General features: G+C 49.8%; 4 protein-coding genes and 1 long non-coding RNA gene across 6 annotated transcripts in view; 1 reads left to right on the forward strand and 4 right to left on the reverse strand.

Moving 5' to 3' along the window:
• Window positions 1–205: 205 nt before the first annotated feature.
• Window positions 206–21386, reverse strand: LOC122369164. Its single transcript, XM_043343667.1, has 11 exons — window positions 21097–21386; window positions 20565–20688; window positions 10376–10703; window positions 9838–9950; window positions 9505–9643; window positions 8947–9105; window positions 8497–8661; window positions 6129–6300; window positions 4133–4242; window positions 926–1097; window positions 206–580 (listed from the first exon to the last, which is right to left on the reverse strand). Exons 2-11 carry the CDS (start codon window positions 20678–20680, stop codon window positions 399–401), a joined length of 1656 nt encoding a protein of 551 aa, XP_043199602.1. The 5' UTR covers window positions 20681–20688; window positions 21097–21386; the 3' UTR covers window positions 206–398.
• Window positions 13917–14649, reverse strand: LOC122369165. The gene is made up of 2 exons (XR_006254362.1): window positions 14502–14649; window positions 13917–14067 (listed from the first exon to the last, which is right to left on the reverse strand). It is a non-coding gene; the product is annotated as an uncharacterized LOC122369165 (long non-coding RNA).
• Window positions 21387–30417: 9031 nt separating the features above from the next.
• Window positions 30418–32693, reverse strand: LOC122369166 (coiled-coil domain-containing protein 173-like). Its single transcript, XM_043343668.1, has one exon. The coding sequence runs from the start codon at window positions 32164–32166 to the stop codon at window positions 30706–30708; it is 1461 nt and encodes a 486-aa protein (XP_043199603.1). The 5' UTR covers window positions 32167–32693; the 3' UTR covers window positions 30418–30705.
• Window positions 32694–33361: 668 nt separating this feature from the next.
• On the reverse strand, window positions 33362–38589 carry LOC122369167 (bax inhibitor 1-like). Its single transcript, XM_043343670.1, has 5 exons — window positions 38371–38589; window positions 37273–37502; window positions 35295–35521; window positions 34598–34771; window positions 33362–34378 (listed from the first exon to the last, which is right to left on the reverse strand). The coding sequence occupies exons 1-5, from the start codon at window positions 38409–38411 to the stop codon at window positions 34355–34357; spliced, it is 696 nt and encodes a 231-aa protein (XP_043199605.1). The 5' UTR covers window positions 38412–38589; the 3' UTR covers window positions 33362–34354.
• A 12897-nt stretch (window positions 38590–51486) lies between these two features.
• LOC122369168 overlaps window positions 51487–63375 on the forward strand; it is a 14730-nt gene continuing 2841 nt past the window's right edge. Inside the window, exons 1-10 of one of the 2 annotated variants that reach the window (XM_043343671.1) lie at window positions 51487–52476; window positions 56161–56262; window positions 56672–57130; window positions 57377–57441; window positions 57779–59648; window positions 59964–60155; window positions 60528–60656; window positions 61241–61457; window positions 61801–62051; window positions 62419–62641. In XM_043343671.1, coding sequence (XP_043199606.1) covers window positions 56164–56262; window positions 56672–57130; window positions 57377–57441; window positions 57779–59648; window positions 59964–60155; window positions 60528–60656; window positions 61241–61457; window positions 61801–62051; window positions 62419–62641 — 3505 coding nt within the window. In that variant the 5' untranslated portion in view covers window positions 51487–52476; window positions 56161–56163. The remainder of the gene's footprint in view (window positions 52477–56160; window positions 56263–56671; window positions 57131–57376; window positions 57442–57778; window positions 59649–59963; window positions 60156–60527; window positions 60657–61240; window positions 61458–61800; window positions 62052–62418; window positions 62642–63375) is intronic. The other variant, XM_043343672.1, reaches the window with a different exon arrangement.

Below are 63375 nucleotides of genomic sequence, written 5' to 3' on the forward strand. Positions count from 1 at the left end.
TTTGGGATTTGTGGCCCCCCTGATGGATTCCCCGCATTTTGGCACTAGGATTTTCGATAGAGGACACCATTCTGCACCTCTCCACCAAATTTCAGCGAAATCGTAGGGGCCGTCGATCCCTGCTGAATCCCTGCTGAACCCCTGCTGAATCCCTGCTAACTTCCGTTACATTAACAAACTTGCGACCAGGCAAAAACTAAATATCGAAACTCGTACGTATACCTATGTAAACTGGCTGACAATTATGTTGCCTATTCATCCACTGTGTTCTGCAAATCGCAAGGCACAAATCATACCCTGTCAATGCTGTATCGACTGTCAACATCTCAATGCATCTCTCAGCAACCCTTTATCGCAGTTAAGCCAATCCAGCGTGGGTAACACAAGCCTATGCAGCGCTACACCGAGTTGAGGAACAGGTTCATCAGCACGTCCGTGTAGGTGGCGAGCTGGACCATGCCGTAGGTGGGCTCAGCGGACTGCCCCAGCGCGCGGTTCACCAGGTCGATGGGGATGCCGAGGTTGTAGATGGTGTTGTAGCTCTCCGTGATCCGTCCCACCTCGTCAGGAGCCAGGTACCCTGCCGGAGGGACGGTAGTTAAACGGTTTTATATAACGATTATTTTCATAACAATTTATCCTCTCAGATACGATCGTATAGCCAATGGGGAAGAGAGGCGTTATACAATAGGTAAGGCACAATCCGCTATCCTACGTCCTCTGAAGTAAAAAAAAACTACTGTTATCCATCGTGGCGTGTGTTCAATTACATAAGCTTCATTTAAATGATTTATTCGAGCCTTCGAGTTGGCGGGCCCTGTCGAGCCACAAACGGGTCCGTAACTGGGCCCTTCGGCCAACAGACCCGGCCAGTGTCGTTTTTCCCGATTGGCGGACCAGCTGTTACGCTCGGCCGGCCGCTCACCTCCGTCCTCTGCGCCGCTGAGGCCCAGTGTGGTGACCAGGTGCTGATAATCCGCCATCCACTGGTCGCGGTCAAACTCGGGGGTCGGTGGCGACGGCGGGTAGGCGGTGTCGTACGGTATCGCCCCGGCACTCTCCGGCCGAGCTGAGTTCTCCGGAACGCCTTCCGGCTCCTGCGGCAGTGTCGGTGGAATGGGGTAGTTTGGGAACGGCTCAACATCGCTAACAGAGACACACACACCATAACAGCGGACTAAGCATGAGTGAGAGCGGAATGAATAAATACTGAAAATTATAGACGCTAGCTTTCCGGAAAAGTGCGTAAGACAGACAGTAAGCCCGTTATTTTGTCGCGTACCTAAACCGTGGCTAAAATATGCTCCTTACGACACGATTTAAATACTAAATAGTAAATTTGATTAATGTTCTAAAATATCACAACAAATATCCAAGCTGGGATTAATGTGGCTTAAAATGATTCCACATGTAAATATAGGAGAGTGAATGCTTCTTCTTTTTTTGTTCCGTAAAGACTGCCGAAACAAGTGAGCACTGCGCGCCGGCTTCAGTAGGCTGGTGGGTAGGCTGTGCCGCAATACCGCCGAACGCCTGTAGGTAGACTGTGCCGCATTACATGGCGGCGGCCGGCGCAGTCTATTGACAGGCAAACCGATTGCCGCGACGATCATTCGGACATGCGCGTTGCACATTGCATATGAAAAGGCTTCATACATGAACACTGGCGGATCCAGGCTTGCGTTTTGGGGGGGGCCAACTCATGCAGGAGCCAAACCTAGGGTACCCCCAAATCCTGTTTTCTCATCGGATTTAGGCCACTTATTTTTCGTCACAGCCCTGACACTATGAATTTTTTTTTAACTAAAAAGAAAAATATATAAATGGTAGCCCACCCGACCCATGCCTTTATATTACTTTGTAAACACTTACCATTGTTTTTATCGACCAGTTAAAGGGACCCTCCCACCTTAACATTAGATTTGAGCTGAGATAGCCAAAATGGGGTCCCTGGCTCACAATTACCGGTTTCGGCACGCACTCACAACATCGAGAAATGCCTTAAATCGGAAATATTGAATTTCAAAATTGCAGCATTTTGATTCAGAGGGGCTAATGCTTTTGGATACCCCTCTGAATGTGTGACGTCAGCGGAGATCTAATGATTTTTTAATATTTTACTAAAACGTTTGGTAGCATGCGGTGGTATAGGCTGCTTTGCGCGCAACAAATGCCGCACTTTCAAATAAAGTCGCTAGGAACAGCAGCGGATATCCCAAAAAGTAAACAAAAATAAAAGTCTAATCTCTTGAAAACCGGTGAATATTTTTCGATACAATTTGGTAGATATTCGTTTTCGCCCTTTCTGAACCTAGCGACATCACTTCATGCCAATTCATTAACTTTTTTGAAGGTGGGAGCCGGGAGGGTCTCTTTAACCCGCTTCGAGTCAGTGCTTGGGTCCCTTTGCGGGCCGGGAGGTGGTAAAACAGCCCTGTCTAACTCGGCTCCTGGGCCACGCCCTGATTGAACTATGTTTCATTGTCGTTTGGGGGAGGGGAAAAACGGGCCACTTTAGGCCTCTGGGAAAGGGGCATGGCCCTAAATGCCCCCTCCCTGGATCCGCCAGTGTAAGAAGAGACCATTGGAGCTGCAGTTGGGTACCTCAGACATCAGGGTACGCCCTCAGATGTATGTATAGGACTCGCATGGAGACCTCTTATGCTCTGAAAGGACCCAAAGGAGCCTGTCTATATGGGCTCCCGGAGATAGACGTGGGCCCTCATGAGCCCGCCAGAGCCCCAATGAGGGATAAGTGAGGGATACCAAGTGCCTGCAATTGCATATTGCATAAGCCATAACGCCTTTACAAATCAATATATTATGCATCAGTGGCAGATCAAAGGGGGGCCACATGGGTCATGACCCCCTTGGTGCCCGGGGGCACCACAGGCCTGTCAGGGGCACCACCGGCCTAGTAGGGGCACCACCAGCCCGCCAGGGGCACCACAGGCCTGTGAGGGGCCCCACAGGCTTGTCAGGGGCACCCCAGGTCTGTCAGGGACACCAGAGACCTGCCAGGGGCGCCGCCGGCCTCGCAGGGGCACCATGGGCCTGTCAGGGACACCAGAGGCCTAGCAGGGGTACCACAGGCCTTACAGGGGCACCTTGGGCCTGTCAGGGGCACCACAGTCCTGTCAGGGCCCAGGGGCACCAGCGGCCTAGCAGGGGCACCACAGGCCTGCCAGGGGCACCACCGGTCTAGCAGGGGCACCATGGGCCTGTCAGGGGCCCCACCGGCCTCGCAGGGGGCACCACCGGCCTCGCAGGCATCACGGCATCACGCAGGGGCACCTTGGGCCTGTCGGGGGCATCACGGGCCTGTTGGGGGCACTTTAGGCTTGTCAGGGGCACCACAGTCCTGTCAGGTCCCAGGGGCATCAGCAGCCTAGCAGGGGCACCCTAGGCCCGCCAGAGGTACAGCCCACCGCTAAAGTAATGTAGGGTTTTACCAAACTCAACGGTTGGCTTTGACTGGCGATTGTTTAATGCGAAGTGATTGAAAAGAAGATGTCAATAGCTAAAGTTGCAGCTGCAAGGGTGACGATACATATAAGCTACATTCAAAGTTTCATTGTAGTCTGGCTAATCGTTCCTAAGCTTCAGAAGCAGAACATACCAATGACTGAAACCCTACATTACTTCTGCTGTGGACTGTACCACAGGCCTGCCAGGGTCCAGGGGCACCACAGGTCTAGCAAGGGCACCACGGGCCTGTCAGGGGCATCTCAGGCTCCCGTGCCCCCCCCCCCCTCCCCCCAGATCCGCCAGTGATGCCACACCACGCGAAACACCGCCAACTACCAGCTTCCGCGCCATAAACACGTGCCAACAACAGTCTTTTTTTTTAAGGTCGACTCCGCTCGCGCAACTTTTGACTGACCCTCACTGCTACTATATTGCTTCCATATTATGCTGTGGAAAGCTTTACTTCACCAAGTGGCTAAAAACCTCCATCAAGGTATATTTTCTTAGCAATTTTTCTGGCGTTTTGGGGGGGCCAAACAGGCCACTTTAGGCCTTTGGGGGGGGCCATGGCCCCCGTGGCCCCCCCCTGGATCCGCCAGTGTACATGAAGTGCACAATCCACATACACTTTATCTAAGGACGGTTTTGCACTTTTTCTCCAAACCTGGTCGGCCAGCCGCGGCTGGTAGGCGGGCTGGGGCGGCCGGTAACCGGAGTTGGAGATCACCGGAGGCGGTTCCTTTGGCCGTCTCGGACGGTGGTTGTTCCCGATACCTGAAATTGTGTCTCGAGTTTCAATTCAGACGTTTCCAGGGCCTATTTTAACATGTTAACTGGGGGGGCAAATGCCCCCGCACTCAACAGAATTGCCCCCCTAGTCGTCGAGATTTGCCCACTATAAAAATGGGCATAAAGGAACAGGGTGACAAACATACTACGGAACTACTGTGACTTGTTTTGCAATGGATATCAAATGAGTCAGTCTGTAAGTAATGACCAGTGGTGTATCTAAGGGTGGGTCATATGGGTCATGACCCCCACCCTCTTGGGGCCCAGGCCGGGACACCACAGGCCTGCCAGGGGCACCACCGGCCTGTCAGGGGCACCACAGGCCTGTTGGGAGCACCATCAACCTAGCAAGAGCACCACAGGTCTGCCAGGGGCACCACAGACCTGCCAGGGGCCCCACCAGCCTCGCAGGGGCACCACCTTGGGCCTGTCAGGGGTACCACCACAGGCCCGCCAGGGACACCATAGGCCTGCCAGAGGCACCATAGGCCTAGCAAGGGCGCCACGGACCTACCAGGGGCACCAGAGGCCTAGTATGGACACCACATGCCTGGCAGGGACAACACCGGCCTCGCAGGGACTGGGACACCTTGGGCCTGTTAGTGGCACCACGTGCCTGTCGGGGACACTCCAGGCTTGTCAGGAGCACCACAGTCCTGTCGGGGCCCAGGGGCACCACCGGCCTCACGTGGACACCACCGGCCTCGCAAAGGCATCATGGGCCTGTCAGGGGCACCACGGGCCTGTCGTTGGAACTTCAGGCTTGTCAGGGGCACCACAGTTCTTTCAGATGCACCGGCGGCCTAGCACCATGGCACCATGTTTGGCCGAGGTCGCGATTCGGCGTATGTCGCCTCGCATTAGCCGCGCGTTTGCAGTCTTTTCGTGGTTTCAAACGTTCAAACATGGGATATGATGTTGCTCCCATGCATTAGGGTGGGTGTCAAGATCACCGGAAGGTCAGGTCAGATCATTTACCTTTGATGACCTCGGTTCACATTTTCGAGTTTTATATGTTTCAAGGCTAGTTTTTGGAGCTGAATTCGAATTAAGCAACCATTTGACCATTTACGAAGTAGTTTTGGTGCCTTCGTAACATGTTACGAAGCTGTCAGAGGCGGTTGCCACCTACTACGAATACCCGGCAAAACCCTTACTGGTTGACCTGACCTGACCTGACCTGGCCTAAATGCATGAAGACATCATCTATGATCATAACTAACATGATATTCGTGATCAGCACCCCGAAAAACCATAGCAGCCACTCTTTACGACGCTCTAACAGGTCCCGATTTTCCCGACTTTTGGGTCAATGACCTGACCTGGAAGGTCAACCGATGACCTAGGACCTTAAAATTGGGTATAATCGGCTTCCTTTCATCACGGGCAACACGGTCGTTTTTTTCCGCGAAGCTCTAGCTCGATCAGGGGCGAAACGGCAAGGGGGAGGGTCCATTGTCCAACGGACCCCCCCCCCCCCCCTATACGCTCGCTACTGGAAACACCAATACGGGCGAGGGTTAATGGATTATTAAAGACAATTTTCCAGGTTGCCCCCCCAGTCAAATTCCCTTAAAATAGGCTCTGGACGTTTCTTTATCGGTACAAATATGTACATCATTCAAAAGCAAACTATCTGAATTTCTTATCCTACTTGTTTCCAACACCTGAAATTATGCCTCGAATTTCAGTGCATCCGTTTCTTTATCTGTACATACAAATATATACATCATTCAAAAGCAAAATGATTTACTGCATTCCTATACACTTCCTGATCCACATATTATTATGTTAAACCACTTGAAGCATTTGAAGCATTTAAAGCAATTGATATTCCTGATGTCTTCCCACTATTCCGTCCCACCACTGACCCTGAATACTACCGCTGGCCCGGCTGGCGCCCGGTGAGGCCCTACCCAGGTACGCCGTCAGCTTGTCGATGTCACACAGGCCGTTACCCTGTTTGTCTGTGGCCGTACACAGCCTGGCCAGCAGCTCCTGTGGCATGTCCTCCAGCCCGCAGCGGTGCAGACCCGTCTCTACCTATAGGGGATACATAAATAATAGTGATTGTTCTAATTGAAAGTCCCAACCCTCGGATACTCTCAGCTCAGTTCCGCCTGTCCAGTTTTGTGACGTTTTTACTATATATTAAGAGATATTAACCTTACTCTCATATTAGCCAAACGATATAAAAAAAATCAAAACGACAAAATACAAAATACTGAGGCAGGGCCGAAACTGTATTTTGTATTTTTGAATTTTTATGTCTTTTTAAATTTGTATATCTTTTGGCTAACATAAGAGTAAGGTCTCTTATCTCTTATCTCTCTTAACCCGGCAGTTGCTGGGGTATTTCGCCACCCACCGTTTGCTGGGGGGGGGGGTGGCGTTAAACGCCCCCAGCCGATAACTCGAGAACCAATAGGCGCAGCGAAACGCACGAGGCGGCAAACGAAAGAGCGCGACGAGACGCTTCAGATGAGTATTTTAAAGTTGAATTTTGAGGTCACAGGTCGGGTCAAGGTCAGGTCAAACACCTGAAATCGGGCTTTCAGTAGCATGGACTTCAGGACTTCGCAAATCGCAATGGGCGCCTCTCGCCATAAACTCTGTCAAAACGGTGCACAATCCATCTTATAAGGCCTACAATAGTGTCAGCTCCATGTAGGGGTCAGTCAAGCATAGGTCAGGGTCAAGGTCAGGTCAACCGGGTAGGCACATATCCCCGAAAATCAAAACTGATATTCGCAGCCTGTGACACATGTTTTATATGTAAATTTGGGGCGTAGAACACGATGGTGACATTCCTTTTATCATATGTCTACGTGTCTGGCTCAAAAAGTTCAATTTAAGAAATTCATGTATCATGGTCGTGAAGTAGTCACGAAAAATTGCCAAGATTTAGTTCAAGATTATGGAAAATGCGGAACGATAATCAATAATCGAAGATAGCCATTTGATTGATCATGGTATTGGCAGTCTAATGGCGTTTACAGCATGTCTGTATGTCTATTCTGTGATTTTATATGATTTTTTGAACATATGCCGTTTTTGGTCGAAAACTCAGAAATCATGACGTCACTAAAACCTCGATATCTCAAAAATGTTCCGACCGATTTTTTTGAAACTTTGTCACAATAAACTTTCAATCAATTCCCTACAGGTACCCAAAATTTGGCGCGCCTGCGGCGCGCCGTTTTTATGCTATGGCCCGGCAAAAAAAGTGGGGGCGTTTAACGCCCCCCCCCCCCCCCCCCAGCAACTGCCACTACGTGGATGTTGTAACGAGCCTTAATAAATAAATAAATAAATAAATAACTCGCGGGTTAACTCTCCTCTTATCTTATCTCTTATAATAGTCACAACGTCTCTCAAAACTGTGCTCAAACCCTTTGTGACGTTTTGTTAATTCTTAAATCTAAGTGACCGAAGCGACACATTATAAGACCACTCGTTAGGCGGTACGGGCGGACATCGATAGCAGCGCCTCTATCGGTCACTAGGGAAAGCTGGGCTGTAGGCGACGAAATACCGGCTTACTTGTCACAAGTTAAATAGGTTTATAGACATCCGTCTTGTGAAAAAGTTGAACTTTTGCCTTCAATATTTCTACAGGCAATTTTAGAAGTGCTCTCACATAGATTACAAAACCGTTTAAATTATTTTATTCACTTCAAGCCTTCCCTATTGTTCTTGATGATGCAGGAACTATTTCTAATTAGTGTTTCTAGCTAAGCAAAAGAACATATTGTGCAAACGACGAAAAAAGCATAAATGGAAGATTTTAAATGCAATTTTCTGTAACAAATAATGGTAAATTCTCTACACATCAAGGAAAAGGTGCATGCTAACTGATAATTTAAAGTTCTTGGGGCCAGTTGGTTTCTTCTTTTCTTACGTCGCCCCAATGGCCGCGAATACACTTGTGATAACGCCTATCGTTTTAGCCACTTTTACCATATAAAAGTAAAACGTGAATAAAATCGTTCTCATCATTCTAGCTTCGTAAGTATTTCGCTTAAAACGTCTCTGCTTCCGATGGAGGGTAAGAATAACAACCGACTTATTCGGAAAGAATGAACATATGGTGTTCTACCTGAGGCGCTTCAGACGGTTCGCCCCTATATACGTTTAATTTATTTAAAGTTAATAAGTGTTCGCGATTATATAATTTATTTGGCGCATTAGGCATTTATTACTTTTATATCCCGGTGAGAGGGTCAGAGCACACCTCACCTGTTGTGTGGACAGGAAGCCATTCCTGTCGCGGTCCAGGTCATAGAAGGTCCTGCTGAGCTGGTCCAGGTCCAGGGGTCGAGGTTTCAGGTAGGCGGCCAGGTCCTCCTTCAGCCGGGAATCGTCCCGCTCAGTAAACGCACGGCCGAGCCGCGGAGCCGGCGCCTAAACGGAAGGTTTTTTAACGTTTAATTATTTGATTATTATCAGTTAATTTCAATCACAAAAGAATGATCGTCGCGTATATACCTACATGACCCATACTACTGCATTAACACAGAAGACCACTCCCTAGAAAATTGCCAATGATGTCCCTCAATTACCGTACCAATGATCCTCAGTTACCGATCACTTGGACAGACCAATTACAAGTCAGCGCACTTGTATAGCTATTGGCCTCCCATGAGTGCATAAGGTAATGTAGATTAGTCTCTCCCCTGAGGCGGCTACCTGCGCTTTCGGCGGCGACTGTCCCTGAGGCGGCACCGTCCTGCTCGCCTCCAGCCGCACCGAGCTCAGATACTGGATCAACTTCTCGTAACGAACGGCCTCCGACGACTCGGAGAACTTTGTCACCAGACTGTCCTCCGCCTCCGGAGTCAGCGTCAGCTGCCGGCAGCGACATCGGAACATCGGAACCTCTTTTAATCTATTGCGTGAATGCTTATCGTTCCTTCATATTATCATTCGTCGCTCTCTAATACGGGTATTATCGCTCGCACAGGACTTTTAACTCCAGAATGGTTTTAACCGGTCTATTATGGCCCGGTCCAAGATGGGTCTTGTGTGGTCCGGTCCAATCCGGTCCGGTTCCGGTGTGGTCCCTTGTGGTCCCGGTGTGGTCCGTACCTGGTGTTTGTGCAGGGTGTGCCGGAGGTGGCTTGGTGTCAGCACGCCTCCCGATCCCGGTCCTTGTGCGGTCCCCTGTGGTCCCTGTATGGTCCCCTGTGGTGCCGGGCCGGTGTCGTTACGTATGGTCCCGGTCCCGGTGTGGTCCGTACTCCGTACCTGGTGTTTGTGCAGGGTGTGGCGGACGTGACTCGGTGTCAGCACGCCATCCCGGTCCCGGTCCAGAGTCCGCAGTTCGTTCAGAATCCGCTGCACCCGCCTCTCGTGAAGCAACTCAGAGCTACGGTACAGCTCGTTTCTGAAACCATCAAACGGCCACCCGGATACTGAAATAGCGAGTGGTGAATACGAATAGTGGGTGACGTATGGTGTTATTCTTCATGCCAAATTTTTCCAAACGTGTGCCGATAAAAATTGTAGCGTTATCGTTTCACACTTGTGCATTAACTCTGTTGTGACGTCTACCGATCACATATTTACTGTTTAGCTTACTTGAGCGTGATTTCCTGGAGCTCGCCCAGCTTCTTGAGCTGTTTGCTGGAGCTTGTTGGGGTGATAGGAGGTAGCACCGAGAAGCTGGCATTCATAGCACCGCCGGTTACATCCTGAAAACATGCAAAGAGCATCGCTGGGTGCAGACGGACTCACAATGGCTATATTACAGCGATTATACGGCCTATTATGAGCTTATTTTTGGCACACACCACATGTTTTATTACGCTTATGAGCATTGGATAAAATACAAACAACTAAACTTAGGTTGCATTACTTAGACTCGGCAGCCCTCTACCTAAGCCTACCCTCTACCTCTACCTCTACCTAAGGATCGCGTCCCATCGGGGATGCGCTTCTTCGCGTGGAAAGAATCGACTGCAAATGGCCCGGTTTAAAACTTCAATCAACTTAGCACCCCGTTAGGGCCGCTGGAGCTATGTCTTTACGAACGACGTAATGCCTCATTATTAAAATGCACACGAAAATAGGTCACAGGCAACTATTGAAGGACTGCTGCATGCGGCCGTTCGCCTACCGAGGTGCGGCGCGGCGCTGATCGGGAGTAGGTGACCTCCGGCTGGCGGGCGCCCACGATACTCTGTCCGGCGCCCTGTGCCTGCGGCGGGTTACTCGGTGTGACCTGCGGCCGGCCGGCAGTGGTGCCCCCAGCTCCGGTCACCAGTCGCTCCGCCGGCACCCGCTGCGGACTCTCCGCCGGCGGTGGGGGACGGTACTGCGAGTTCGCGCCGCCGCCGCTAGGTGTCACTCTGATGGTCGGGTTCTGCTCCACCCGCACCTGGCTCCGGAGCGGGTCGGCCGATCGGCTCGGCGGCGGCCGGTACGCCTGCTGCAGTCCGTTGTCTCTGCGGTGACAGGGACACGTGCAAGGGGCATGATAGTCGGTGTGTTTTCACTAACACTGACACCAGTGATGACAGGATTTTTATCAGGATTAGTTATTATCGGACACAGGTAGCGCCGACAACGTCCACACCTGTCCATCGACCCTGCACAGGCCGACGATCAATCCTCATCGTCACCATCCGTTTGTATCATGGCATAACTGCACGTCGGCAAATATTGCCCGAGCGTCTGTAATGACCTCGAACTTTCGTACGTACGTATGCCGTCGCCGCCGTAAGTAATGTGTGCGCGGAACGCAGAGCCTCGCCTTAGTACCTCAGCGCAACACTGCCCATTGCCCCAACTAGGACTGCAATGGCAAATGTTATGTCGTGAAGGTGATGGATACTGATGAGTGTGGCGCCTTTATGCCTAAACGTGAATGTAATCGCCCGCCTACGGCTGTTGTTTGTTTGCAGGAATTCGGGTGGTCGCCGGTGGATGCAGGTTTGTCCAGGGTGATCGGTGGGACAGGACAGTCGATCGTTGCCAGGTTACAGACAGACCGGACCAGGCCATGATCCGAACACCACCTGCTGCGAGCAGCTGTCAAACTACGTCAGCAGGTACCGGTCGAGGGCAAGTGTCAAACAAAGGTCAGCATCGGATGTGACAGCTTACGGCATAGCAGAGTGAAATGTGAACTAAGGTCGGGTATGAGGAATTAGTTAGATGGGTTAGCGTCTAAGTTTCGTCAGACCCAATACCATAGGCGCGGGAGCCGGGGGGGGGGGCAGTGGGGGTAGCTTGCCCCCCCTAACTCTGGGGCCGTGGGGGCGGTGCCCCCACAGCTTTGAGACGGAATACCACACTTTTTTTGCAAATGTTTTCTTTTTTTGTTGAAAAAGCCGAGGGGTGAAAAATAAGTGGCCTAAAACCGGTGAGAAAACTAGATTTGGGGGTACCCTAGGTTAATCTCTATTATGGTGTGCCCCCCCAGTCGGAAAGTAGTTCCCGCGCCCCTGCCCAATACGGCTTCATACGGAAAGAGGCATCAACGTGCAAAAGTCCACCAAGATGAGTTTTCTTTTTACCATTAGAATTTTGCTCTGTAAAATGTCCCGTCAAATAAAACCGTTTTAAAATATCAGAAAGTTTTCCTTCTGTTAAGTCTTATATATTACTGACCGGGCCGACGAAATTATTTGGAAACGAGGTTTGCAAAATTGACGGAGGACCGAGTGCGGAGCACGAGGGCCGGAGTCAGATTTTGCAAGCCGAGTTTCCAAATAATTTCGTACGGCTGAGGTCAGTAAATATATTCCTGCCCGGGGCCGGGATGATTCAATAAATGTCACCGAGGTTTTTTAGCGAAAACTCCGAGGGCCGTTAGGCCCGAGGTGCTTTTCGCTAAAAAAGCGAGGTGACATTTATTGAATTCCCAGCCTTAGGGCTGGAAGGCGTTTCCCATACCTGCCAAAAAGCTCACAACTATAATTGATAGTGACGTCAGCAGCCGTGTGGTTCAACGCGTTTAACCACACCCCTTGAACCACACGGCTGGCAATATTAAAGCACTGCATTAAAGGGACCCTCCCACCTTAACATTAGATTTGAGTTGAGATAGCCAAAATGGGGTCCCTCCCTAGTGAAAAAATCCTTAAGGACAGTCCTATGTGTTTCTTCAGGACGATCCTTAACAAAATCCTTGTACGAAATTGATACACAATCCTTAAGGATTTTGTTAGAAATTCCTTAAGGATTCTGCGGAAAATCCGTAAGGATTTTTAGCTAAATCCTTAAGGATCTCTAGCAATGTCTTTAAGGACATTGGTAATAATCTTTAAGGACTTTGTGGTTTTTCCTTAAAGATTTTGCTACAAATCTTTAAGGATCTTGGCGACAATCCTAAAGGATTTTGAGCAGGGATGCGGAGCCGGAGCCGGAGTCGGAGCCGGAGCCGCCGGAGCCGGCATATTTTGCCCGGAGCCGGAGCCGGAGCCGGAGCCGTGAAACAATATAGCCCGGAGCCGGAGCCGGAGCCGGAGCCGCCAAAAAAGGGGGCGACTCCGGCTCCATTTTATTTTTATTTTTTTTTGAAGAGGAAAAAAATAATTGACTTAGTTCGGTTTGACAGTACAAGGCAGTAAAACATATGGTACTATTGGTCTCAAGATAAGGGCCCAGGCGACCTGTAGTTTTGATGCGGTGAATACCCTCACCCTCGCCACAACTCGAGTGGGGATGGCGCTGGCTGGGAGGAGGGGTGCACTCGGCCCGAGTTGTGGCGAGGGTAAGGGTATTTATTCACCTCATCAAAACTTCAGGTCGCCTGGGCCCTTATCTTGAGACCAATATACGTCATGGGCCATCAAATGAATGAAAAAAGCCGAATATCCTCAGTGTCCCACAGTACGCAATCAACTTCCTGTCTGCTCCTCCCCCCCCCCACGTCTACTGCATCCCCAGAACATGAGGACCGGTCATCAGGTGACGGCCATTGTTTTGAAGCCAGTGCTGGGAGTCGCAGTCCATTGCACCGTCTCTTCCCACCTCCCCCGCCCCCCCCCCCCCTCCACCCCCCAATGCAGCCGAGACGGGTGTCAGCTTACGATGGTTCAGTGAACTCCGATTCGCGGCGACTGCGTTTCCAATGCCATCGCTTCCTAGACCTTTGTTCTGCCAGTTCTCTCCGAGGTGCGTTTGCGCGGGAACGCGGTGAGCCGGTAATGGCAAAGAGTAACGCGTATAACCAATCCAATTTTTCTTCCACCCGTATTTAATTGATTGCATAGGGGATGTACTGAGTCGGAGTCGGAGCCGCCGGAGCCGGACCATTTTACTCGGAGTCGGAGCCGGAGCCGGAGCCGCCATAACATTTCACCCGGAGCCGGAGCCGGAGCCGGAGCCGATTTTTTTCTCCGGAGTCGGAGCCGGAGCCGGAGCCGTCTGAACTTTCCACGGCTCCGCATCCCTGATTTTGAGGCTATTCCTCAATGAACGATATATAAATCCGTAAGGATCAAACCCTAGCAAACACATTTGTACGGTCTCTGGTGCTATATTTTTTACTTAAAACAAGCACATTTAGCCATTTTTCATTGCCAGGAATGGAGCAGCCGCCAACCACAGGCGACCGGGTATACATATACATGGAGCTCTAGGCATTCGCAGGTTGCAGCTGAGGCTCCGAGAAATATAAGCCGAGGACTTCCGAAAAACATATTTACATACATGAAGATAAGTCTACACTTTTTCGAGTCAGCCACGCTTCAGATATTATCACGTCACACGTCCTCGGCCGCCGCTCCTCCGCCATCCACATTCTACACATCTTGAGCGGTTGAGTCGCCCGTCGCCTGTCCAATCTTGCCTCCTGCGTTCCTGTAACAAGCCGGATATTCATATGTAATAACAGTAATATACTGATCAACAATACCTACTCAAAGGCTCACGAATTCTACTCTTAGGCTTAGACTGCAGTCCCAGCCAAAGAATATTGGTGAGCCTTTGAGTAAATTCAGTTCAGTCATTTCCAGCTTAGATGCCTGTGTATGTTCATTTAGCAATGCATCACATATGCACCTACGTCCTACTACCCTGAATCCATTCTATTATACATATTTACCTGGGCCTCGTTCCAAGGCATGACGCTAAAAGACGCTACCGGTAGTAGTACTTTCATTTGCCGCAGCCAAATGAATGACGACGACGATCGCCATTAATTGAAGTGAACGTTTCAGCGCCGGTTTTTGTATCTATCAATACAATAACTAGGATCAATTATCTCATTGATACACAGCATGGCAGAAACTTACATGCCCCGAAGAGGAGACGGCAGGTACGGCACAACACACTCAACAGACTCGTCCGCATCCCGCGAGCGGCAGCGGCACAATGCGACAGGGGGACGCGCGGTCTCCCCTCTTGCCGGAGGCGAGGATCAGACCGCCCGCTGCCGCCCGTACAGTCTTTAAAACAGTCAGCGGTCGCCAAATTCCAGTCGGTACGGTCTCTGAAAGAGCACAGCGCAAACACTGTGGCACCGGTGGCACTAAGGCCATACAATACATGCATACTGTGGCACTTGGTTGAGATACCAATAGGTACTTTTTATCAGAACTATTCGTCTATCCGATTTGGAGTCTGGGTGAACCCAGCGTGGATATTTAGGTGACCACCCCAGCTGAATATTAATTCTAATTAAGATAGCCAAATTGTTATCCCTGGCTCACAATCACCGGTTTTGGGACTCACAATATCGAGAAATGCCATAAATCGAAAATATTTAATTTCAAAGTTCAGCACAAAAGTGGGGGCAAGCTGCTCCCACTACCTCGCTCGCATCTCGGTTCCCGCGCCTATGATGATAACGAACGCTGCTTTGGTCCGTCACAAAGTTTTTACATGCCGTATATGTCATATGGCTAAGAAATTATCGGATACGGAGCACGGAATAATAGTAGGGATGATTCAATCACTCCATAATGATTGACGTACTGGCTGCATCGGCTATCCTGAAGGATTAAGCGACACTAGCAAGTAGCAATTTCCTTACGGAATACTGAGCGATCCTTAAGGATACCAAACATCGCCCTAAAATCCTTACGGATCGGCGAATGCGTCCTTAAGGATTTAAGAGGGTCCGTAGAGTCCTTAAGGATTTCATATCTGATCCTTATGGGTCCTTATGGATCCTTAAGGATTGTGGGGATTCTGGCGAAATCCTTAAGGACTTTTTCACTAGGGCTGGCTCACAATTACCGGTTTCGGCACTCACAACATCGACAAATGCCTTAACCCTCGCCGGCCGAGGGGGGGGGGGGGCGGGTGCCGCCCCCCCCATAGGGTTTTTTCGCGATAGCTCCAAACACGCTGGCGATAGAGAGCTGAAACTTGGCATACCTGACCTTTGATCCAAGCCGCATCTTTTGACACCAACCGCATTTTTGAGTCAGGTCAGGTCACTGACCTATGACGTCATAAGTGAACCTCTGCACGGTCTTCAGATGTCGCAACTTCGCAACGCCCTCACTGCCAGAGGAGATGTCACAGGGAAATGAAACTTGCAGGATCTAGTATCCATTATGAGTCCCACAACTTGTATATCTCGGATTTTTCCTAAAGGTCATATGAGGTCAGGTCATTTTCGTGACCTCACCATTATAAGTCAATGGGGAAAAATGAAAACTGCTATTCTGGCGCCGGGAACGATCTCCAACTATCTCAAGCACACAGAATCGTGATTTTATGCACTCCTTGCAAGGTTAGATGCGTCACTTTTGCAATGTTGACCTTGCGTGATGTCATTTATGACGTCATCAAGGTCATATTAGTTTTTCGTCAATAACTCTTGATCAAATTGAGCTAGCGAGTCGGGAAAGCCACCAATGGACTCAGGAAGACCTGCCGAATCGAATGATATGCGACATGACCCCTTTCGACCAACTTCGTGACCTGGGGGTGCTGACCTGACCTTGACCTGAGGTCAACACCCCAAGTTGACCTGACCCGGACAAAAAGTATATCATTCGACGCGCCTGAGCGAGACGAACACGATGCTGCCAAAATCGGCGCTCTGCGGCCGTTTTTTGCGAAGTTATTCACCAAAAACTGAACCGTACCTTGGGGCACTTGACCTGACCTCAGAGGTCACCGGTTGACCTAGGACCTTAAAATCGGGTACCAATCTCTGCGTCTCGTAACGGCGCACACGCTCGTTTTTTCCGCGACGCGCTAGCTCCACCAGGGGCGAAACGGCGAGGGGGGGTCGTACCCGCCCCCCCCCCCCCCTCGGCCGGCGCGTATGTAGAAAACCAATAGGTCCGGCGAGGGTTAAATCGGAAATATTGAATTTCAAAATTGCAGCATTTTGATTCAGAGGGGCTAATGCTTAGGAATACCCCTCTGAATGTGTGACGTCAGCGCAGATATCTAACGATTTTTAAATGTTTGACTAAAACGTTTTGTAGCACGCGGTGGTATATGCTATTTGCGCGCAACATCTGCCGCAAACGCCGCACTTCTAAAATAAAGTCGCTAGAAACAGCGGAGATCCCAAAAAAGTAAACAAAAGTAAAAGTCTAATATCTTGAAAACCGGTGAATATTTTTCGGTGAAATTTGGTAGATATTCGTTTTCGCTCTTTCTGAACCGAGCGACATCACTTTCATGCCAATTCATTAACTTTTTTGAAGGTGGGAGGGTCCCTTTAAACTTTGAAAAGTGTGGTACAGTGCACGTGCCATTAAAATGCCTGGATGTCTCGATTTAATCATGCAATGTAGCAGGTATGGGAAAGATTTTTCCTACATGCCGCATACATGTGAAGTAGTTTTGACAGGTATTGGTTTGGATTTTGGTGACACTTTTATACAATTGTTTTGTCCATAATTTCCTAACAGTGATTGCGCTACTGCTGTGGATAAAGCTTTAAAGGAAATTTATAGAAGAAAATGCATCAAAATACCTTGCTTCAAAAAGAATCGCGTCTGAAAATATCAACTCAGAATGGCACAACAACTGGATATCCAAAGAACATAATGCATGAATAATTTACCACGACATAAGAACAAGAAGAAGGTATAATATTCCTAGTGATTAAACGTGAATTTTCCAGTGCTCTTGCAAGAATCTTTTATTTATTTATGTAATCGTACTTTGTTGATGCCCATGGCTAAACTTTCGTGAAATACATTATATTTTCCATATTTTGCATCTTTGTTTCGAGGAAAGGACTACAACTGTCAAATAATAACGCAATAACTTAGGCCCAAGGTATCAGTATTCAGTGGACATATCTAAGATAAGACAACAAGCGATAACAGATTTAGATTTTAGGCGCATATCTTACCATAATTTCGGCTTTGCAACCAATACAAAATATTTCAAAACCCTTGATAAGCAGAGCAGATATTTTTTTACCAAAAAATGTTAGTGTTCTAATTTTACGCGGCAAATATCATGCAATAATGATGTAAATTATACATTCGCTGTCAATTATACCTCTGCGCTAGTGCGATAAACTGTAGTTTAGAGGTCATTGCCCTGGGCAGTAAACCCGGGCAGTAAACTTTTGTTTCCTGCCCGGCCTATCAAATAACATGGCATTTTGACACCGACAGTTTCTTGGTCATAGTTTTGCTGCCCGGCTCGTGCTGTGCTTAAAGGAAATAGTTCACTTTTTAACATGGGTTTTGAACTGGAATAGCAGTTCCGTAGCTTGGGCTGAGACGAGCATAAATCAGGAGCTTTTACAGCCCAACGATCACCCTAGGCAAAGATATTCTATTTCTCGTCCCGAAAAAGGTGTCTTGCGTTGAGGATGTGTGCCTTGCATATATTTCCATCCAGTATGAAAAGAGCATGGGTCCCGAAAATTCTTCAGAAACTAGAGAAATTATCTACGAGAACTCTAGAGAAATTCTCGTACTGATCAATTAGGACATTCAGGGGAACATTATCAGATCGAGCAGATCGCCCAAATGCCGGTGGCTGCGATAATTTCTCTGTTTCCGAAGAATTTTCGGGACCCATGCTCTTTTCATACTGGATCGCGTGTGCCTTACAGAAACTGAAAAGTTCTTCCTATATCAAAATATAGAAAAAAATCTTTTGTTATAAAAAGGTTTTATTTTCTTTGCTGATTATTTTGAACATAAAAAATCATAAATCGTTGCAAAAAAAATAATTTCGTGAAAGTGAACTATTTCCTTTAACCCTATTCCTGGCGGGGGGGGGGGGGCCTCAGGAGCCCCCCCCCCTGAGGTTTTTTAGTTATTTCTCCCAAACGCGTTGAGCTAGGAAGCTCAAATTTTCTGACTTTTCCTAAAAGGCTTCTACGCAACATGTCTGAAAATTTTGAGTTGATTTGACCTCAGGTCAGGTCACCAGAGGCGTTTTGGTGACCCTACCTCAGAAAAGTTTGCAATCACGCCAGAGCTAGAGTTTTTGACCTATCAATTTCTTCTCTTCAGGGTTTAGTTAGGGTACCAGTATGTGCAATTTGTATATCTCGGAATTTTGATATCGGTGACCTAAGGTCAGGTCAATTTCGCGACCTCCCCATTATAAGTCAATGGGGGAAAAATCAACTCCCTGTTTTTACCACTAAAACGGGTCGGAATGGCCCCATATACCATACATGACTTCATATACGATCAACCTTCACTACCTTGAGGTCTGTTTTACTGTTGGGCAGCTGTGAGGTCATGTGACGTCATCAAAGGTCACCAAAGGTTTTTGGCCAATAACTCCGTACAGGAACAAGATACAGACACGTGGATGGTCTCATTGTGTTCAGCTCGTCAAGACGCATCGAATGATATACATGATGACCTCGAGGTCACGTGACCTGAGGTCAACCTTTGACCTTGACCTTTCGAGGTCAACATATATATCATTCGATGCGGATTGACGAGAGGATCACGATGTTGCCCTTAGTTTGTTCCTATCTTGACTAATTCGAAAGTTATTCGAGAAAAACTCTCTCCATATCTAGCGCCGCCATTTTGACTTTTTCGACCCCTGTGACGTCATCTTTGACCTGACCTGAAAATGACCTTAGTAAAAATTGTAGATCTTGGCCGTGCGTATCCGATGTCGTTTACTGCTTGTCGCTATCTTGCTTCGTTCTCGAGATCTCAGGGGGGGGGCCGAATCGGCCCCCCCCGCCAGTTTCTTGTCCCGGCGGAGCCCGCCAGGAATAGGGTTAAGACATACCCCGGCATGTAGGAAAGCGTGATTCCGTCTGTGCGGGATAATGTTAGGTAGGTATGTATCGGAATTAAAGCTGATAATACTGTATGTTTCATACGTCGGGCAAAAGGCACCATCGCGTAGAAGCGCTTTGAGTTCAGGCGGGTGCCAACGGCTCCCAAGCCGGTGAAGTGATTTCAGCGAAACGTACAGCCCACCGCAAAAGTAATGTAGGGTTTTACCAATCTCAACGGTTGGCTTTGACTGGCGATTGTTTAATGCGGAGTGATCGAAAAGAAGATGTCAATAGCTAAAGTTGCAGCTGCAAGGGTGACGATACATATAAGCTACATTCAAAGTTTCATTGTAGTCTGGCTAATCGTTCCTAAGCTTCAGAAGCAAAACATACCCATGACTGAAACCTCACGGCTCACATTACTTCTGCTGTGGACTGTACATACCTAATGCAGGTGTCAAATGTGTTCGGTTACGGGCTAACTTTCTGGAATTTGTTGGTAGGACTTCAATGTTTAATTTTGTGATACCAAAGTAATTCTTACCATACAACACCATAAAGAAAATAATAAAACATTTAAGTCATTGGTAGCACTGGGGCCATACAAAGCTTATAAAACGACACTTGACGTAGGTTAGTTTTAAGTAAGCCGTTTCACTCAAACCGGAAAAGTACTTACAGAATAAATTGTAAACGGGCAATTAGATAACGAGCATTGTGTTTAGAAGGTATGGGCAATTTACCTTCGCTACTGGAAAATGCGTTTCAGTTCAAGTACACGTATGTATTTTCAGACGTTTAACGTTCTTTTTTCTTTCCCGTTCGGTGAGATCCGAAAGTCATTTTGATACCGAATGTATAATATCTAGCACAATGCATAGTAGGTATGCAATTAAAATTTTCCATATATTTACCATTTATAATAAGACATATGGACTTATTCACTTCAGCGTAACGCTTTAGACGGCACTGGCAGTTCTGATCTTCAGTGCGATCGCGCCACAGAGGTAAACACGTTTCAGATCGACTGTTCCTTGGCCTTTTTCTAGGAAGCCTAAACGAAATAAAACGCAACACAGTGTAGGATGCAATAGACGGGCGGTTACCAACTGTCAGATCCCTGCCGTTTCCGTGGAGCCTGTCCACAGTGCCTACACGAAGAACTCACCCGTCCTGCCACACCACCACACGTCTGCCGCCGACAATTTTCACCTCGTAGCGCCGCTGCTCGGGTGCCGTCCCAGCCGGGTCCCTCTGCAAGCTGCGCTTTTCAACCAGGGGCATCGCCTCGCCTGCAAAGCAGTGGCATTGGTCACGCCACAGGTAAACTTATTAACTCGTACGTGGACGGAAATGTCGTACAGACAAACCACCCAAATATAGGCATGCTAGCGCAATAACGTAAAACGGTGTCCGCTTTATTAATCACATGGACCTGAGCTATGTAAAAAGAGCTCTGGGAATTTATCTCATTTAATTAGCATTGCCTAAATTATTCCTGAAAGTCAGGGAACCTAGCACCACCTACCTAACAAGTAACAATCGACAGGCTGCCCCATTATTATGGTATTCATACATTTATGCGTTTTTAACACGTAAAAGCCACGGGATTTGAGACTGTGTGTAAGAACAATAGGCATGCGGATAGGTAGAGTTGCGAACCTGAGGTGCGTAGATTGCAGTGGAAGTGAGTTACTCACCCTGCGAAGGTGGAGACGGACTCACTATGCTGTAGAAGTTTCGGCTTCTGATGGACGATCACCGGTGACTGATGGTAGAAGATCAATGCTCTCTGATAACAATTGATGAAAGGGCGCTGACGGGGGTGATCACCAGTCACTTATTTTGAGCGATCAGCAGTCACTGTTGTTAGACAACCAGCAGTTAATGTCGGTGGATTATCAATCACCAGTTATCTGCTTGCGGCAGGCGGCTTATCTCTGATGGTCAGCAATCGGGTATCACTGCAGGCGCTGCAGTGATCAGTAATCACTGGTGATAGACAATCAGGAGTCACCACTGATCTTAGACAATCAGCGATCGACGATTTTGGACGATCAGCGATCACTGATGGTGGACGTTCAGTGGTCACTGCTAGTGAGCAACCTGTTGTTCCACTGCTGATTGTCGCCCGCCGGGGCGGCGCCCCGTCGCCCCGATGGGCTCCACCGACCAGCCGACACTGTCTCCCGACACCTCCTGCAGGAAGGAGCCACCGAACAGTGCGCCGACGCACCCCCCCCCCCCACCCCCCCCCCCCCACCGCGGGTCCGATCGCTGGCAGGTGTCGCTATTGACGGTTTGCCCGCCAATGAAGTATGGATGCCACGGCTGCTGCCGCCGCCGGCGGTGCAGCCGTGGCCTTGGCGTGAGCCGTGCACAACAGTTGGAGCCCCCCCTCCCCATTGACCCCTCATTGCTCATTGACCGGCCTCAATGACGTAGACTGACCCCACCTGGTCGCGACCGCCGGCCTGGCGACGCCGCACCAACACAAAGGCGGCCGCGGCACTCACTGCTCCGAGCCGGATGTGTACCGTTCAGCGGCTCCCGTGGTCGTGCCGTGTAGGCCGCGACGGAAGATAAGTTGCCGAATCGAATCATCAACGATTCGGCAATGTCAGATACCTAGTAGTAGGTATGTGGACAATGGACATTGGACGCACGATTAACCGCAATGTAGGTAACTATCATGGGTGTCGATTTGTATACCTTTGGGGGTGCTGCAGCACCCCCAATGCTCAAATGAGCACCCCCAATGGTTTTCCGGGCACCCCCAATGATTTTGTCCCTCAATAACTCCCACTAACTCTGCTTGAGGAAAATAATTGTTCTGCAGTCTTTCACTAATAAAAATAAAACAATTGCGCAATTTACAAAGCATGAAATAAAGATGTAAAGCCAGAAAAGTTAGTTTTAAGAAGAAGATCGAAAAAAGACGTTAAGTTGTAAAGACACTGGTGTGGGTCCGTCGTACACGGGTGTCGGACCCTTAGAGCTGCTGGCGCGTACCCTTTACAAGCCAGCAGGGGGCTCCAGAGACCGGCGACGGGCCCTCAGAGGCCGGCTAAGGGCCATCAGAGGCCGGTGGTACCTTCAGAAACCCTGTGGGGTCGTCTTTAGAGACCGGAACGGACTTAGACGCCGATGGAGCCCTCAGTCGCCGGTGTGGGGCCTTCAAATGTCACCGGTGGCAGGGTGGCCGTCACATGCGCACTTGTGGGGCCTTCAGAAGCTACGATGTTGGGCCCTCAGAGCCACCGATATAGGGCCTTAAGAGGCACTAGTGTGGGACCCTCAGATATGGCAATGTGGGGCCCTCGGACTGGAGGCGCCGGTGTGGGGGCTTCACAGTCGCCGGTGACGGCCCTCACAGGCGCCGTTGTGGGGGCTCTCAGAGACACTGGTTTAGGGCCATCACAGGCGCGCGTGGGGCCCTCAGAACTGCTGTTACGCGGAACGGACCCTTCATAGGCCGACAAGAAGATATCAAGAGGTCACCGGTGCCTTCAGGAGCCTTGTGTGGTTCTCAGAGACTGGCATGGTGCGCTCAGACGCCGCTGGGATCCTCCGAGTCACCTGTGTAGGGCCGTCAGGGTCGCTGGTAACTGACAAGGGCCCTCAGAACCGCCCATGTAGGGTTTTTAAAGGTAGTGTGCCAGCTTTCTTGGACCATATGGAGTTAACCCGCGCGGGGCTGGGGGGGGGTAAATTTTACCCCCCCTCGCGAATTTTTGCGATATCTCAAAAACGGCGGCGCGCAGCGCCGCCAAACTTTCAGTACCTTTTCTTACATCAATTTGACACGTTCCCTGAAAATTTGAGCGAAATCCGTCGGAAATTTTTTGAGAAATTGACGTTTTAGTGACGTCATGTTCGCCATTTTCGCCTCAAAAACGGCAAAAGTTCAAACGCCGCTAACATCTTCATTTTTAAAGGAATCAAGACGTAACAAAAAAGGTTATACGTAATTTTACTTGGTCTATCAAATGGCTATCTCGGTTTTTTGAAAATTTTGGATTTTGGCCTAAATTTTTTCAAAAAACTGACTTTTTTTGGAAAATCATTATAAAATCCAAAATTTTGATTCTATCGAAAAAACCGGAATATATGTCAGAGAAGTGGTCTATGTGCACCTACATACCAAATTTTAGAAGAATCGGTTCAAAAATGTGGGAGTTATTCAAAATTTTATGACGTCGCGACACACAAATTTTTTGAAAAATGACTTTTTTGGAAATTCTAGACCTCGTACGGAAACAAAAATAGCACCATTCGATTCGCCGTGAAAAACTGCATCAGATAGACACCTTTTTAGGCCTTAACAACCAACTTCAAAATTTGACCTCACTTGACCTCACCTTGACCTGACCTCGACCTGAAATTCATCCAGAGGTGGTCCATATCACTTATTGAGTGTGCCTATTGAATTCTATGAGTAAAATGACCCATAAAACATGTGTCGCACATGCCCTTTTCTATATTTTGTTTTTTGGTGACCTGACCTGACCTGACCTGACCTTGACCTTGACCTCTGAATGATATTGTATGCAACGAATATTGTCTTGGTAGCCTAAGAACACGTTTTGGGCGATCAGTCTCAGTCCATGACTCCATTCTTCGGCAACTACGGTGCAAGGCCGATACTGTAGAAACTTGCAATTTGTACCCTTGACCTGACCTTGACCTTGACCTTAAACTTTAAATTAAGTACATGTTTTTAGTAGTTCGTGATGAGAGATTTCGATTGGCGTTTGAATTTTCCAAATCGGACCATTAGTTCGGGAGATAACAGGGGGGGGTAAAATTTACCCCCCCCCCCCAGCCCCGCGCGTTCGGCTGGAGACCCCAGCCCCGCGCGGGTTAATGACCCGGATAAGGAGAACCGGATTTTTAGAACTTATCCATACCTTCAAAACTTATGGAAACGTCTTAAATTCTTCAAATTTTGAGTACCCCAGTGCGAAATTCGCCCCGACGGGTTGTCGGTCGTACCCCAACCACATTTCACACCACTATGAACAATAAATGCACACACTAAAATCGCTATTACCGATAGGCTCATCCAATCAAGTTTCGATAAACCCGTTCATCATCATCTCCTGCGGTTTCGAACACGCCTGTTAGGTGGCTTCTGATGCTCGTCGAGGTCGGAATTTCCAAATACGCGTGGTGCGTCGGGCCGCGCGCTCTGACTTCGGCCAAGAAAAATGCGTCAGCTGATCATTGTCATTTCTGCCACTTGCGTGTGGTGTAATGGGGTCATAACTTAAGAGACGGCTGTTTCATATCAATTATTTTACATAAAATCATATTTCAAACCACAAATTAATGTTCGACAGCCAAATTTAAGAAACAATACCAATACAGGCTTACAGTTTAAGGCTCGACATAGTGTTGTCTACGATTAGACAGCTGATAACTCATTCCCGTACGTCGTATGGTCGTAACACTATAATGACCTTTGCTTATTGTCACAAGTGCGCCGCATTCGCGATTGTTGCCCGACGCCTGTTTGCAGGTGAGCCCACTACAGTTGTTATACATATCTAAAAACCGATAAACTTTTAGGCGAAAAAGGCACTATTCCAGGCCCATTTTTGATTTTTTTTGCGATATTAGGTAAAAACAGAAGCTTCTTATCCTAGGAAAAATAAAACGGGAAATCTTTCAAAGGTGGCACACTACCTTTAAAGGCATTGGTGTAGGGCCTCAGAGTTAGGGGTGTGGGGCCCTCAGAGACGCCGGTGTGGCGCTCAGGGGTGCCGGTGAGGGCCCTCACAGTCGCCGTTATAGGGGCCCTCAGAGAAATGGGTGTGGGGCCATTACAGGCGGGTGTGCAGCTCCTAGAGCTGGCCCCCTATAGGCCGGTTAAGACCCCCAGAGGCCGGCAAGTGGCCCTCAGAGGCTGGCTTGGGCCCTTATGGAGATCTTAATGTTGGTACTTGTGGGCCCATGAGGTGTTCTTACGAGCCCTGTGGGGCCCTTCTGAGTCCAAATATAGCCAGCCTGGACCCTCAGCGGCCAATTGGCGCCGCAGTGCCCCTCAGGCCCGAATAACCCGATGGGCCCCTGAACCTAATGGGGGGGGGGGGCATGTGCCTCACGGGCCCACCTGGCTACGCCACTGAGGAAAATCGTAAACCCATAAATATCGAAATGCGATCACCTGTCATTTTTTCAACGATTATTGTGATCGTCTGATTAACGCCAGAGCCTCGTAGCTATACCGTTGCCTCCCGCGCAATGTCCGCCCCTGTGGACCGCAGGGGCTGCTGCACCGGTGCTAATCGCGATCACCGGTTTGTCACCTTATTACAGAGGTGCCGGGGCTGCTGCCGAGCTGCCGGCAAATGTACGCGTTTTTTTCGGAAAGATGTTTATGTAATGAGGTAGCCAAGTACTAGGACGAGCAGAATGATTGAAGAACGTTCAACCTTTGGGAAATATTAGTGGAAATCCCGGGATTATCAGTACCTTATGGGGATACCCAACCATGCCTTGTACGGTTGTGCCCATGGCAAAGCTGCAATCTTTCACCCGGTGCAGGGGTTGAGCACCCCCAACCATTTTGAGAAATCGACACCCCTGGTAACTATCATAAATCGCATTCATTTCAGCAAGTTGTGAGCTTTTGCCAGAAGAACGATAGGCGTGAGAATACCTATGCTCTGGTGCATTCTTTCGTAAGGCAAAACATTCAAAACGTGGAGAATCAAATGTGCACCGTTAACATTCTTAAATTTACCAGTATAGCGCCTTTTGGGGCGACTAACGGAGCGAGCGAGGGGGTGAGTCTTGCACGTGCAAAATTTCGAGGGGGTACCTCCAACTGACTTGTGCACGGCACCCTACTGACCTGTTTCTAGCGATGTGCCAAATTTGGGCACAATCGGCCCAGCCGTTCTCGAGATCTGGGAGCGGCACCCTGCACGTGCGCACGTGCAAAATGGGTCCCAACTGACTTGTGCACGGCACCCTACTAACTGGTCCCTAACCGTGTACCAAATTTGAGCGCCATCGGTCCAGCCGTTCTCGAGATCTGGAAACGACCCCTGCACGTGCGCACGTGCAGCAGCACCCCAACTCTGGCACATGGATATGCAGTGCCTAGTGGGTGCCTACCTACATGCCAACTTTCAGCGCAATCGGCCAAGTAGTTGCCGAGATATTGCAACAATTACAAAACTGACACCTCTTCGTTTTGCACGTGGCACGTGCATAAGGGGTCACCCCTATGCATTGGGAATAGTCCAATACTTGGTAGAAGGAATGAAGCTACCCTACAAAAATTACCGCGTGTAAATCGGTCAAGTGGTTGCTGAGATATAAGCCTCGCAAAAGCGTCCGCACGGCCGGCCGGCCGGCCGGCCGGCCGCTCATACTCAGAAATTTCCGTTAGTCTAAGGAAAGACTCCGCTCGCTTCGCTCGCTCCGTAATGAAAATCCACAACACTTCAGCAAATGTTGAACATCAATGTCGGCCGTCGAGAATGAGATGCCTCTTTACGTCCAACAGAAAGAGAATATGAAATAAGACATGGTGAAACAACCATTATCAACAGCACGCTATGTATGAGGAGCAGCACAAGGACACAGCATCCGGGAAGCACTGCTCCTTAGAGTCGGAACGGATGCGCCCAAGACGCCGCGGCACTCAGTTTGCCTGTACGTAGACTGCGCCGTCCGCCGCCGTGTGATGCGGCACAGTCTACCCAGGGGCGTCGTTTTGTATAGGCCTGGGAGTGCCCGAGCACTACCAATGTTCAGCTGAGCACTACCAATGTGTTGTTGAGCACTACCAACATTTTTCTTCACTTATTGAGAAAATTGCATTCAAACATGTCATACAAATAAAATGAATGAGGTTCTTATGTATAAAATCAACATGATAGCAAGTAACTTCAATGGTAAGTGGTAACTATTGATGAAAATCTATAGACTTACTCCACAAGTAGATTGAATTTGAATTGGTTGACCAATTCAATCTTCTTGTAGCGTACCTAAGTCCATAAATTTCCATCAATACCTAGGTATCATTTTCACTTTCCACATCATGTCATTACGTCAAGTAATTTCAAGTTATGTGGTACCTACCTACCTACCTACCTACCAAGTTTCACAATAGTCAGGGGCGTCGTTTTGTATAGGCCTGGTAGGGCCCGAGCCTTACAAATGTTTATTTGGGCCCTACCAATGTTCGCTGAGCCCTACCAATCTTTTGTCACTTATCAGTTGATAAAAAATCAAAATAAACAGATAAGCAAATATTAAATAAGCACATATGCAAGTACATAAATAAGGTTCTAGCCACAGTAGGTGCATGTAGCTGACAATGAGGTTTCACGTGTCTAGGACTCCGGTCCTTAATGGATTTTAAGAGGCTCGAAAACGCAATTGGTTATAGAGGTCCATAACTGCCTCTGAGTCCCGCATACCACGCGACCGCCCCTAATAGACCCCGATCCGTCTCCACACCAGCCGCTGGAGGCCCTACACCGACTTCGGAAGGTGCCGCGGTGCTCCAGAATAGGCCATAGGTATATTGATTTGAGTGGGTGATGCAGCCTGATTCCCCAGGGTTCAACGCCAGGTCATTACCGCATCAGACCCCGAAAACTGAAGCTCGTAACTACGAGGGGCGTTCAAAAAGTTTCGGGCCGAACAATGAAGGAGTTGGAATTTTGGCCTGCAAGGCGGTGTGTTAAATGATGTGTTATTGGGATGTCCACTTACGCAAATTAAGTAAGTGGCCATTAATTAAGTCTCTTCTGTGATTGATTCGGGCTTCTATTCGTAGCATAGTTCGCCATTTCGGATAGGATGGGCGACGCCCAGAAGAGAGCAGTGATTCGTTTCATAGTAGTTAGTGCAGAAAAGGCACCAAGCGTTAACCCTCGCCCTGGGCATTTTTCATAACACGGCCTGGCGGGGGAGGGGTCGATGCGACCCCCCTCCGCTCGTCAACTTTCCAAAACAGGGGCACACAATTGATGATGTGCGTCCATTCGATAAACATCGAGGAGAGGCTATAGGGAAGCTGACGTAAAGTGTGCACCTGATCCGCGACCACGCACCTGCGTATATGGGCGGGATGACGAACAGTGAAGCGATGAGCTTCGAGTTGTTGTCGCATCCACTTTTTTCTCTCCGAACCTTGCACACTCTGGTTAGTGGTTGCCACCTCTTCCCCAACATAAGAAAATTAGCAGCGGCAACCTCGCTAACAGCAGGGAGACGAAATCAGCCGTCTTGGACGTGCAGGATGGGTCCAAAACCCACTTGGTTATGGAGGCCTTGAGGGCTCTCGCGAAGCGCTGCGCGAAATGTGTTTGTCTTAACGGTGTTTATTTGAATAAATGAACTTTTTGGTCTAATGAGTCGATGCTCTATCTCTCTGCTCCTTCATGGTCGGGCCCGTAGCTTTCTGAACGCCCCTCGTACTGTCATCCTTTTATTTTGGCAAGCAGGTCTTTCTAACTATCGTTGTGTTTCCAGTCCTCGTTAGTTGTCGAACCCTTCAATTGGCGTGGGTCTTCAAAACCGTTCCTGGCCCCGCAGCCGTCTTTTTTAGTCGGCTTGGGTCCTCAAAGCTGTTCCTGTCCCCTTTCAGCACAGCCGTCCTTTTAAGTCGATGTGGGTCTCTTTCAGAATGGTGTGCATTCCTCCGACACTATTGCCTATATAACTGCACGTTTTGTGCATGGCGTCCGGTGTGGACCCAGATTTCCAAAGTTTTTTTTTTGTGTTTTTTTAGATTTCGGTTAGTCTTGTCAATGACCAGGGCGAAAAATAAGTGGCCGAAATCCGATGAGAAAGGCAGATTTGGGGGTACCCTACCTTGTAAGCCCCGTCATATATGGCCAGCCGCCGCCTTTTGGCACTACCAATCATTTTCGGAAAACGACACCCCTGAGTCTACCTACAGGCGTTCGGCGGTATTGCGGTACAGCCTACCTACCGGCAGCTGGATTCGGCGTGCGGCACGGGCGCGTTACGGCTAATAGGTAGTGGCGGCGGAACACCTTCAACTAAGGGGGGGGGGGCACTGCCGACTTTTGGCCCCATTCTTTCCATGCAACGCCCATAGGGCTAATGTTAAAATGTCAAAATCAAAGGGGGCACGGTGCCCCGGTGCCAAACTTTCCACTTACTCACTGTTTGAAGCTGGGCAGAGAAGAATGCGTATTGTGTAATGAAACGATTTAAATTATTCATTCAGTGTAATTTCAATGCCGATAAGCGTGAATCGAAGAATAACCGCTGTCGGCGCTGTCGGCTAATAGCGGCATAGCCCGTCGCTTGGACCCGCTCCCTTCATAAGGACGGGGTTAAAGGGACCCTCCCACCTTAACATTAGATTTGAGTTGAGATAGCCAAAATGGGGTCCCTGGCTCACAATTACCGGTTTCGGCACTCACAACATCGAGAAATGCCTTAAATCGGAAATATTGAATTTCAAAATTGCAGCATTTTGATTCAGAGGGGCTAATGCTGAGGAATACCCCTCTGAATGTGTGACGTCAGCGCAGATATCTAACGATTTTTAAATGTTTGACTAAAACGTTTTGTAGCACGCGGTGGTATATGCTATTTGCGCGCAACATCTGCCGCAAACGCCGCACTTCTAAAATAAAGTCGCTAGGAACAGTGGAGATCCCAAAAAAAGTAAACAAAAGTAAAAGTCTAATATCTTGAAAACCGGTGAATATTTTTCGGTGAAATTTGGTAGGTATTCGTTTTCGCTCTTTCTGAACCGAGCGACATCACTTTCATGCCAATTCATAAACTTTTTTGAAGGTGGGAGGGTCCCTTTAACTTATTCTGTATGGTTACCTTGGCTCCTTATTTTAAAGTTTTTTTTTTCGTTGAGTATAGTAAATAGGTACGGTACCGTGGCAAAACGCTTGACATGTGGAGTGAATGCCTGCAGTCACAGTCAAAGCAACAACCCACCATTGCTTATAATCGAGCAGCGCAGAACGCTGAAGCATTAGGTACTTGATTTCCAGGGAAACAGAAATGCATCGATTTTTATTACCTGCCTGTTGGCAAACAACCAAAACTGACAGCATGAATTAGATGTAGGAGCATCAAACTTAGGTTGAGATCAAGGACACGGTAAACAACCAGCGCTTATCTCCAAACTATTTTAAAGTTAGCATTAGACGAATGAATAAACGTTACATTTCATTACTGTAGTATTTTTCCTCGGAGAACCAACAACACCCACTGAGTGCCGACTGGTAGCTCTGACGAGACAGCGGGAGCCTGCGGCGGCCCAGGACCCGTCCCACTACCGGAGCCGCTCAGTAGGGTCGGATTCCCTCCGAGGACCAGTCGGTCGAGTGGCGCAGAAAGCCGGGAGCCGAGGCACGCGCCGCCACCCGCAGCGGGAACGTGTTCCGGCCGCCCTTCTCCAGCCTCTCCAGCTCCGACCTCACATACTCGTCAAACTGCTTCTGCTCCTTCCGCTGGGTGCATTTCAGCGCCCTCACCTCGGCGTACTCCTCTTCTTTCTCCACCAGCCGCTTGGCCTCCGTCTCGTCCACCTGCTCGCGCCAGTCGCGCCGGTTGCGCGCGCGCTGGTCGATCAGGTCCCGGTGACGGTCGCGCAGCTCGGAGGCCATTGCGGCCGTGCGCTCGTCCTGCAGGCGGCGCTCCTGGTGTCTCTGCCGGTCGGCCTCCTCCTGCTGCTCGCGGTGGCGCCGCAGCTCGGCAGACCGGTGCTGCCGAATCGTCTCTACCATGTCGGCGCGTGCGGCCGCCTTCTCCGCCTCCAGAGCGTCGTCCTTGGCGCGCTTTTCGGCCACCGCGGCGGCGATGCGCGCGTCCTCGTCCGACTGTTTCGCCATCAGCTGACGCTCCAGGAGGGCGCAGGCGACTTCACTGCGCCGTCTACTGCGGTCCAATATCTCGTCCCGTGTCTGCTTGATTTGTCGAGCCATTTCCAGTTTCCCCAAACTGTATATGCGAGTTTCGGCATTTTCTTCCTCTTCCCTCTTCTGCTTGAGGAGCTCAAATGCTCGTTGGGTTCGTGCGTATTCGTTCGCTTCTTTTTTCATCTGCTGTCTTTTCTCGTACTCTTCCTCCTTTTCAAGTTGCAGTTCGTGTTCGTACTGCCGAGTGGCTTCCCGGACCTGTTCGGCATATTCCAACTCCTTCTTCTTGGCTTCTTCCTTAACCGCAAATGCGACCTCAATCTCCTTGGCGTTGGAGCGCTGCATGGCGGCGCGGCGATCCCTCTGCTGCTGCGCTTCGATCTCTGCCTGCCGCGCCCAGTCGAAGTGAAGGTGCTTCTGCCACTGACGCTCCCGCTCGTCCTCCCGCTTCTTCATCTCGGCTTTCAGCGCCACCTGCTCGTCGCGTTCCTTCAAAACCTCAGAGAGCAGCAGCGCACCGTCTAGGTTGCGGACTCGTTCCTCATTGTGGAACAGCATCTCCCGGGCGGCGTCCAGCTTCTGCTTTCTCAAGACGGCCTGTATCTTTGCTTCCTCCGCGTCAATGGCGAGCTGATCTTCCTCTTTCTTTCGTAAACGATCCTCTCTGTCTTGAAGTCTTTTCGCGTGGAGTTTCGCCAATGTGTTGGGCCAGTCATCTTTCATCTGTTTGGAGACAGTCTGTCGATGCTGTGCGGCCTCCCGCAATTTCTGCCGTCGTGCTTCCTCCTCCTGCTGCCTGGTCAGGTGGCCGCGGATGGAGTTCCATTTATCACGCGACAGCAGCGCCGTATCGCGTGGCAGATTCGTCGGCACGTAAACCACTGGCATGGCTGGAGACTTGGTCGCATAAAACGACTTATCAAGTCAAACCGGACATCATCAGCACCTCTTGCAATGAAGCACGATTTATTCAGCTTTCTGTCTGAATAAATGGCGCTATCTTTCTCCTTTTCATCGACGTCAGTTGTCCGGCTCTTGCTGGATTCAGTTGGATTCTCGCTTCATTTGCTCCGCTTGCTTCTTGCCTCAGTCATCCTCGATTGCTTTTAAAATTTGTCATTTGATTTTCATTGCGACAGGGCACCGACCACGTGCCTAACTTATGCACTATTTCCAAAATGGAAGCATCAGCATCGATGTGTCAAAGAACGTAACGTCCTGTCAAAGTGCATATAGGCCATAAAAAACGCAACTAATAAGTTAATATATCACGAGCTTCTTCAGAATCTTCAAAAGATACGCTGCATCAATAACGCACCGTTTGGTAAAAAGTCTATTTTCATAGCACCTTAGCTTCCAAGGGGTAAGAATTTAATTGATTGACGGGAAAATAATTGTTCGCAGGAAAATATGCTGTGTCAGAGTTATTTCTTTGATATAAAATATTTTGAAACATTACGCATTCAGTTAATTTGTGCGTATATGTAAAAACTCACTAAGGTAACGGAACATCAAATATGGCATTGGCAAACTTGTTCACCAAGTACGGAATACGGACATTTTAAACGAATGATGACAATTAAAGCCATCGAAGCCCTAGAAAGTAGAAACGAGTTAATTTTACACTAAATCAAGTGGCCATCTAAGTGAACAACATCGAAAAAGCCCATATGTGGCGGCATTGGAGCCGCCAAATCATGTACCGAACTGTGAAACGGCGCTTATCGTGATATTGGCTCTACTCAGATATTATCGGCAAGAGATTGACATTCGGTATTCAGTCATAATTCATATCTTGCTAGAACAGGACAGCGGATCAAGTTCTATCGTCACAAAATACATCCTTTATAATTTATATAGCAAGGTCACCTGCCATTTGAAAGGTCAACACGTGGCAAGGCTGCAAAGCCGATTAATGCTACTAACCAGACATTCCATCAACTATTCATAATTGGCGGGCCGACGGCAAAGCACACACGCACCGGCACAAGTCACACCCAGCGCGGGCGTGCTCCAAATGGCTTTGAGGCCTATGAGACAGAACGCTTCGCAGATCGGCGTCCACCAGCCAAAAAGTCAATAATACCGAACGAAAATTTATTTTTCTCTGAATCAGACACCCCGGGTTGATATCAGTGAACCAAAACATCGATTTCTACAACTGCCACGTTGATTCATTTGCCGAACACACAGATGGAAATCAATTCTACAACCAGACCGTTCTCAGTAACGTTAAATTTTACATCAGCGATGGGGCTTAAAACTTAAAATTAAATATCGCATGATATGCAAGGCCTAAACAATTAAGTCCGCTATGACTATGCATCAATCAGACGCAACCTGCCATTGAACGGACATAATACACAGAAACACTGAAATACCACCGAACATCTTTCAACACCGAAAAAATGTCGCCCACGACGTGATGCCTTCGGACGCAAAATTTGAAACAGACAACAATCCGGTTGGGTGCTCTTATGCCACGGCCAATGAGGAGGAGCGGAACCTTTCCGCGCGCAAAGCGATCACCTGTAGTCCAGAAAGCAACGCACGAATAGCAGATGTGATACAACCCGCACTCACACGAGTCTAGTCTGTGTGTTAGGAGCCCCTACCAAACGGCTTCGCAACATCTATATTTCAGTCGAATATACCGGGGATTATTAATAGACACAGCACACCGCGTGAGCCACCGGTAATCAAACTAAGTGCTCGTGAACACGCCGAATATAACATAACTCACCGCGCACGCAAATTAGATCCAACAGCTTTATTATTCGATACATGCTAGCAATTAATTTACCTTGATAATGAAACAAACAACACGGAATGTTCCTCAAAATTGGCCAGAGAACGCGTGGACCGATACCGGGTGGCTTACAAGTAACACCAACCATTCAACATTCCTTTATGCGCGACGAACACCGAATCGGTTCTTTTTCTGGCCATCCCGATAGAACTGACACACGTGGCCACGGGGTTAAAAGCTCTCTCTGCTCTCCGTCACTCGCAGGTTTCGCCGCGGTCGTGAGCCATTTGACCGCGGGCACGGCCCAGATGCCTCGGCTCTGACAGCTCAGTTCTTCTTTTTGTTACGTTCCTGAAGAAATGATTTCCTCGTTAGTCGTTACTCTTACGAGCATTTAATAACGCGCTAAAATTACAATTGATTGCACTACTTACTTCCGAATAAATCATAAATCTATGCATTATACTTATTGGGTTCTTCATTTAGTAAATTGTGCTTCTTCAAAGGCATACCACATCAAACTACCAACGGAGCTCAAGCATACAAAACTCCGCTAAGCGGCGAACTCACCTCCTTCTGCATGAGGATGACCAGGACGTGGCGGAACACGTCCACAAAGTCGACAAACAGCATCAGCGAGTGCCAGACGTAGTCCCTGTCGCCGCGGCGGCGGCGCTCGATGATCAGTTGCGTGTCGTACAGGATGAAGCCGCAGAAGAGCACCAGGCCGCCGTACAGCTCCAGCTGTGAGCACACAGGAAGGGGTTGGTCAGAGGTGGACCGGGACGTGAGCCAGAGATAAATACACCGCGACACGGGCAGTCAGCACCCAACGGGACACAAACCGGCAATGAACACGGGATAACCGCCAACTATAAGGTGATTGCAACAGCTTGGCAAGCGAACAAACAACGGCATTGCGACAGCTTTTTGCAACCTTATATATGGTTCATGATGGCACCCTCTAAACACACGCACTAAATAAAAATTATTTATCGCAAATAAGATCTTTACAACAACAACAAAAAAAAACAATAAATTATTTACAATAGGTTCGTTTACACACAATGCCATAAGATTCTTCATCAAAGGCTATACCTACACATAATTCAAGCAATTCCCGCGTTCCATTCAAGACCAACTGCCTCAGTGATGTCACATGGTCAATTGGAGTACCGGCGTGGCAGGCACTCCTATCGCGCCCGAACATAGACCGGCGTACAGAGGTCTATGGCCCGACACAAGATCTGACGTTCCGCGGGCTCACCTGGAAGATGAGGCGGGACCTGAAGAACAGGTTGGCCAGCGACAGCAGCATCATGGTGGAGAGCGCCGAGCCGAGGATGCCGCCCAGGAAGAGGAACTGGGCGCGCTGCGTGTACAGCGCCGCCAGCGAGAAGCTGACGAAGATGGCGCTGCTCAGCAGGAAGGCGGTCGTCACCAGCGAGGTGTTGATGAACATCGAGAGCTCCAGCAGCGGGCCCAGACCCAGACCTGGCGGCAAGGTCCGCCGGTCAGGCCAGTCAGATGGCCGCGGGAGCGATATATCACCAACCGTTCATAGTCATGCACGATCCGGTCAGGCTGTAATGTATTTTATCGAAGAAAACAAGTGGGCCTACGACCTGCGACTCTTGTCTGATAAGGCACCCGTAGTCATCGTGACAAAAAAAAAATGAATGTGCAAAGTAGAGATGTCAATCGGATACCAACTTTTGGGTATACCGATACCAAATCGATACCAACTTGGTATTTGGTATTTTAATCGTAATGTGTTTGGTATTTTGTTAGTATCATAAGCCCTCACTAATGTATAAGAGGCTAATAAATCGGTAAAAAGTTGGTATTTCTCTCAGTTTCCCAAGTTGGTTTGGTTTCGGTATTTTCCCGTGGTTTTGGTTGGTATTTGGATTTTGGTTTGGTATCGGTATTCCGATTTTCCGTAATTGACATCACTAGTGCAAAGCAATTACTCATTATCTGGCTGGTTGACTGTAATGTTTCGTCACCATTTTGCGAATAGCAAAGATATCACGTCCAATCCAAATTCATTTACACCATTAAACTTCCATTAAACCAAATGCGCTCGGTAAAATGGGCGCCTCATTTTATTACCCATGTGCCTGGGCCAGGCGTCCCCTGTCGGTCTCGCCACCGCGCCTGCCCGGCAGCTGACGGTTCACGGCCAGATAGGGACCGGTGAGCGGTGGGGAGGGGGGGGAGCTCAGTGACACGTGGACGGGGCCGCAGCGGGAGCCCAATGACTGATGCAACCGGCCGCCCGAGGTGTGGTGTGACGTCAGAGCGGCTAGAGCGGCACAACGTTCCGCGTCCGCTCGGGGCCGGGGCACTTGTAGCTCAGCCGGCGTCGCATAATACAGAGTCCAACATCAACAGCCCAGTCACACGGCGAAGTCCGGGGAACGTTCGAGAGAGCCATGTCACCGGTCCCGGCCGGGGGAATTACCTAATGTTTACCATCGGAAGAGGCTCAGACCCAGTGAAGAGGCCCGGCGAATCAGACTTTGGACCGACGGGGCAGGAGTGGGTGGCGGCCGCCCAACGCCTCTGTCTGAAGGAATCTATGCAACGGGTAGAGGAAGGGATGGCTGCTATAGTCGTTCACGCAGAGTGGCGCTAGCAATTCGCTAACTTTCCCCAGTTGAGTACAGCTCTGCTGCTGTCATTACGAGTCTAACCTTCATTTTGCCGTCCACCAAATAAGACCAAAGCCCGCTAAGGCATACAGCTTACATGCGGCCTACCCCCTCAAACTATGAGAAAAAGGGTAAAATAAATAAACGTATGGTCAGTCAACGCAAACACACTAATATTCTCCTTTAAACTATTAGAAACAGCGTAAAATGAACGTCTCGTAGGCAAGCGTAAAATGAATAAACGTTTCAAAAGTTTTCCATGATAAATTGACGCAACAGGAACTCAAATTGCAGTTGCACCATCCATTTCTGACGGTGCACCGAAAATGCTGTATATTGCATCGCAAAATGCTTCAACAAACAAAATGGGTTCCGATGAAGGACGGACGTATACGCTTCGTTACTTACGTTTCCTTAGAGGAAACTAACCAAAAGATCAAAATAAAACACAAATGAGCGGAAACACGCGGCCCTGGGACAAATAACTAAAAACCCTCGAAGAGGCTGAGCCTTGTCGCATCATTCAGCCAGTTCGTCACACCAGACGCCACCGCCAATACCTCCAGAAACCTCTAGAAAAGGACTCACCTGTGCAGAAGGCAAAGCCGCCGAGCAGCCCCAGCCTCTTGGCCGTGTTCTTGCCGTCGTCCGGGGTGAACATGAGTGCCCCCATGAAGCCGAGCGAGGCGAGTGCCGACAGCAGGCCACCGGACAGCAGGCCCGTGTACAGGTGGACGGCGCTGCCGGCGCCCGCCAGCAGAGTCGAGATCGACACCGCAGAGTACACATTCTTCAGGTGCTTCCGGACTGGTGGCTCCCTGCATGGTGAGAGATCTGTGTAAGAATGAATACGGGCGAAACAAATAATTTTGAAAACAATTATTCCTTAAAGGGACCCTCCCACCTTCAAAAAAGTTAATGAATTGGCATGAAAGTGATGTCGCTCGGTTCAGAAAGAGCAAAAACGAATATCTACCAAATTTCATCGAAAAATATTCACCGGTTTTCAAGATATTAGACTTTTACTTTTGTTTACTTTTTGGGATCTCCGCTGTTCCTAGCGACTTTATTTGAAAGTGCGGCATTTGTTGCGCGCAAAGCAGCATATACCACCGCGTGCTACCAAACGTTTTAGTAAAAGATTTAAAATCGTTAGATCTCCGCTGACGTCACAAATTCTAAGGGGGCATACCAATGCATTAGCCCCTTAGAATCCGAAAACTGCAAGTTTAAAATTCGATATCTCCGAATTAAAGCATTTTTCGATGTTGTGAGTGCCCAAACCGGTATTTTCAGGCCATGGCCACCAATTTGGCTATCTCAACTCAAATCTAATGTTAAGGTGGGAGGGTCCCTTTAACAGAAGACTACCAGCCCTGCAGCTCTTGACAAACTTGTGGCTATATTTTAGAAGGAAAACTCTAAAGCTGTTAACATGTCCCAGGGATTTCTTTGATGGCAGATTTCATCAGATGTTCATCAACAGAAGCAAATTCAAGTGAATTATAGTAAACAGGGTCCTATGAGCCTATGATCAGTCTTTAGCCTATTTACCTACAACCTACCAACCTACAAACCTACAACCTAACAACCTAAAACCTGCAAACCTACCAACCTAAAACCTACAACCTACAACCTAACCTAACCTAGAACCTAAAATTTTTGGGTAATGGTACCAATACTCACAGGTGCCCGGACAAGCCCTTGATGAAGCGATCAGGGTTCATCTTGCTTTTCCTTAACTAAAGTATCAAAGACGTTACAAGTTGCTACGGGATATACTATATCAAACAACACGAACAGGCAATTAAAGCCAAATTATAGCCCTTCTTATGATAACGAACGACGACCGACCACACAGTTCCTTCTTCACAACACGTCACAGAAGTGACGCCAAGGCCCTATATACCAGGTAGGGTCGTCCGGCGATTCTACCTTTTCGTGACGTCAGCTCGTGACGTCATTTGGAGTCAAGTCTCGAAGCCCCGTTCAATCCCCATGTAAATGAGCGATTTTCGAAGCACTGTAGAATGAAGTCTGCACAAGATATATCAAACCTAAGTATCTTATCTGAAAGAGCAGACAATTTTCTGCAAGTTATCTATTACGTGTTTTTCGCTAAATCTTTTGCTTTTTTCACAAAAGCGTAAAATGTCCCCCCATGTCTCCGCAGCCTCCCTGCCGCCGGCCGCCGCGCGGTCGCGGTAGTGTAGTGGTTAGCGTGCCCGCGCAGTATTCCAAAGGTCCCGAGTTCGAATCTATGCGGTGCGGAACTTTAATTGCAATTCCAAGCTGAATATACGCACATCCATAATAAATTATTATTCGTATAGCTAAACTGTCACCAAGCTATCCATATAAATTGACTTCACCCAAAATATCGGCAAGATTCTATTAAAATATAAATTCAAATATGGCGGCTTGGACTGCCGCGTGCGTTAGGCTCCGCCCATAGCTCCGCCCACATGCGTGACGTCATTCGTGTTAGTGGACACGCAGAGAGATAGGGGACGACATGGGCCTGAAGTGACGCAAAACGACGCATCACAGAGGCACGTCAGCTCAAGCTGTCGGTAGATTTTAATTCCCGAGGGAAATCGCAAACAAAAGATAATCTAGAAAAGCCGAAAACCTAGAGCGTGTATAGTAAGCATATTGCGCAATGATCAGCACTTCTGCATATCTATGATCAGCGCTTTCATTCGAATTTTTATCATTCAAACGGCGTATTTTTATTCAAATGATATGCTCGATAATTTTCTCAATCTGGTTGTAGACTACTGTTTCTAGTTCAAAACACCATAAACTTTTTGGTAGTGCTTTTCGGAAGGTGACTGCTTCGTGCCAACAAAGTGCCTACAATTGAAACAATTTAAAGGAAATAGTTCACTTTTTAACATGGGTTTTGAACTGGAATAGCAGTTCCGTAGCTTGGGCTGAGACGAGCATAAATCAGGAGCTTTTACAGCCCAACGATCACCCTAGGCAAAGATATTCTATTTCTCGTCCCGAAAAAGGTGTCTTGCGTTGAGGATGTGTGCCTTGCATATATTTCCATCCAGTATGAAAAGAGCATGGGTCCCGAAAATTCTTCAGAAACTAGAGAAATTATCTACGAGAACTCTAGAGAAATTCTCGTACTGATCAATTAGGACATTCAGGGGAACATTATCAGATCGAGCAGATCGCCCAAATGCCGGTGGCTGCGATAATTTCTCTGTTTCTGAAGAATTTTCGGGACCCATGCTCTTTTCATACTGGATCGCTTGTGCCTTACAGAAACTGAAAAGTTCTTCCTATATCAAAATATAGAAAAACAATCTTTTGTTATAAAAAGGTTTTATTTTCTTTGCTGATTATTTTGAACATAAAAAATAATAAATCGTTGCAAAAAAATAATTTCGTGAAAGTGAACTATTTCCTTTAACTAAGGATTCCTGCATGAATGAATGTCGTGGACACGATTAAAAAAAAGAATATTCAATGATTTGACTCACAAGTGAGCTAAATCAGTCCTAAATGCGATGGAAGGTCCTTAAAATCTACAAACAGCTTGAAGAGGAAACCGTTTTTCTTTCCATGTTTTGTGAATGTTCAAAGGCCGCTTGTTCCCGCTCGTGATAGTTGTAGTTGTTCGAGGGTTTACCGATGTGCGTGAAGTTGGCGTCGGATTCGGATTCGTATTCAGCGTCGAGTACCGAATCACTTGAAAACGTCATATCTGGTCAATTCGGGGACGGGGAGCACGAATATGACATTAATTTTGCCCTAGCAGGTATCCCTTATCCCTTAATCGTCCCTTAAATGACGGGGCGCGCCAAAAGTGCCTCAGGGGCTCTTCCGATCACGAAAATAATGGTCCCAGGCGATTCCCCGGGTCGATATCTAGCCGCACCACCACTAACTTCACACGTGCCTCATATCCCTTATCCCTTAATCGTCCCTTAAATGACGGGGCGCGCCAATAGTGCCTCAGGGGTTCTTCCGATCGCGAAAAGAATGGTCCCAGGCAATTCCCCGGGTCGATATCTAGCCGCACCACCACTAACTTCACACGTGCCTCACATCCCTCATCCCTTAATCGTCCCTTAAACGACGGGGCGCGTCAAAAGTGCCTCAGGGGTTCTTCTGATCGCGAAAATAATGGTCCCAGGCGATTCCCCGGGTCGATATCTAGCCGCACCACCACTAACTTCACACGTGCCTCATATCCCTCATCCCTTAATCGTCCCTTAAATGACGGGGCGCGCCAAAAGTGCCTCAGGGGTTCTTCCGATCGCGAAAATAATGGTCCCAGGCGATTCCCCGGGTCGATATCTAGCCGCACCACCACTAACTTCACACGTGCCTCATATCCCTTATCCCTTAATCGTCCCTTAAATGACGGGGCGCGCCAAAAGTGCCTCAGGGGTTCTTCCGATCGCGAAAATAATGGTCCCAGGCGATTCCCCGGGTCGATATCTAGCCGCACCACCACTAACTTCACACGTGCCTCACATCCCTCATCCCTTAATCGTCCCTTAAATTACGGGGCGCGCCAAAAGTGCCTCAGGGGTTCTTCCGATCGCGATGCTTTTCCATCTAAACTAGTGATATCAATCGGTTACCAAGGATTTGGTATACCAAGAAAATACCAATACCAATACCGTCATTTAAGGGACGATTAAGGGATAAGGGATATGAGGCACGTGTGAAGTTAGTGGTGGTATCGACTAGATAGCGGCTAGATATCGACCCGGGGAATCGCCTGGGACCATTATTTTCGCGATCGGAAGAGCCCCTGAGGCACTTTTGGCGCGCCCCGTCATTTAAGGGACGATTAAGGGATAAGGGATATGAGGCACGTGTGAAGTTAGTGGTGGTGCGGCTAGATATCGACCCGGGGAATCGCCTGGGACCATTATTTTCGCGATCGGAAGAGCCCCTGAGGCACTTTTGGCGCGCCCCGTCATTTAAGGGACGATTAAGGGATAAGGGATATGAGGCACGTGTGAAGTTAGTGGTGGTGCGGCTAGATATCGACCCGGGGAATCGCCTGGGACCATTATTTTCGCGATCGGAAGAACCCCTGAGGCACTTTTGGCGCGCCCCGTCATTTAAGGGACGATTAAGGGATAAGGGATATGAGGCACGTGTGAAGTTAGTGGTGGTGCGGCAAGATATCGACCCGGGGAATCGCCTGGGACCATTATTTTCGCGATCGGAAGAGCCCCTGAGGCACTTTTGGCGCGCCCCGTCATTTAAGGGACGATTAAGGGATAAGGGATATGAGGCACGTGTGAAGTTAGTGGTGGTGCGGCTAGATATCGACCCGGGGAATCGCCTGGGACCATTATTTTCGCGATCGGAAGAGCCCCTGAGGCACTTTTGGCGCGCCCCGTCATTTAAGGGACGATTAAGGGATAAGGGATATGAGGCACGTGTGAAGTTAGTGGTGGTGCGGCTAGATATCGACCCGGGGAATCGCCTGGGACCATTCTTTTCGCGATCAGAAGAACCCCTGAGGCACTTTTGGCGCGCCCCGTCATTTAAGGGACGATTAAGGGATAAGGGATATGAGGCACGTGTGAAGTTAGTGGTGGTGCGGCTAGATATCGACCCGGGGAATCGCCTGGGACCATTCTTTTCGCGATCGGAAGAACCCCTGAGGCACTTTTGGCGCGCCCCGTCGTTTAAGGGACGATTAAGGGATGAGGGATGTGAGGCACGTGTGAAGTTAGTGGTGGTGCGGCTAGATATCGACCCGGGGAATCGCCTGGGACCATTATTTTCGCGATCAGAAGAACCCCTGAGGCACTTTTGGCGCGCCCCGTCGTTTAAGGGACGATTAAGGGATGAGGGATGTGAGGCACGTGTGAAGTTAGTGGTGGTGCGGCTAGATATCGACCCGGGGAATTGCCTGGGACCATTATTTTCGCGATCGGAAGAACCCCTGAGGCACTTTTGGCGCGCCCCGTCGTTTAAGGGACGATTAAGGGATAAGGGATATGAGGCACGTGTGAAGTTAGTGGTGGTGCGGCTAGATATCGACCCGGGGAATCGCCTGGGACCATTATTTTCGCGATCAGAAGAACCCCTGAGGCACTTTTGGCGCGCGCCGTCGTTTAAGGGACGATTAAGGGATGAGGGATGTGAGGCACGTGTGAAGTTAGTGGTGGTGCGGCTAGATATCGACCCGGGGAATTGCCTGGGACCATTATTTTCGCGATCAGAAGAACCCCTGAGGCACTTTTGGCGCGCCCCGTCATTTAAGGGACGATTAAGGGATAAGGGATATGAGGCACGTGTGAAGTTAGTGGTGGTGCGGCTAGATATCGACCCGGGGAATCGCCTGGGACCATTATTTTCGCGATCGGAAGAGCCCCTGAGGCACTTTTGGCGCGCCCCGTCATTTAAGGGACGATTAAGGGATAAGGGATATGAGGCACGTGTGAAGTTAGTGGTGGTGCGGCTAGATATCGACCCGGGGAATCGCCTGGGACCATTATTTTCGCGATCGGAAGAGCCCCTGAGGCACTTTTGGCGCGCCCCGTCATTTAAGGGACGATTAAGGGATAAGGGATATGAGGCACGTGTGAAGTTAGTGGTGGTGCGGCTAGATATCGACCCGGGGAATCGCCTGGGACCATTCTTTTCGCGATCGGAAGAACCCCTGAGGCACTTTTGGCGCGCCCCGTCATTTAAGGGACGATTAAGGGATAAGGGATATGAGGCACGTGTGAAGTTAGTGGTGGTGCGGCTAGATATCGACCCGGGGAATCGCCTGGGACCATTCTTTTCGCGATCGGAAGAACCCCTGAGGCACTTTTGGCGCGCCCCGTCATTTAAGGGACGATTAAGGGATAAGGGATATGAGGCACGTGTGAAGTTAGTGGTGGTGCGGCTAGATATCGACCCGGGGAATCGCCTGGGACCATTATTTTCGCGATCGGAAGAACCCCTGAGGCACTTTTGGCGCGCCCCGTCATTTAAGGGACGATTAAGGGATAAGGGATATGAGGCACGTGTGAAGTTAGTGGTGGTGCGGCTAGATATCGACCCGGGGAATCGCCTGGGACCATTATTTTCGCGATCGGAAGAACCCCTGAGGCACTTTTGGCGCGCCCCGTCATTTAAGGGACGATTAAGGGATAAGGGATATGAGGCACGTGTGAAGTTAGTGGTGGTGCGGCTAGATATCGACCCGGGGAATCGCCTGGGACCATTCTTTTCGCGATCGGAAGAACCCCTGAGGCACTTTTGGCGCGCCCCGTCGTTTAAGGGACGATTAAGGGATGAGGGATGTGAGGCACGTGTGAAGTTAGTGGTGGTGCGGCTAGATATCGACCCGGGGAATCGCCTGGGACCATTATTTTCGCGATCAGAAGAACCCCTGAGGCACTTTTGGCGCGCCCCGTCGTTTAAGGGACGATTAAGGGATGAGGGATGTGAGGCACGTGTGAAGTTAGTGGTGGTGCGGCTAGATATCGACCCGGGGAATTGCCTGGGACCATTATTTTCGCGATCGGAAGAACCCCTGAGGCACTTTTGGCGCGCCCCGTCGTTTAAGGGACGATTAAGGGATAAGGGATATGAGGCACGTGTGAAGTTAGTGGTGGTGCGGCTAGATATCGACCCGGGGAATCGCCTGGGACCATTATTTTCGCGATCAGAAGAACCCCTGAGGCACTTTTGGCGCGCCCCGTCGTTTAAGGGACGATTAAGGGATGAGGGATGTGAGGCACGTGTGAAGTTAGTGGTGGTGCGGCTAGATATCGACCCGGGGAACTGCCTGGGACCATTATTTTCGCGATCAGAAGAACCCCTGAGGCACTTTTGGCGCGCCCCGTCATTTAAGGGACGATTAAGGGATAAGGGATATGAGGCACGTGTGAAGTTAGTGGTGGTGCGGCTAGATATCGACCCGGGGAATCGCCTGGGACCATTATTTTCGTGATCGGAAGAGCCCCTGAGGCACTTTTGGCGCGCCCCGTCATTTAAGGGACGATTAAGGGATAAGGGATATGAGGCACGTGTGAAGTTAGTGGTGGTGCGGCTAGATATCGACCCGGGGAATCGCCTGGGACCATTATTTTCGCGATCGGAAGAACCCCTGAGGCACTTTTGGCGCGCCCCGTCATTTAAGGGACGATTAAGGGATAAGGGATATGAGGCACGTGTGAAGTTAGTGGTGGTGCGGCAAGATATCGACCCGGGGAATCGCCTGGGACCATTATTTTCGCGATCGGAAGAGCCCCTGAGGCACTTTTGGCGCGCCCCGTCATTTAAGGGACGATTAAGGGATAAGGGATATGAGGCACGTGTGAAGTTAGTGGTCGTGCGGCTAGATATCGACCCGGGGAATCGCCTGGGACCATTATTTTCGCGATCGGAAGAGCCCCTGAGGCACTTTTGGCGCGCCCCGTCATTTAAGGGACGATTAAGGGATAAGGGATATGAGGCACGTGTGAAGTTAGTGGTGGTGCGGCAAGATATCGACCCGGGGAATCGCCTGGGACCATTATTTTCGCGATCGGAAGAGCCCCTGAGGCACTTTTGGCGCGCCCCGTCATTTAAGGGACGATTAAGGGATAAGGGATATGAGGCACGTGTGAAGTTAGTGGTGGTGCGGCTAGATATCGACCCGGGGAATCGCCTGGGACCATTATTTTCGCGATCGGAAGAGCCCCTGAGGCACTTTTGGCGCGCCCCGTCATTTAAGGGACGATTAAGGGATAAGGGATATGAGGCACGTGTGAAGTTAGTGGTGGTGCGGCTAGATATCGACCCGGGGAATCGCCTGGGACCATTATTTTCGCGATCGGAAGAACCCCTGAGGCACTTTTTGCGCGCCCCGTCATTTAAGGGACGATTAAGGGATAAGGGATATGAGGCACGTGTGAAGTTAGTGGTGGTGCGGCAAGATATCGACCCGGGGAATCGCCTGGGACCATTATTTTCGCGATCGGAAGAGCCCCTGAGGCACTTTTGGCGCGCCCCGTCATTTAAGGGACGATTAAGGGATAAGGGATATGAGGCACGTGTGAAGTTAGTGGTGGTGCGGCTAGATATCGACCCGGGGAATCGCCTGGGACCATTATTTTCGCGATCAGAAGAACCCCTGAGGCACTTTTGGCGCGCCCCGTCGTTTAAGGGACGATTAAGGGATGAGGGATGTGAGGCACGTGTGAAGTTAGTGGTGGTGCGGCTAGATATCGACCCGGGGAATTGCCTGGGACCATTATTTTCGCGATCGGAAGAACCCCTGAGGCACTTTTGGCGCGCCCCGTCGTTTAAGGGACGATTAAGGGATAAGGGATATGAGGCACGTGTGAAGTTAGTGGTGGTGCGGCTAGATATCGACCCGGGGAATCGCCTGGGACCATTATTTTCGCGATCAGAAGAACCCCTGAGGCACTTTTGGCGCGCCCCGTCGTTTAAGGGACGATTAAGGGATGAGGGATGTGAGGCACGTGTGAAGTTAGTGGTGGTGCGGCTAGATATCGACCCGGGGAATTGCCTGGGACCATTATTTTCGCGATCAGAAGAACCCCTGAGGCACTTTTGGCGCGCCCCGTCATTTAAGGGACGATTAAGGGATAAGGGATATGAGGCACGTGTGAAGTTAGTGGTGGTGCGGCTAGATATCGACCCGGGGAATCGCCTGGGACCATTATTTTCGTGATCGGAAGAGCCCCTGAGGCACTTTTGGCGCGCCCCGTCATTTAAGGGACGATTAAGGGATAAGGGATATGAGGCACGTGTGAAGTTAGTGGTGGTGCGGCTAGATATCGACCCGGGGAATCGCCTGGGACCATTATTTTCGCGATCGGAAGAACCCCTGAGGCACTTTTGGCGCGCCCCGTCATTTAAGGGACGATTAAGGGATAAGGGATATGAGGCACGTGTGAAGTTAGTGGTGGTGCGGCAAGATATCGACCCGGGGAATCGCCTGGGACCATTCTTTTCGCGATCGGAAGAACCCCTGAGGCACTTTTGGCGCGCCCCGTCATTTAAGGGACGATTAAGGGATAAGGGATATGAGGCACGTGTGAAGTTAGTGGTGGTGCGGCTAGATATCGACCCGGGGAATCGCCTGGGACCATTATTTTCGCGATCGGAAGAGCCCCTGAGGCACTTTTGGCGCGCCCCGTCATTTAAGGGACGATTAAGGGATAAGGGATATGAGGCACGTGTGAAGTTAGTGGTGGTGCGGCTAGATATCGACCCGGGGAATCGCCTGGGACCATTCTTTTCGCGATCGGAAGAACCCCTGAGGCACTTTTGGCGCGCCCCGTCATTTAAGGGACGATTAAGGGATAAGGGATATGAGGCACGTGTGAAGTTAGTGGTGGTGCGGCTAGATATCGACCCGGGGAATCGCCTGGGACCATTATTTTCGCGATCGGAAGAGCCCCTGAGGCACTTTTGGCGCGCCCCGTCATTTAAGGGACGATTAAGGGATAAGGGATATGAGGCACGTGTGAAGTTAGTGGTGGTGCGGCTAGATATCGACCCGGGGAATCGCCTGGGACCATTATTTTCGCGATCGGAAGAACCCCTGAGGCACTTTTGGCGCGCCCCGTCATTTAAGGGACGATTAAGGGATAAGGGATATGAGGCACGTGTGAAGTTAGTGGTGGTGCGGCAAGATATCGACCCGGGGAATCGCCTGGGACCATTCTTTTCGCGATCGGAAGAACCCCTGAGGCACTTTTGGCTCGCCCCGTCATTTAAGGGACGATTAAGGGATAAGGGATATGAGGCACGTGTGAAGTTAGTGGTGGTGCGGCTAGATATCGACCCGGGGAATCGCCTGGGACCATTATTTTCGTGATCGGAAGAGCCCCTGAGGCACTTTTGGCGCGCCCCGTCATTTAAGGGACGATTAAGGGATAAGGGATACCTGCTAGGGCAAAATTAATGTCATATTCGTGCTCCCCGTCCCCGAATTGACCAGATATGACGTTTTCAAGTGATTCGGTACTCGACGCTGAATACGAATCCGAATCCGACGCCAACTTCACGCACATGGTTTACCGCCTAGATTTTTACGTGCGATTTTTTTTAGTTTGTTTGGGAGATAGATTACGGCTCTCTCTATCGTCTGGAGGTTTCGAAAGATGCTCTCCAGAGATGGCGCTAGTAAATTTGGCTGACATGACGTCATGCTAAAAAGTGATGGATTTTGTGAGAGCAAATGTAATAAAAGTTGAAAATTTTGTACTTTTGCTTAATTAAGAAAAAATAAATATACAATTGTTCAAAACAGCGTTTTCCTCATTCATCCTTCATTGTTTTAAGAGGAATATAGACAGTTTAAATATTTTTTCTTGACCGCAATTCGCACACGCACTAAATTAAAAGCTGGAGTTTTGTGCGTTCGTAAATTGTGATTTGAGAAAATAAGTTGACAATTATCTTTTGCACTTTTGCTTTACAATCATTTTTCAATGCAGATGAATGCATAAATTATTCAAAAATAGGCATATCTTTGAAATATTATGATTTTCCACAAGCAAATTTTCCCAAAAACTTGAACTACTTACAACTGACGAACGCATCCAATAATCTGGATGTCTTAGGATGAGTTCGTCATTTTTTCCCAAGGAAATACGATACAGTTCAAGCTATTTTACCGATTTATTAGGGTACTTTTGCCAATGAATTAATAAATAAATGACAACAATTAATCTCATTATCAACCATACTCGGAAGCATTTTTTTCGCATAAGCGCGAACACATCCGCGCTTTCATGAAAAGTCACGCCTGTAGATGTCAGGACTGCTGCTTTATGTTTCGCAAGGTGGCGCAGCGCGCAGGGTACCGACTACCGAGGCTGAGGTCTCCAGACTCTCCACCACGATTTAACTTGGAAATGGCCGATGGGGAAGGTCTCACCCAAAAACGGACGCCCTTTTACACAGCTGCATAAAGAGAATGAATTATTGGCATAGCTGACCACACGTCCCCTCCCCCTCTCCGCCCCAGCTCAATAGGAAATATCGCCTATTTTCCTTAGTCAGTTATATTCTGACTAATTTCTCACTCTTCCCAGTAAACCTTAACATGCATGATGCAGATGTCCACTGCGTAAGTCGTGTGCTTCCGTATGTGTGCCAACTATATAGTGTTGCCTACACTCTACAGTACAGCCTACTGCTTCCCCATTGTCGTTATAATTGGTGATTCTCAGGTCAAAAGTTACACAGTGGTCTCAGAGAACAATCGTTTCAACAAATTAACGATTCAAACCATTGCATTCTACTTATATTCCGGTCAGTTCTGCTACTAAACGATTCCGGCAAAACACTCTTTAGGTTATGTATTAGCGAACCACCACACAAAATTCGCCCAATCAATGGTCAGTTATTACTGCTGGGCTGAACCGTCATACGCTATATAGCCTATTGCAGTCAATATTTTCAGAACGATACTGACTGACGAAACACAACGTATTCGCGGATTCGCACATACGTTGGCACCCAGGTGGCCTGTCAGCAGCCGCACAAATCCGCACAGCGCAGCCGGGATTTGACATTGAGATGGTACACCGTAAAGCATGCCTTTCCACACAGGCACAAGCACAGGGACACAAATTCTCAAAATCCAAACTTATTCCAATACTGGTCAATTGCGAATAGGCATAAAGTTTTGAGGTTTTCTCATGTTCATTCTTCTTTCACTAACACACGCGGCAGACTGCAGCAGCTGCAGAACATCTCACAGAGCTGCGCTGGATGCAGTCATGAGCTGGGACACGGTTTGTGACCAATGACCGATCGGGGGTGCCAGCCTCCTCCCGGCACGCGATGCACTGGCCGCCGCGCAGTCGATGTCGGGGCACCGCCGGCATTCGCCGACAGGGTTCCATCCGATTCGGTGTATTGGTGGCAGCCCGAACAGTGACCCACGCGAAGCTGGCGGACGTCGATGGCCGATGAGCGATGCCCTTCCGCGACCGGCGGTGGCAGTCGGTCCCACATCAAGAACAGATACCAGTCATGCGGTCAGTCGGCGACGGCGCTGTCGCGAGCCGATCTGATGGTCGCGCGGTGGGCGTCGCCGACGTCCACCGGGACCGTCGACTGGGGGAGCGCGGCCGCCTCTTGGCCGCCGCCTCTGGTCGGCGAGCTCGTTGCGCTGTGGGACGGCATCCACTGCAAGTCGTTCACTGTGAAGCGGTCGTTTGACCGGACCTGGCAGGCGGGGAAAGGGGGCCTCAGATGAAGTAAAACCATCCCTCAGGCCAGCTTGAACTGGCTCTCCACCTCACCATGTTAGATAAGCGGACACCCTCGTGATCATCGCAGCGATGATTGCCAATTGGTGTGTCATTATGGGAGAGGATGCCAGCCTCCTTTGCAAGATAGTCTGCCTTTAATATAGTGCAGCCCGACCCATTGCCTGTGGCGCAGACTGGGCTTGATAATGCAGTGCAGGACACACCAAACGTAAGCGGCCATCTGTACCCCCTGTGCAGTAGGGCTGACTCAAGAGCCCAGAGTTGCCCTCCCCCCACCATTCTGTGCACGTGATAACTGGATGGGACATGCCATGGTCAGCATCTGTTCAAAAGCTGCCCTAAGCATGTAAAGCTCCACTGGCATGCTCAAGCATGGTCACAGTCAGTTCTCACTTCTCAGTTGAACCTCCAATGGAAACCTATCACAAAGTAGAGATCAGGGCGCCTCTCACACTGCAGCACACTCAACGACTGAGGCACCATCTCATTCTCATCACTTGCAGGTGGTTCTTGCCAGGAGCAATGCCAGCCACGCACATCAGGTGATAACAGCAGTGTACAACTGCAATCTACAAGCATCCATGTTCTTTCTGGTTTTCTCCTGTTGAGATCCACTGCCATGCATGAACTTGATGGGCTTTTGTTGAGCTCCTCCCATGTGCAGACAGGTTTCTGCTGAAACAAAGCAAAGCAAATGTGATTAATAATGGCCCTGTTTCACCATCCAGACACTGTGTGCACTGGTAGCTACGGCATACCATAGCATCACTCAAATGACGTTGCATGTGATCTCTTAGTTTATGATCAATCGCGTTTGGAACAGAGTGAGAGGTTCTGAAAAACCGTACCAAGAACAGAGGTTTGAGTTCAAATACTGCTAGCATGCTGCTGGTGCTGGTACCGCAGCGTGCTAGCGTTCTGGGATGCTGTCATAGCTTAGCGTCACAGTGAAGTTTGTTGACACTGCCATGGAAACCCAATGCTCTGACACACGCAGCGCACTGCAGTGCTGAGCACTGCAGTGCGTGCTCTGCCGTGAAACACCACCCATGAACGTTGGTTGCATGACCAGGATGGAGCAGTGTGGCAGACAGTGATTTTAATTTTAATTGCACTTCCTAGAGATTAAAATGTTGTTGGTGAAATTGCTATTCATTATTCCTATAACCATTGTCTAAATTTCACATTTCAAGACAGCATCAGCATTGACATGTTATATAAAATAAGGTTTAGACTTCAGGTGGTCCCGGGTTCAGCTTAAGTAAAACAAGGGCAAAAAATTGTCAAAAAAAATATTTAAAAAAAATACCTGCCTTCATCAACACCTCATCTAATCTAACCTCATCCTCATCTAACAAGGCCCTAAAAGCAAAAACCGTTTGAATAACAATGTAATATTTTGCAACCGCTGCACCATTACTGTCACGTACGCTATCCCTAGATTGGTTGCTGGTAAGTAGTGGTTGTCGTCATCAACTCGTCATGCAGCAGCTGATTGGGATGGGCGGGGCCTATTTTTATCCAGGCGATAGAGAGAGCCTAGATTACGAGTTTTACTTGCCTGCTGATTGTGAGGAAAGGCTGGCACGGCTGGCAGTCATTTTTTGTGAATCTAATCGAGGTGATAAATTTTGCTTTCACAAAACTGATAAGTGAGTTCTCTATATACTGTGGATAAGTGTTTTTACATTTCGGACTATTGCTTTCCATAGTTTTATAGCCAATTGTGCTTTCCGTTTTTGCCATTTTACCTTTGTGTGCCATTTTTGCCTTTTTTAATCAAGATTCTTATGTATTCTTCAAGATATTTGACAGTCATCTGACAGTGTTATTTGATTGTATCAGTGAATATATTGACAATTTGTTGCAGAAATTTGCAAACCATGGATTTATCACTTGTCAGCAACTCAAACTGTCTTGTTTTAGTAGTTATGCTGCTGAACTTAAACCTTTTTTGTGAGTCTTATGTCTGCTGACGTAAAATCCAGATTTTTAAATACAAACATTTACCATTAATGAATGATAACTGCGTAACACCCATATGTCAATGTCCACCCTTCACTGGATAAATTTGATATTGTTTTGATGCCACTGTTTTTGCAATGTGATATAAACAATAAAGTGAGCTTGAAATTATAATTTGTGATCAAAGATAGATGGGTTGGACTTGGATGTAGGTATATTTAGTACAATTCAATTTGTGTTTTCATCTGTATTTTGGTTGTTCGGTGTTTTAGAAACTTACTGAACGTGTTAGACCCAATTGCATATTTTTAATAAATGGCAGAGCATGTGAAAAAACATTTTAGTCATATAAGAGCATGTTTCAAATTTCAATAGTGGGTCTTATAGGCAGCATAGTGATAGCTTCATTTTGTTCTGTTCAGTTTTAAGCTGTTGTATTCAATTTTTGGCATTTATTCAAACAAATAAAAATTAAACTACGTGAAATGAAAATTAAACGAGAAGAAAATTTGACTCAAGGACAGTTTTAAGCGTACAAACAGTTGAAAATAGGTAGTTTAACCACTTAAAAACAGCGTGCTCACATTGTGTCAGCAGAAAGGTAATTTTAATTGGAAATGATGAAAGATAAGAATCAAAAACTATGGCAACACTGAAAACAATTGCTTGCATATTATTTGAGGTATTTATGTAGTGAAAAGTGAAGAAATTCTATTATATGCTTAATGAAATAGAATAATGTCATATTTGAACCTTATTGTGCTATTTTGTTGATTAAATCAGTCCCAAAGTATGCATTTATATTCTTATGTTCAGTAGGGTGGTCCGTTTTTGGAAAATTTTCGCTGAGACAGCTCGGCTGTTGCTCTTTAGATGTGTTTTTGGGCGCTGATCACGAATCTGGCATCAGAATTGCAATTTTCGAAAATTTCGAGACCGCACTGATCGATCAAAGATTTTCAAAATTACTGAATTTTCGACGTTCAGGCTAACCATTGCCAAATGCTGCATCTGTCGATGAAAATTGCGCTAAGGCATGATAGACAAAACCTTTTCAGTCATCTTTACACCAGTCTCAGTCGTCTTGTGTCAATGACACGCCTAAAAAATTCGTCCCATCATTATCTCCACACCCGAGCTTCTGTTGGCGCTCCAGAGATGGCGCTGCTATCGGCTCCGCGCGGCCATCAGCTGCATTGTTTTTTATCGCCGCGACGGTTAGGCGGATTTTGCGGAATGTGGTGTGAGTGTGTTGTAGTATTGAAATGCTTATTATGTTACATATTTTAGACCTAGGTATCCATATTTCAAACCTCGAATACAAATAGGGGAAGTGTTCCTAACCCCCATCCCTACCCCCGTCCAGGTAGTTGATCATCGCTGCACGCTACGTCTTTTGAGATAGAGATCTGAAATTTAGTCTAGCTGCTCATTTATCCTTTGTCGAGCATGACTTAAAATTTGAAGAATCTGTGACCTTTGGTTCTGGAGATATGACCTCGTTTTCAAGGTCATATCACGGCCGAAAACGCCGATTGGCCATGTTTCGCGCAAATTGAACCATGCTTGGCCAATTTGTAGCTGTTGTTTTGTAGTGGTTGTGGTTGTTTTGCCATGTGTACCATTTCGAGAATCAACCAGAGTATGCCTTGAGTCAGCATGAAGGTCGAGGTCATTGTCAAGGTCAAGCTAGGTCACCGTAAATAGCCTGCATAGATGTGCCGCTTTCATGACTGCTGTAAGCCCCTCCAGCCCCCCCCCAAATCAACACCTCCTTTATTAACGTCTCCGCCTACCCGCGCACCCCCTAACTATCGTAATTCGTAACGTTACTTTTTAATGGCGGCCGATACCTACTACCAACCTCCGGATCGAAGGTAATGTCTGACGGTAGCTCACGCGCTGAGACTAAAAAGCATCACAGCCGCCAGCGCTGGCAGACATTCCGATCCGAGTCCATCCGAGTCGACCCGAGTGAGATTCTGAGAGTCTGCTGACACTGCCATGGATGCCATAGTACCTATTTTGGTCAAATAGTGAATGTTATTGCTTGGATTATCGTCCACTCTATAAATACCTCACTAGCGAATACTTCGACAGATATATTGACAGACAAAACATATTGGGTTGCACCAATTTAAACGCAGGATACACTGAAGCTTTGACATATAGTTAAAATGCATGACACCGAATACCTACCTACATTTTGAAGAACCGAGAAAAAACTGAGGCAGTCAGTGGTGCCCAATAGGCTACAACAGCAACGCGTTGGCAACGCGAAACTTTTCCGCTCATCGAATGTTGCATCTCTCAAATCGGCTTGCTCCGCAGCCGCCGGCGATAGGCCACCTTGTTCAGGCTGTATCCGTCCTGTCTGTCTCTTCCAGCGACGGCCGCCGCTGCCTCTGTGGTTAGTTTCACACTTCGTTCCGTCGACTGTGTATGGCACGGTATGTGTGTTCTCAGTGGCGTCTCCAGTAGTTCATTCAGCTTCTCCACGCTGAGTGAACGGATGAATGGCGGTTCCACATCGTTCTCCTGTGCGTACTTATTCACATCTACAAGTTCGGTGTATGACTTCGCACCGAGGTTAAGTTCTGGGACCTTGTAGGACCTGACCTTGTCCGGCTTTTGGCGCTCTCGTGCCTCTTGCACCAGCTGCACCGCCTGGTGCCGCACGTCGTCGTCGTCATCACCCAGCATGGCGAGTAGCACCGCCTCGGGGTGAGCCATATAGCCGTTCCTGCGCACACTCTGCTGAACTGTGTCGAGCGCGACACCACTGAGATGCCGGCGCTGTCGCTCCAGCTGATTGTAGAGGTGTTTTGGTGCCTCGACCAGGTCTGGCTGGTGTCTGATGGACATAATTGCCGGCACATACACGGTCACCACATACACCGCCAGAGTGGTCAGGTCGTCGCTCGGACACTGCTCGGACATGTAAACCCGCAGGAGCCTACTTTGGGCGGTATGCCATCTGGCCATGTTCAGTTTGCCATGTTGGCGGTGGGCCACCGCTGTGCCATTGCCTGATGCAACAGCAGAGGCACACTCCAAAAGCAGGTGGAGGTCCTTGCTGAGGCCACTCAGCACGTCTGGAGGAACCTCGGGCAGCTCCGCACCTGACAGGGGCCGAAACTGGGCCATCGACAGCTGGTGCACCGGACCCGCCAGCATCCGGCCGATTGGACCGGAGAAGCTGGATGGTCCTGTGGTTTCACCGTCTATGTTCCGAAAGAGCGCTCTGTAAGGCAGTTCTGCTTGGTGGTTGAGACAGACTACCCGCGTGAGTGGTCTGCCGAGGAGCCGCTCAAGGTGAGCCATCAAGCCCCCGCGGTGACCTACCACTGAGCTGGTGCCGTCACCACCAATGGTGGTGACCGTGGACACGTCCACGCCTCGCTCGCTAAGAAAGCTGATGAGCTGTTCAGCTGTTGCCACACCTGTATGCCGATCACTGCACGAAATGTGTCCGACAAACACGTCGCCCGGAATGGAACACAATGGAAACACAATGGAAACACAATGGAACAGTGAGGATTGAATATTTTGTGTAATAAAACATTTTCCCAGGCATATAGGTACCTTTGTAAAAAGTTAAAAACTCCACTTGCCAATATCGAATGCAAGGCCTGTCGGAAAACGGGTAAACATCTATAAAGGAAGGAAGTTTGGTATATATGCGACTTAGATGTGAATGCTATTCACTTTTAAAACCACTCATGACCTTAAAATGCGACAAATAAGAACCGCTTTAACTACTTACCACACCACAGCTCATTATCGCAGCACCAGCTGTGCCGTCACGCCGATAAATAAACAATACAGCTGATGGCCGCGCGGAGCCGATAGCAGCGCCATCTCTGGAGCGCCAACAGAAGCTCGGGTGTGGAGATAATGATGGGACGAATTTTTTAGGCGTGTCATTGACACAAGACGACTGCGACTGGTGTAAAGATGACTGAAAAGGTTTTGTCTATCATGCCTTAGCGCAATTTTCATCGACAGATGCAGCATTTAGCAATGGTTAGCCTGAACGTCGAAAATTCAGTAATTTTGAAAATCTTTGATCGATCAGTGCGGTCTCGAAATTTTCGAAAATTGCAATTCTGATGCCAGATTCGTGATCAGCGCCCAAAAACACATCTAAAGAGCAACAGCCGAGCTGTCTCAGCGAAAATTTTCCAAAAACGGACCACCCTAATGTTCAGTTTCTCATGTCATTATAATTGGGAACCTTTGTCGACCTAGCCAAATAAGAATTTGGTAATAAAATATATTTCAGACAATGGACAAAGATCTGGCAGATTTGTCATTCTTACATTCTCCCAATCTGCATCTGGTTGAGGATATGGATGTTTTACAAGCCATGCAGATGGCTTTGGAGGTAAGAATTTTGTTTAGGTATATGCGAGTACCTACCTATAAGTATTGCTACCAATCTATGCATATACCCCTCACATATTATGCTCTTATTATGAGTTTTATGATTATGCTCTTATTATGAGTTTTATGATACATATTATGAGTTTTCATATCCTTGAGGACATTTCTAGAGAATGCATATTATTGCCTGACTTTGATTTAGTGTAATCATTCCGGAAGCACTCTTGGCTTTTGATTGGCACTATAAGAGAGCATTGATAAATGATAGCCATGGCCAAGGATATGCTTGTTACTGGCACAGTTTTATGATTTGTTTATCAAGATTTTTTGTAAGCACAAACGCCAGGTTTATATTTTTTTAATACTGTCAATTAGTGGTCCAGAGTTTGGTTTTATGTCACTGTTTTCAGCCGGAAAATGCCAATACCCAGCCATCGGCACCGGGAGCTGCTATGGGACGACCAGCGGAGTCCACCGCTGGGCAGCCCACGGCTTCGGCCTCCGGCCCGGCCCCACCGACTGAAAAGGGGGCGCCACCATCTGCGGCGGAATCGGCGCAGGGGGAGCCACCGTCGGCGCTGCCGGGGCAGCTGTTAGCGCCGCGGTCCGCCACTGCGGGGCCCAGCGCAGTCAGAAGGCCGACCGGACCGCGCGCAGGGGCGCGGACCGTCGTCCGGGCCCGCGGGGCGGTGCGCCAGGCGGCTGCGGTGCGTCCAGTGCGCGCCCAGGCGCCGGTGACCATCTCTACCTCCCTGCCGGTGATCACTATCGGTGGCAGAGCGCGGCGGGAGGTAGCTCCCGGGACGGCCACGCCGGCTCCCCGGGGAAAGTCACCCTCCCAGGTTGTCATCGTCAAACCGAAGGCAACGGTAAGTCATTATCCTCTCTCTCATAGGCAATAGTTATCTGATTATGTTTCATCATCAGCTTCACAAAGTCATCTCTGCCGTACCCATACCAACGGTATCGATTACACCATTGACAGCATACTCGCTCTTCAGCATTAGGAGGGGCTTATTTTGGTATCTTGACTGCTTCCCATGGCCGGTGGCTGACTCAAAGCTTGGGACGACTGTCCCGTACTTGTACTTTACGTTGTATACCTTCATTTTCAGGTTAACCAAACTGTTACGCCAAGCGCGCTGAATAACAACAAGAGAGTCATAGTGGTTGGGCCAAAGTAAGTGTTCTTTTTCCTTGTTTCCCCGTCCTCTGCTTTATTTGACGTTGCGAATGTTTTTCTTATTGTTTCAGAATTTAATAGATGGTGTTCACACTCCGTAAAATCTATGCAATTCGGAGGTGAATTTTCAATCTGGTTCAGCAATGCAACTCTAATCTAAATCACCCTATTGGTGATATGTAGTATGTACCTTGATAAAAAAGTTTAAGTCCGTACCGTACCTTGAATATGATGACCAGACTCGACACTGTTATGCGCGCCATCTGTCGCCCATCTCCGTTAACCGCTAGTTCCTCCGCCCTCCGCCGTGTGACCGCGGTTGTCTGATCCACAGGACTGCGGCGCCCCGGACCCGCTGTCCGCCCGTGTACACCACCCGGTCTGTAGTGCCGGCCGTCAACATCCAGCCGCGGCCGGCGGCGGTCACCCCGGCGGCCGCTCCGTCCACCTCGACCGCCCCGTCTGTGGTTCAGAAGGTGACGCTGGCCGGCGTGCGCGCCCAGGTGGTGATGGTGGGCGGCAAGGAGCGGATCGTGCTCTACCGCCGGCAGCCCGGGGAGCGCGCCGACGCGCCGGGCGTGGGCGTGCTGCCGGTGGTGCCGGCCGGACCCCGTGCCGCCGTGTCGGCGCTCCCCAGCGGCACTCAGACCACCACCGCCGGCGGGCCGTCGCGGACCTCTGTGACAGCCGCCTCGACAGCGGGAAAGACAGTCAGTGGGCCGCCGCGGGCCGCTGTGGGCGCCGCTCCTACCGCTGGGTCGGCCGTCAGTGCCGCCGCTGAGCCGGCCAGCAAACGCGGCCGGACCGCTGAGGCCCCTGCAGTGACTTCCGCCATGAAAATGGGCGATAAGCTAGCCGACAAGGGAACACACAAGACTGTAGGCGAGGCTGTGTTGTCGAGTAAGCCAGCTAAACAAGTCAAAGTGAAAGCTGCCGTAAAATTAGGCGTCGGCGCTGTGGCGATGATTGTGCCAAGCTCGGCACCGAAGCCCACCGTTCCACCGGTCGTAGTACCCATCTCGGGCCTTACCGCTGAACCGGTCACCCAGGCTGTAGTCAGTCACACCGGCACTCCAAATCCTGAGTCGAACACTGGGACAGAGAAAGCTCCCTCCGGTGTCATCAACGTTCGCATTGCCAACGGCTGTGTAACGGCGACCACTTCCGGCGTGTCACCCGTGTCTGTGGCGCCGGTGACGAATCGGGCAGCGGACGCACGCGTGTTCCATGGTCGTCTGGAGAGGACCGCCGGTCCCGCCAGCATGCCACTGCACTCACTGCGGCCTCCGGCGCCACCGCCGGCCGACCGGCCGCTGGTGGTTGATGATGGGGAGGTGCAGGTATGTGAGGAGCCCGCCACGGTGCCGTCCTCCGAGGCTGACGGGCCGGCGGTGAGCGGCAGGCCGAGCCGGGTTAGTGTCGACGAGGAGCTGCAGAAGGCGGTGAGCGAGATATTTGACTGTGTGGACAGCGCAGCCCAGTCGCCGCAGACGGCTGATATGCTGATCGACGGGCTGCTGGAGCAGGTACAGGGAGATGGGAGTGGGTCCTCGGCCGCTGGCGGTACGCAGACGCGGCAGGCGCCGGCCGAGCCCAGCTCTCAGGACTCCCAGCCACCCCCGCCCAAACCGAGTGACCCTCCGTCGACGGAGCCTAGTTCTCAGGACTCACAACCGCCCCCGCCCCAGCCGAGCGACCCTCCGGCGGTGTGTTCGAGCTCCCAGGACTCGCAGCCGCCCCCGGCCCAGCCGAGTGACCCTCCAGCTGGCGCTCCAAGCTCCCAGGACTCACAGCCGTCCCAGCCGTTGCCTGCTGACCCTCCGGCCGCCGGTCCGAGCTCTGGCAGCACGGAAAGCACTGCGCCGCGGCCCGGCGGGCGCCAGCGCCGACGCAAGGACGTGCTTCTGCCGCTGGTGCGCGATACCGAGCATCTGGAGCTGCCTCCGCCGCCGCCGGAGTCGCCCCCGAGGCAGCCTCCGGGGCCGCCGCCGGAGCCGTCTCCGCCCCGGCTGATAGCGGTGCCGCCGCGCCGCCCGCTGTCTCCGACACCCAGTCCCGAGCGGCGGCCCATATCGGACCCCAGGGAGCTGCAGTCGCTGTTGGAGGAGATCTGCAGTATAGACGAACTCGCCTGGAACTGGTCCGGATTCGCCAATATCACCAAAAAGAGAAAACGCGAGGAGCCTGACACAAAGGAAACGCATGTAAGCAGACGTTTCCGTCATATTGGCGCTTGTTGTTGCTGTTGACATTTTCGATGCTTGTTGCATTGACATTAGCTTGATTTATCAAACATTTAAATATTTTGTTTCCTGGCTTGGAAGTAGTATGTCGTACATTTTCTTTCTTACGGGCAATATCTACGATGATTCACAATGTTCCTTTCCACGTCATCTACCTTGAATGACCAAATGACCATGCCTTCTGCACGTGTGTCTCGCTGTCCGTTGACTAACTATGGCTACTACTCTCCTACTATCCCGCTCACTGACACCACTCCCCCGCGATCCCTCTTGCAGCTGTTTCTGAACGAGTTCGGCCTGGTGGAGGTGCTGGACCGGTCAGCGCGCACGGCGTTCTCGGGCTCCGGCCGTACGGCGTGTCCGCGCGGTGGCACTGGCCGCCAGCCGGACACCATCTGCTGGTGCTCGGTGTGCGGCTCGTACGGCTGTCTGGCCGACTTCACCTCCGGCGGAGAGTTCTGCAGCAGGGTGAGGACCCGCGAAGGGCGCCGGGAGTCGCACAGAGCGAAGGGGCTGGTAATCTTACCGGTGTTCGCGCTGAGGCCTCTGCTGTTTTACGTGGCTGTACAGTGTACAGAGGGTTATGATCCGTGAGTACCTTTGTCATTTTAAAATTTTCTCAGCAACAGAGTGGTGTTGAATGCTTCCTATGCTAAATGGCAATATTTGAACACAATTTTTTTGTGCAAGGTGGGCAATGGGGCACTTTTTGTTTGTGTTCGGTGGGCACTGTCACAGACAGTATTGCTTATATGTCTCTCCGTTCATGTTCATTGTTCATGAGAGGCGTTTTGTCTGACGGTGTCTGCTTTAAAGTAATGAGTTTCGTTTCTTTGACAGGTTTGCCGCGACGTCAGCACTGGACGAGAGGCTCTCGATAAGAAGAGAAGGGGAATAGATGTCAAAATGCAGAAAACACCCAGTCAGAAAGAGAACGTAGCTGCAATAAAGAGTAAAAGAAGGAAAATGGTATGTGGGAGCTCCGTTTTATTTCCCAAAGTAAATGTCACCAATCAAAACAATTCTACAGGGAAAACCCATTCATATTCATTGGGCATCACAGGTGGCGGTGATTGCGAAGAGACAGCTGCGCCATGCAATTTCAGAAAACACAAGTTTAATTTAGCTTAGGTAAGATAGGTAAGTGACGATAAAATAATCAATAAATGCTCATTTGTTCCTTAGTAATGACAAAAAGTGTCGTGCCTCTATATTGTGAATATCCCTCCTGTCCCCCTTTTTCAGTGCCAGCCAACCCACCTTCTCCTCTACTACCCTAAGGCATCCAACGTCTGGTTACAAAGCACGAACCCGCGCACGAACACCTGGCCTCTGTCATACGGGTATCAGAACCCACGCACTCCCCTCCCTTTCCCCAGGACGCCCATACTCTGAGATTCGGCTATAAACCCCTGCGCTCCCCTCCCCTTTCCCCAGGGTTCCCAGCCTGTCGTACATGAGGGATAACCACACCAATCGCCCTCCCCTTCCCCAGCTCGCCCAGCCTCTGATATATGGTGCATTACCACACCATCTCCTCTCTCCTTTCCCAGGACAGCCAGCCCCTGGTGTACCCCGGTACCGGCTCGTTCTCGTGGTCGGTCTACCTGGACGCGCTGGGACGCACACTGCCGACCGCCGTGGCGGCTCCGGATCCCAAGGACGGCCCGCCGCCGGCCCGGCTGCCGTTCAATGTCGGCGAGCGTCTGGAGGCGGTGGACCCGCGAGACCCGTCCCTCACCTGCGTCTGTACTGTGGCAGAGGTGTCAGGTACGTATCAGTGGTGTCATAGTGAGGTGTCAGGTACGTGTCAGTGGTGTCTTGATGAGGTGTCAGGTACGTGTCAGTGGTGTCATAGTGAGGTGTCAGGTGCGTGTCACCTGCCATGGTGATTAGTGAGGTGTCATACGTACGAGGTGTCATATAAATGTCTTACTTATGTGTCATACAGAGGTTAATTTACACCTACAAATTGCGAGATGTCATGTCGACCGACTCTCATGCGGCGGGATAGTAATGGCGACATGACTAAACACGCGGCTTGGTTATGTTGACACTTTGTGTCTTGCATCAGGTCCCCTGACTGACGTCCAGCCCCTCCGGTCCCACACAGGTTCGCGGCTGAGGCTGCACTTTGACGGCTACAGCGTGCGTTTCGACTTCTGGGTGGAGAGCAGCTCGCGCGACATTTTCCCCTGCGGCTGGACGGAGCGGCACCGGACCAACGAGACGGACCTGCAGGCGCCGCCGGGCCGCCGGCACGCGCCGTTCCGCTGGGCCGACTACCTGCGCGAGCTGCGCGCCCGCGCCGCCCCGGACGCCGCATTTACCTGTGTCATCGAAGACGAGAAGCCGATCCAGCGGGTAGGTTAGGAGATGCAGCTGGGCCCGGGTACCGCGCGCTGCTGAACACCTGAGTATTTGCTTGGACGTGACCTTAACTGTAAATTGTGTTCAATCTCAGTAATGGTCGTGTATGACAGCCGATCAATCATAACCAATCTCGTTACAGTCATTCTAAAAAATAGCTGCTTAGCTTAATTTTATTCAAGCTACTAAGCATGGGTTTTTGTTGCGACTTGCACTGCCTATAATACCCAGTGCCCGTCACGGCCGCTGCTGTTGTTCCTGGCTGTGATACCCAATGCCCGTCACGGCCGCTGTCCACTGTCCGTGGCTGTAAACGTGTAATACCCAGTGCCCGTCACGGTCTCTGTGCGCCGCCCTTTAGGTGGAGATGGAGGTGCGCGCCGGCCAGCGGCTGGAGGCGGCAGACCCGGCGCACCCGCGCCACATGCGGCCGGCGCGCGTGGCCCAGGTGCGCGGCGACCGGGTGCTGGTAGCCTTCGACGGCGCCGGCGGCTCGCCAGGCTACTGGGCCGAGCTGAGCTCGCCCCGACTGCGGCCCGTCACCTGGGCTGAGGAGAACGGCGTGCCGGTGCTGCCGCCCAGCGGTGAGCAGCCGGGAGGGGGGGGGGGGGGAAGAGGGGGCTGCTGGCCGTTCAGCGCCCAGCGTAACCAGGAGAATTGGCGCGTCTCTTTCCTACACGGTTTCCTGCCTCTCCTCATGCACTGGTGAGTCAAGGAAACCCAACAGGTGAGTTGAGTTGAACAGGTGGGGGAGGAGGAGAGTGGTTGTGTGAGGACTGACTACTATGAACGTCAAACCGCTTGAGACCCCACTTTTTTGCGATAATTTTTAAATGCGTCAACTTTCGTTGACAATATTCTGGCAATGTATGTTTCAGAACCTGCCGAAACTTTTATTACTAAGGTATTTTGACGCCAAACGATTATGGAAGGTACTTCTCATTCACTCGTAATGCTAAGGTCAATTCAGGCCCGGGCAGAGGCTTGCGCTCGGCCACACTCGAGCCCCGCCACCAGCGCCATCTGCTCTAAATGCCATCTACCAGCGCCCGCTGCCGCTACCAGCTACCGACCACCATCAAGCCTGAATGGAGCGAGGGACGCGAGTGACCGGTCGCCGGGCAAGGAGCGCCGGAGGGGTAGGGCGGAGCTTAGGGCTGACGTCATTACGTGGCTCCGCCCCATGAGCGCTTAGCCTCTACCCAAACAGCAGATTCGTTCCGTGAAATTTAACATTACGAGTGAATGAGAAGTACCTTTCATAATCGTTTGGCGTCAAAATACCTTAGTAATAAAAGTTTCGGCAGGTTCTGAAACA

The sequence above is a fragment of the Amphibalanus amphitrite genome, unplaced genomic scaffold (assembly GCF_019059575.1).
Source record: "Amphibalanus amphitrite isolate SeventyFive unplaced genomic scaffold, NRLGWU_Aamphi_draft 001012F_arrow, whole genome shotgun sequence".
NCBI lineage: Eukaryota > Metazoa > Arthropoda > Thecostraca > Balanomorpha > Balanidae > Amphibalanus > Amphibalanus amphitrite.

Excerpts from the sequence above, each read along its gene's own strand:
- LOC122369164 (XM_043343667.1), bottom strand. The coding sequence starts at position 20,680 with ATGCCCCTGGTTGAAAAGCGCAGCTTGCAGAGGGACCCGGCTGGGACG. Across the intron at positions 9,951-10,375 it reads CAGCGCCGCGCCGCACCTCG|GATGTAACCGGCGGTGCTAT; the intron begins GTAGGCGAACGG and ends GCATGTTTTCAG. Across the intron at positions 4,243-6,128 it reads GGCCAGCGGTAGTATTCAGG|GTATCGGGAACAACCACCGT; the intron begins GTCAGTGGTGGG and ends ACACAATTTCAG.
- LOC122369166 (XM_043343668.1), bottom strand. The coding sequence starts at position 32,166 with ATGCCAGTGGTTTACGTGCCGACGAATCTGCCACGCGATACGGCGCTG.
- LOC122369167 (XM_043343670.1), bottom strand. The coding sequence starts at position 38,411 with ATGAACCCTGATCGCTTCATCAAGGGCTTGTCCGGGCACCT. Across the intron at positions 37,503-38,370 it reads AAGGGCTTGTCCGGGCACCT|GGAGCCACCAGTCCGGAAGC; the intron begins GTGAGTATTGGT and ends CTCACCATGCAG. Across the intron at positions 34,772-35,294 it reads GGTCCCGCCTCATCTTCCAG|CTGGAGCTGTACGGCGGCCT; the intron begins GTGAGCCCGCGG and ends GTGTGCTCACAG.